This window comes from Telopea speciosissima, chromosome 5 (assembly GCF_018873765.1).
Source record: "Telopea speciosissima isolate NSW1024214 ecotype Mountain lineage chromosome 5, Tspe_v1, whole genome shotgun sequence".
In the NCBI taxonomy this organism is placed as follows: Eukaryota; Viridiplantae; Streptophyta; class Magnoliopsida; order Proteales; family Proteaceae; genus Telopea; species Telopea speciosissima.
Genome location: NC_057920.1, coordinates 67,217,694 through 67,289,782, shown reverse-complemented (window position 1 = coordinate 67,289,782; position 72,089 = coordinate 67,217,694). Strand labels below are relative to the sequence as shown.

The following is a 72,089-nucleotide window of genomic DNA, read 5'->3' as shown; positions in this document are numbered from 1 at the left end:
GGGGTGGACCAATATTCTCAACCTTCCGAACCATACTACCCAAAACTCATCGGCATTTCTATGCAAATCAACACCGAGAACCCGGCACACAAAACTATCGGGTTGTTTCATATGTAAAGGGGGTTCCTATAGCCTTCACTGCAGCACGTTGGCCGACATTATCAATGTCCATTGGAGGAGCAAAGACCTATTGTTCACCTAGAAGGAATCCCTATACCTTCATCAGGTGGGAGGTATTGACATTCGACGACCATAAGGCGGTTGAACCTATGAGTGGTGGATGGCTTCATGAGGTCACGAAGCAACTCTTCGACCGACTCGGCGCCTAGAGGGTATCGAGAGAGGGTAGATGACATCAACACCTTTCTTGGTCGCGATGGTGGCGGTGGTGCAAATGACTATCCCAACTTTCTCTCAACAAATTGAAGTTATCTCGGATCAGTTCTTCTAGTTCTTGTCTTAGGATGAACAACTGGGAACTTTTAGAAAGGGTAGACTTGTATATTTAATCGAGATAACCAGAATCAAATGTTTCAATTGGAACAAATGGGGTCTTGCATTCGAGTTGGGAAAGGCACGATTATGTCCAAACAGAGAATCTGGAACAATTATGGTGTTTAGATTGGTATCTCTTGATTGAGCAGGATGGAATCATATGTTTTTGTTGGAATAGATGAAATCATGAATGTTGAAATAGGAAGAATATGATTGCCTCCCAAGAAGATTTAGAACAATTGGATATTTGTAATTAATCTTATATGTATCTCTATGTATTTGATTAATTCTCTCTTGTTTAAATCATTGCTGATATTTGTGCTTGGTTATGATTGATTCATTAGTGTTTATGAATTATAGCATATAACTGTCCATCTATGACCTACTTAAGACTCAACTAAGCAATTACATAGTTGTAGCTTAATGACCTAAGGTTCAAGTCCTAAGTTCCATGTTACCTATTATCTTCTAAGTCCTTGTTTCACCACAATCGGTCTTCTCCTATGTCTCGCACACAATCATTTATGTTCTTGAAGATTTTTAGTTTAGAACCTAATTGTGGAGAGTAAATCAAGAGTCCGCAAGCTGGTCGGTCGCAGCATCATTGCTCGATACCATGTTGTCACACCCTATCCCGACAAGGGATAAAATACAATATCGGGTATGATTGGGGTGACACGCGTCATCCCACCTCACCGCCAGGATCTCGATCGATGGCCAACTCACATCATAAACCAATATTACAATACAATAATATCGAGTGCGAAAGATAAAGGAATATTACATTTCCAACGATCATAAAATAAGCGGAAGCGTTCTGATGAGTTACCTCATGTTCACACGGCTAAGTGATACATAAATAGTTTGGATGGATATCCCGAATGATCATAGCATAACTACCCCAAAACAAGTATAACAATAAATATTTATATAAGGCACGTGGCCCCCAAAAAAAAAAAAGAAGGGAACAAGTCCTGTATCAATACACCGTAGGCATAATCATCATGGGCAACAATCGCCATGATCCTCGATCCACGGTCTCTGGCTCCACAAGAATCATCTCGCATCGAAATCTAAAAAGAATGTGTACATGGGGTTAGCTCCACCGAGCTAGTGAGAGAGAAAAGGGGATGCACAATCACACAATCACAAATAGTCCATGGTGCATGCTATTATTAATTCATTTACCACCTAACACACAATGCTAAGTCAATGGGTATATGCTCTGCAATAACTCGGGAAGACATTGTGGATCCTTCCATTCTCACCACAATGCAACCTCAATTATTACTATGGAGCCCGCGCGTCGTAGTCATCACCACCCGGGGCGGACCCGATAACCATTACTACCCGGCCTGGCCTCTCTAACTCTCCACAGCGCGGGTGCTCGCTACCCAACACCTAAACCCCTGTTGGTAAGGGTCGTAGCATAGGAACGAGCCTAACCACGGATATACTACATGAATCCTATCGTGTTGAGAGGTACATCCGGGTGTGTCAACGTCCCATTCCATCTAACACCGGTACCACAACACGGCGCATACAGGCAAGAATGAGATGCAATATACAATTCCACGTAATACGGGGTTCGTATCGATTTCCCGGCACCGTAACCCAACACAAATCCATATCATCCAAATCATCATCATCGAATAAGAATAAATGCAAATATGCAATCATGCTTGAATGATAATGTCACAATATAATTCATAAATGCATGAATAAGCAATAGTAAACAAGCTCAAACAGTCACCCAAACCCACTCACCAATTACTTCAAATGGAATTTGTATAAGCGCAACGATTCCCGCTTAAAATCACCCCATTGCACATATGTTGGCACCTATGGAAGTGAATAAGAGTGTGAGAGAGTGTAGGGGAGGCCTCATAGAGAAACCCCACCATTTACATAAGTTATAAGCCTTAAAAACTGCATCGGAGGCAACGTCGGACTCGGAGCTGCCTCCGACCTTGCCTCCGACCTTCCCGCGAGCTCGGGACACATCGGAGGCAAACATCGGACTCACGTAGTCTTGCCTCCGATGCAACCCAAGTGTGATTTCAAGGTCTTTAAAAGCCCAGGGTTGTCCCATTTGGTTCTCTAAGCCTCAAGGGACAAGGGAGGGGTGTCTTGGAGTCTATTTGGGTCTTAGAAACACCCAACATTCAAAGATTTAAGGGGGTTTAAAGGATCAAAAGCTCAAAAATCCAGATTTGGGGTTTTCTTTGGTGGTTGAAGCTTTAGAATCAAATAGATTCAGCAAGAGGTCAAAATAGAGGTCTTTATAGGATTGTAATGAAAATAGGAAAGCATCGTACAAGGGAAACTACACATGACTCGAGCTAACCCTTTGTGTTTCCAAAAAGAAATCCCCATCTTGGGGCTGCAACCAACGAACCACCCAAGCTCAAACGAGCAAGGGGGAAGAGAGAAAAATGGGGAAAAGGGCACTTGGCTTACTTGGTTTGAGGTACACACGATGTACCCTCTTTAAAGCTCCAAACCCAAGACCATTTCCTTCTTCTTCTTCCCTTCCTTCTCCTTCTTCTCCTCCTTGCCGCCTCCTCTCTTCAAAGCTCTCCTCCTTTTCACGATTAGGTTAGGAAAGAAAAGAAAAAGAAAGACTAAGGAATAGTCTTACCCCTCTCTCTCATATAGAAAATCACTTTTAATGGCTGTTTGGATAAGGCCTCATAAGTGTAACCTAGGGTCTATTTGGGTAGGGTCAAACATGGCGGGGCACCAATAGCACCTTAGCCACGAGGTCTCACCCACAAGGGTCCTTGTTAGCGGCATTGGATGCGGGGTCGGAGCGCACCAGTAACCTTGCCTCCGATGCGAGTAGGAAGGTGGTTCCCACCATAAGAGGTCGGGGCCTTTGGACCACACTTCGAGGGCTTTGAGAGGGCGTAAGCACACAACAAATTTGGTCAACTACTTACCCCGACACGTCAAGGTGCAACCTCCGTGGTCCCGACTAGTTTCCACAGCAACCTCGTACTATGGTCAATATAGCTTGGTTTGACCACCGTGAGAACAACTCACCGCATACGTGGCGTGATAACTACACGTCACGGGGAAGAATTAATAATTAATTATACTCCCGGGGTGCGGGTATAACACTGACTCAGGGCCTGGAAAATCCAACCCTAACCTACCCTCAAGGTCGGACCGGGCTGACCTTAATTGGCCTTGATCATGGAGTGGAATAAGGGAGAGATGCATGGATTGAACTGAGTTGGGCTGAGTTAGGGAGAAAATTATCAATTTTATATAAAATAACATTATAATAAAATATATTATCACTTATTGTTTTCATATATAATATATTACATAACAAAATATGTGTGACATTTAAAGTTTATAATAGATATAGTATATCAATTTATATTTTATAGTATAACTTAAAACAAAGTCAAGCTGGTTAACCTTTTGGGATTGGTGTGTGGTTTGTGTGATTACACTTTCATAAACAAAAAAAACGTCAGGCTAGACCGGATCGGGCTTAGCCAGAGGCCTCAACCCTAGCATGACCCAACCTTGACTTAGGGTTAGAAATTTCCATCCTTGAACCCGCCCTCAAGGCCAAGTATCTCAGCCCAAGCCCTGTTTGGGTTCAGGGCAGGCCAAAGCTGGTTCGGGCTGACAGGGCCAAACTTGCACCCCTAATCCCAAACAATAGAGTGTGGGAGTTGATGATGGAACAAGAGTTCCATCACATTATCACATTACGGATGGTACTGGTAAAGGAAAACTTTTGTCAAATACAAATATTTTTAAAATCCTAGAATAGGCGAAATCGGGATTTGGATCGGTCCAAATCAACCTCGGAATCAACATATTTCAGGTATCCAGATTTTTACGAATAGGTTCAACCCGAACCGGACTGGAGAGAGTCGGTATAGGCCTCAGCCAATCTGATTCTTAAAACCCAGTCTATGGAAAATATTTAATAAAAGGAAATTCATTTTTATTATCAGATGAAAGATTGTTATGTTTCACCTTAAAACTTTTCCAAAGTTATTGTAGTGCTTAGTGATGCAGCTTTACTTGGATCCAAACCAGTTGATTTTTTTCATCGAACAAAATTTGAAATTGAATGGTGAAGATGTTGAACTTATTTCTAATCCAACAAAATATAGAAGACTTATTGTAATATTGACGATCTCACAGTAACAAGGTCTAACACAGGTACTAGTGCTTAGTGATGCCTATTGGACTAGTTGTGTCACCTCTCGTCGCTCAATTACAGGTACTATGTGCCTTTATTGGATCAAGTCTCACCTCTTGGATAGCAAAAAGTAAGTAACTATTTCACAATCTTCTGTTGAAGCTGAATACTGAGCTATGAGGCTATGACTAATACATCTTGTGAATTTACTTGGTTACTTTACCTGCTTAAGGACTTAGGGTATCACATTAAGAGCCTATAGATTTATATAATAATGAGGTAGCTATACACATTGCAACAAGTCTGATCTTTCACAAACAAACAAATGTATTGAAATTAACTGTCATATTGTTTGTGAAAAACTTGAAACTTGACAAATGCAGACTATTTTTTTTTTTTCAACAAAATAGTAAGTGACAAATATTTTTACCATAATCTTACCTAGGAAGAGAAGAAAGATTAGTGAGGTATTCTTTATAAGATATTCAAAGACATGGAAAACCTTGTTTGCTTTTCTTTTTCTTATTCTTTGATCCCCATATTTAACAGCTTTTGTTATATTTGAAATACACTCTTCATGGTTTTAGTGAACGGTATTGAAACGGTTATCGGTAACATGGAAAATCGATATGATACCGATACGGTATCGACCTGGATTGGTTGTATTGGACAAAATTACCCCTTGATTTTCTTAAAAAATGAATTTTCGGATCATTTTACCCCTTGTCTGTACCGTGCTACTGATATGGTATCAGCACGGTATCAATATCGCTGACTAGCAAAACCGATAGGTATCGCCCGATACGATACTAATACTTAGAACCATGACACAGTTGGACTGATTAATAAGAGGGAGTGTGCTAGACTGTTCTATGATGCTATGATATCCAATTCCATATCTTTCATTTCACATGTCAATTCAGTGGAGCCTTACCCCCAACTCAAGCACAGGTAGTATAGGCTGCAATCTTTAATATTTAATAACCCTTTTTTCAAATATAAGCTGAAATCATTAATAATCACCTTCTATCACAACCAAAAAAGAAAAGTAAAAAAGGAGAAGGAGGGAGAAATGAGAAGGAGAAGAAATTACTTTATAAAAGAGATTGTTTTTACTAACATCTTTAAGGTATCAACTAATTTGGAAATTTACTTAAACAGTTTTTCTTTTAAAAGAAACTCTGTACTGCTGGACTGCTCTGTTTTCTTCCTAGTCAAAAAACACAACCATTACCCATTTTCCCACAACTTTAACACACCTGGTGTCCAACAACAAACACCATAAAATCCCATCTTCCCCTTCCCTCTCTGTTCTCTGCTTCACACTCTTAGCCTTTCCTGCCTGCACTTCTGCTACTCCCATAAAAAACATGGAGTATGATAAGCTCTTCCACGCTAAAATGGGCAGGTATGCGCATATCTCACCCCTCCTCTGCTGCTGCTTCTCCTTTTCTTTCATTCTTTTGTTCTTCATTCCTGTGGCACAGTCTCAACTCCCTGGAAACCAGAAGAATGCCGTGAAAAAACTCTCCACTTATCTCGGCACGGACCCAAATAATCCATGTTATTGGAAAGGAGTTACCTGCAGCAACAACAATCAATCCATCACCCATCTCTCTTTTCCCACTTCGATGCTCTCTAAATCTGATTTTCTACCTGATTTGTGCCAAATTGATTCTTTAGAGTCCCTTGATGTCTCCAAAAATTCTTTGTCAATCATCCCTGATCAGTTCATTAGAGACTGTGGAGGGATTAATGGGCTTAAGAAGTTGAATTTCAGTATGAACAGGTTGTCTGGTATTTTACCTACTTTTGAGGGTTTTGGTGGGTTACAGTACTTGGACTTGTCTTATAATTCATTTATTGGAAGTATTGACTCTCAATTGAATGGATTGAACGGAATCAGAGGCTTGAATCTGAGCATCAACCAGTTCAATGGCTCTGTCCCTTACAAACTTGGTAAAGGCATGGCTTTGGAAGGGACTGGAGCTCGCGTACAACCAGTTTGTAGGTCAAATCCCTGGAGGGCTCATGAATTACACTTCTCTAGTTCTGCTTGAACTCAGTAATAATCAGTTTTCTGGGTCTGTTTCTGATAGTATAGGACAGCTCTCCAAGTTGGAGACTCTCCTTCTGTCCTCCAATCATCTTAATGGAGGAATTCCTAAGAGTCTTTCAAGGATTGAAACACTCTCTCGGTTTGCTTCTAATCAGAATCTCTTTTCTGGCAATATTCCTTCTGGGATTTCAAAATATCTGAGGAATTTGGACCTTAGTTACAACAACTTAACTGGTTCAATCCCATCAGACTTTCTGTCACCACCAAATTTGCAGCATGTTGATCTGACTTATAATTCATTGGAAGGGCCTATTCCGTCGAACATTTCACAGAGTTTGATTCGGTTAAGACTTGGGAGCAATTTTCTTGAAGGTACCATCCCTTCTCTAACTGATGGAAAGCTGTCACAATTGACTTATCTCGAGCTCGATAACAATAGATTAACTGGGTCAGTTCCACAACAACTGGGAACCTTTCAACGTTTAGCTCTGTTGAATCTTGCTCAGAATGAGCTCTCTGGTCCATTGCCGAAAGAGTTGGGAAATCTTCATCAACTTCAGGTCATGAAACTCCAATCCAACAGGCTCACTGGAGAAATTCCTCAACAATATTCACAACTATGGAAGTTGTCCATACTGAATATCAGTAGGAATTCATTGAACAGTTCGATCCCATCTGCAATTTCCAGGTTAGGGAATCTCACAATACTGGACTTACGGGACAATAGAATTGATGGTTCAATACCCGATTCAATTGGGAACTTGAACTCACTGATGGAACTCCAGCTGGGAAACAACAAATTGAGTGGGAAGATTCCTTTTATGCCTGGTAAGTTGCAGATTGCTCTCAACCTCAGCAGGAACCTCTTCGATGGGCCTATCCCAGACACTCTAAAAGGCTTGACTGCTTTAGAGGTTTTGGATCTCTCACACAACAAATTGACAGGTAAAATCCCATACTTTCTAGCCGGTCTCCAAAGCCTTACACTACTGTTACTTTCCAACAATCTGCTATGGGGTACTCCTCCAAACTTCCCCCAGCCAGGGATTGTCGTTGATACCAATGGAACTAAGGTCTTGAACAGTATAACAACCATCTCTGGCTCTGACCAAACCCCTACTTCGCCTAAGAAGATCAGTGAGAGTGCATTAGTGTTCTACATATCTTTTGCACTTTCATTTTCTTTAAGAATTTGGGCTGTCATTGCTCCTCTTCTCTTCAATCGTAACTGGCGAAGAAGATACTACCGATTTTTGAACATATATTTCCATATCTGTTTAGCAAAGCTATTTGAAATTCAGATTCGTATGATGATTACTGTAAGAACTAAATTCTGCTTGAGAAGGCAAAACTTTAGTTAGAGGTTTACCTTTTGTTTTTTGTAAATGTTTATCTATTATTATTCTTACCTCTTACTTTAATATTTTTCATATATACAAATTGCTTTAATTTTTCTTTCTCATTCTATCAATTTTAAACTCTTTTCCATTAAAGTTCTTCTTGTGTTCTAAAATAATAATATAATCCTACGCATTTGGATTAGTTTCTTTATCTTCATTTCGTTCATAATACGAAAACCCTAGCCCACTCGTCACTACAGTCAAATGCTAAAGTGGTGACTGACTTACAAAGAAAACCCTAGCTAATCTTTACTCACTATTCATTACACCCGGGTCATAGTGCAACACATTGCGTCCAAGAGACACCTAATAACAGAAGGTCAAAAATATACTGTGATGTTTGTTATTGTCTTCTCGCTTTCTCTCACCATATATATGGGCACCATATGGATGATACTATTTCCACAACCATTGGTGTGGCATACAGATTCCCCCTACATTAGCATCATATAAACTCTCTCTCTTATTTTTAATTGGGATTTTTTTTCTCTTAAGGGGTTGTTTAGAACTGTAGAAGAGGTAAGATAAGGGACTAGAGTAGGAGAGATTTGAAACAAATTATAGAGTTACCTCTATCCAAATCGTAAATGTCTATTGGGAGAGGGTTCCCTACACTGCCCGAGTGAAGTTTCAGGCAAATGAGGGAACCTCTTTGGAATTTTATTTTTTTGATAAACACCTCTTTGGAATATGACACTAGGGGGAAGAGCAAATATGTGATATCATCCCCTGTTTTTTTTTGGTAATACATATCACCCGGCCCTAGGGGTGTCAACGGGCCGGTTCGGACTTTTTGGTTTCGGTGTGACTTTTATAGAAACCAAAACCAAACCATTAAGAAATATTCGGTTTCGGTGCGGTTTCGGTTTTGTGTCGGTTTCGGTTTATGATAACGGGTTGATATCGGTTTGGATTCGATTTGGTACCGATTTTATATAACTAGTAAGGTCCGATTAGTGCTAATTTTTCTTCTCTTTCTCTTTTAAGTACATAAAATATTTCAAATACAATGCATCTTTGTATCCTATGTCTTATGGCCTATGGATACAATTGGTTGGGTAATCACTAACAAAGGATATGAGATAAAGTGAGAAACTATCACAACACATTTAGGGGGCAATGGGGCATTAGGCATTTAGTGATTTACTCATTTATCGGGTTAGGTCGGTTCGGTTTGGGTTCGGGCCTAACGGTTCGGGCTATCGGTGCACCGTCGGGCTAGCCCAAACCAAACCAAACCATTAAGAGTTTGGTCCGGTGTGGTCCGGGCTCGTTCGGGCCGGTTTCACCAGTTCGGGTTGGGTATTGACACCCCTACCCGGCCCCCTCACATGAACAATATAATATATGAGGGGATGTGCAATTTCATTTTTGAGCTAGGGTTGTGCACAACTTTTTCCCATAACTTTTTTTACTTTAAAAGAAAGTGAAGGAGGACCAAATGAACTGGGCATATCGGAATTAGAGCAATTTGCTGGAAAACCTTCAAATGATTTCTTGATTTTATCCTTTTAATGCAGAGGTACTGGTGCCAAAGGTATCAATCTTAGTACCGTCTACCTAAGTCCTAGTCCCATAATTGATGGAATAAGATGGTGCCGGTTTCTCAACGGTTCTAGGCTCAATAAAAAAAGGAGAAGAACTTTAATGGTTCCTATTAAGATGGTTCCATTATTAATATTGTGGATCTTTTTACTATTATGGGATCTAAAGTACAAAACCATGATGAATTTCATGGTTTTTTATTCTTCAAACTCCCTAGCATCACATGTAAGTTTCTCTAACGACAACTAAGAATTAATGAGGACAAAATAAACAAGCCTACATATAGTTTTAGTGCCGTCACTAAACAATTTTATAGAAATAGAATTGAAGGTCCATCGACTGAAACCTCCGTAAGAGAAAATATCATCCATATACATCAAACTACACACATAAAACTTGAACACACGAACATTAAATATACCCTTTAAAAGGGTACTGATTCAGACTATTGATAGTTCTGGTTCAATCTGGTGCCTAACCGGTATTTTAGTATTGGTACCATTGAGAATCTCATCTAAAACTATCCCGTCCCATTTATTATTCGATACCAAAATCAGATCCCAATACCATAATGGGATCCACAATCTTGAAGAAGATTTATCTGTGGTAGAAAATTTGACAATGTGAAGAATTCTTCAAGTCTCCAACATGGGGGTTGGGGTAGAAATTTTGGTTTTGCAATTTAGAGTTTTCTTAGCAGCCAAACATTATCTGGTCTTCCCATTTCTTCACCATTTTGATTATTTGCTTGCTTGCTTGCTTTTCGTTTTTTCAAGAATTAAATGAAATTAAACCTAGAAATTTTACGCTTTCATTCTCACACCAAACCCGGTGAAATCGAATCGAAACTATTCCAATCAACCAATTGACACCCCTATGAACCCTAGGTAGAAACACACAATTAATTTTAGAAAGAGAGTTGACAAGTCTGGGCTTTGTTTTGGATAAAATAGAATCCGCCTCAATGCTTATATGGGCTCTGAGGGACTTATATATGGGTTTTTATTTTGTTATAGAATCCTCTTATTGTAGTCTTAGTTTGAGCTTGAGATTCGCTGCCGTAAGATCTTGATTGACGAGTTTCAGAGTTGCTAATGTCAGTTCAGTTTCAGGAATTTCATATTAGATTGATCTTTTGGGCTGTCATTGGTTGAAATTAAGAAGTCTGTTAGTTAGATACCTGACAAGATTATATTCACGAGGGACTAAATAAGAACTTAATTAAAACTTCTTTTCAAAAATTAGCTAATAAGGAGAGGGTGTCCAAGTACATATATATAGTCTCCACTTTGGGTTATTTATTTATGATGTAGGATTAATACTTCTGCTTTCCGTATGGAACCCCAACAACTCTTTGGTTCCAACATTTCCATTGCCTATGCATTGTATGTCTATTTTTTTAGATGTAAGTTTTTCAAAAAAACCTAAGGCAAAGGGCCTAGGGTGCATTGCTATGAATAATATAAAAAATATCGAGTGGATTACCACGGATCATTTGGCCCCAACTTCTGCATTAATTGGAGAGGCTCTCGCCTTGCATCTTGGTCTTCAAAAGGCAAAGTCGAAAGGCTATCACAAGGTCACGTTGTTCTCAAATTGTCAAGTGTTGATCGAAGACTTAAAGCATCAGGAGCATCCACCTTCATTGTCAATCTAATCAGTTGTTTAAAACATCTGACATCTCCAACAAGGCTTCCACAATTGTGAGTTCTTGTATATTTCTAGGAATTTTAATGTTTATGCCCAAAACATTACTAAATGGGCCGTTTCTTTTTCTAAATCTAGTTGGTGGAAGAACTCTTGTCCGGAGTATCTCGCATCTATTGTAATAAATTGTTTTTCCCCTTGAGGATGAATAAAATTTTGCTCCCTCTAAGGAGTTTTTGCAAAAACAAAAATAAAAAAGAAAGGTCCCTCTCTCCAAATAAAATAATTATTCAATATCACCTTAGATTCTGTTTTCTCTCTACCTGAAGGTTCAGAACTTCAATATAATTATAGAGCTGCCACTTGTCTTGTTTTATTTTAATTGACAAGTAGGTAGCGCTTCTATATGACCTTCAATTGGGGATTCTATAGCAGGGCGTCCGGTGAAATCGTAACCTTTGATCTTCACCCCAGGCCCAGTTTCACCTTGAACTTCTGCATGTTCTTCACCCACAAAATACCAACAAGGTTGATATGCAGAATTTGTCAAGATAATTGTTGCTTCAACTAAGATGCCATATGCCATATGGTATATAAAATTCACCCAAGCAATGGTCATACTCATCTCCATGCCATTACTTTTTGACTTCTTTTCTATTTATTTATAGGGGTGTTGTTCTCTGTGCCGCAGTGCAAGCTACGCCCAGGCACATGGGGGTGGATGCAATGACCACCTTGCTTCCCTGAGTGGCAGGCCCATGTACTTGGGCGCAGCCTGTGTTGCAGCATAGAGAACATTCTCCCTTTTTTATATGTAATTCCCACCTCCTTCTCTCTCCTTCTTTTTTCTTTTTTTATTGAACACTTTGATTCGATACAATAATATCGGTGTATAAAAAAAATCGGTATCAAGTCGATATTGTCCCCGGTCCAATCGCCATATCATTATGGTGCCAAATTGTCAAATGACTGTCATGATGCTATATCGTTAAATTGCTAAATAGTGTTATATCATCATCATGACTTCAAATCATGCATTAAATCATCATATCTCTATATCATCAAAACGCCAAGTTGTTGCCATAGCATCGTATCGCCAAATCACTGACACTGCGATTGCTAGAGCGCTATGGCAATCGCCAAAACTCTACGGCATTATATTAATATTGGTATTGTGTGAATGTCCCATATCTAATCGCTATTGGTATCGATATATATCAACTGAAACCAATACAACTAATAAGAAAGAAATACAAAAAAGAACAAATAAGAGAAAGAGTTCTACAATTCCTAAAACTCGATAGTGTTAGTGGAGATGTCGACACATGGCAGTTCGGACATCCAACTCCGAGCTCAACATGGTCAATGAGCTTGGACCGTTGAATGTTCGAGCGCATGAATGAATAGCCCTGCTTTTTACATATTAAAAATAATAATAATAAAAATAAAAATGGAAGAAGAAGAAGAAGAAGAAGAATAAGAATAGAGAAAAAGAGTGGCGGTAGGGAGAGAAGACAGAGGAGGAGAGAGAAAAAAAAAAATTTGTACGGTTTTGAAGTCGCCACTAGTCACCCATTTAGCTTTGCAGGAAACTAACTACTCACTTGTAATAAGGAGAGAGGAGCCAAAGTTCCGGACTAGTTGTGGTGTATCAGAACCTTTGGAATGACGTAGCTCCCATTATACATGCATGCATGGATCTTGTTGGCTTTCAATTTTTATCATCTGCAACGAATCTGCTAGAACTGGCCGGAAGTAAGGGCGTCCGGTGAAATCATAACCTTTGATCTTCTACATGGCATGATGATATTCAACAATGTGGCATCCGGTAATGTCTTTCCGACAGTTGAGCAGGTGCCATTTCGGCATTATGGTTGACGATGACGACGACGATGACAAGTCTAGTCCTGCTACGCCTGTCCTATCGCCGTCGCCGTCATTGTCGCCCCATCCATCTTCGAAGAATAATGATAAAATGTGGTGGAAGATTGTAGGATCTGTGGGTGGTGTGATACTGGTGTTATTTCTGTTGTTGATACTGATACTTTGGATTCGAAGATACAAGCAGCGGAAGAACTTACAAGATAGGGAATCGTTGGAGGGGTTGTGATCAGAAATTGTGGCTTAGAGGCTTTTACCATATTTTGTACTATACTCTTTTTAAGGGATCATCAAAAAATATTGATTCTTTTTTCATCCATGTGATTGATTTCGATTCCAAAATTTTTTTTAAAACTTCTTGAATTTTTTTTTTTTTTTTTTTTTTTTTTTTGGGGATATTCAATCTTAATAGATTTATTAAGAAATGGGTCGTTAATTGGGATTATGATTTCTGAGAGCTGTTTTTGGAACTAATCCTCAAACTCCGGCAAGGCATGAATAGGGTTTTGACGGATGGTTGGAGTGTTGGACTAACTAGAAAGCAGCAATGTTTAAGTATGTAACAAATGGTGATCATGATCCTCTAAACAAGCGACTAAAGTTGTGGAAATGCTTTCCCTTATTAGGTAGATTATACCTATCTGATGCTATGTACAAATTCCTCCACCTTCTTTTGCTATCATGGATTTTTAATTATTTACAATGTTGCTCCACTACTAGTTGAAGCTCTAAAATACCTTTTGTTTATCTGATTCGAATCAATCCTTATTAGGGTTTTAGGAGTCACGTACTATTGTATAGGTATCAGCCAACACTGCTATCGATACCAGTTCGATATCCATACCCAGTACATAAGTACATTACTTATTCTAATTTTAAGATGGTGCAAAGCCTCCTCTTACTCCATCCGACTCGAACGTTGATCAATCTCAGGTGTTGAAACCTTGATATCCATACCCAGTACATTACTTATTCTAATTTTGAAGTTTTTGAAGTTATTCTTCTATTCAGATAGAAGTTCTTGAATGGAAGCCATTCTATTTCTTGATATCCATACCCAGTATTTGATTTATCAAAACCATGCTTTTAATTCATATAAGTGAAACGGAGATTCGATATTATGTGTTTAAGCATGCTATAAAAATTTTGATTCATAAAATTGGAGCAATATAACGGATCTATCGCTGTGTTTTCTTCACCCGAAGGATAAAATCCCTCATTGCTGCTATTGAACCATCTCATCGAGCTAGAGAGGTGTTTTGGACCCTATAAAATAGGGGGTTGAGAGTATTTGATGACACATGAGTTCAGAATACGTTCTAGATCTAGAATCTATTCCTAGAAAACAGTCAAACAGAACCTTAACATTGTAACCTGCTAATCACGTCACTATTATCGAAATCGAACGGTGCACAACTCACTCTCATCTCTTAACGATAAGCTCCAGCTTTCCCGCGTCAGTTACCCGCGAAAAAAACACATACTTGTTGCCTCCCTCTTCCCACACTTTTGCCCCTCCAACCTCAGTCTCCGCTCTACTCATAAACCCTCATCTTGCGGCTCATTTTCCATCGGCGATCTGCAACTCCCTTCAGGTAACTCTCTCTCTCTCTCTCTCATTATTTCCTTCGGTTGTAGAATGGAAAACACAGCAGATGATTTGGTTTTTCCTAATTTTTCTGAGAAATACTTTTTCGTTGGCAGGGTCAGAGCTTCGTTTGAGCGAGAGCACTGTGGTCTACCGTCTCGAAACGCCGGTAAGCCATTCTGAGAGCAGCATTGTCTCTTATTTTGCCTTTTCTTCTATTTCTTCTGTATTTATCTGTGGGAGTTTGCCTATGTTGTTGTTATGTTATGTTTATTTTCCCCTTCTCAATCTTTAATTTTTTTTTTGCTTGAAATGTTTGAAACTTCTCCACTTCAAGTAGTTTAAATTTTTTTTGCTTGTGATTTCGGGAATTTCATAATTCCTAGTTTTTTGCTGCTCTTTTCTGTGGGACTCAGAATCTGGTTGTGGGATTCAACTATTCTGTTAGTGAGAGCAAGGCCAGGTGAGAGTTCTGGTTATATTCTCCTCCTTCTAAACCCTTCTTCACTTTTTAAGCTCCATCAATCAGGTCAGCATTTAATTCTGTGTTCTACAGTTTTCCGGCATAACTTTCTAAATCTGAAATTTATATTTCCTGAAGTTATAGCTCTGCAATCACACTGAATTGGGTGAAGAAGCCTGGGAAGGGTAGTTGGAAGTTCCATAATGTGTTGAGGACAAATCATAAGTATCCATGGCTTATGCTCTAGCTAGAGTCTGTCCACCTTATCATACACTTTCTAATGGCACTAGAATCCATCGCACAGACAAGAAGAACTTCCCTTATGAGGCTTACCATGTGTATTGCTCTCCAGGGAATGCAGAACATATAGAGAAACTTTACCAAGGAACCATTTAACTATTGTGATCCATACATAATAATCCTCAACCCCAGGAGATACTGCAAATATTACCACACCCAGTCTGGGGAGAGTATGGGTACCCAACAAAGAAAGGTGAGGGATAGATTGGTGATTCCAGGACTTGGGAGCTGGATGTGGGGAGGTTGTCTCAGTCACTGTATTTCTACCAGGACCCAGGAACTAAGCCAGTAGAGAGAACTTGGCCATCCATCAATTTGGGGACTGAGATATATATAAGCAAGACAGTTAAAACAGCTTAGGAATATAACAAAAAGTAGCTTCTGATCAAAGTGGATGTGCAATCTCCACCCCTTGTTCCTAATGACTTGATGTATTTTGTAGGATATGGATACATCTAGCCCTGCAGTTTTTGTCAATGCAGAGTTGTTGCGCATGTATGTAGGACGGAAAGTTCGGACAGTGGTTCAAATAGTACAATCAGATGGTGGAGTCGTAATTGGGAGATCTGCAGATGAACAACAATTAGTCATAAAAGGCTGCCCACCATCCTTACCTCTGACAACTTTTGTTGAGGTTATTGGTATTGCTGACACTAACCAATCCATTAATGCAGAAACATGGACCAACTTTGGTGACACATTTGGTATAGTTCCCTTCTATAATTCTTGCAAACCAACCTAGTTTGCCACAAAATTTGTGTTTCTCTGATCATTGTACATTTTATTTTTATGTCATATTAAAAATGGCTTTGCCTTGCATCCAATGTGCTAAATCTTTTTCTTTCAAATTCATTCTTATTTATTAGAAGGGGGCAGTTGTTTAGTTTCAGTATTGTGGAAGATGCTTATTACGTTAAAAAGCAGAAGCGACAAGGAATCAATATTAAAAGGTTCCCTGCTGGCCAACCTTAAGAATCTCCTACGCCAGAAGATAACTGGATGGAATTTTAAACTCTACAGATTAGGATCAGGATTTTTTATATCATCCTGGTGAACTAAGTATATTACTGGCTATTTCTATTTGGGACCTATTTGAATGGTATATTCCCCCACTCTTGTGGGATTTATCATTAGTTCTGGAAGACCTTTATGGGCAGTGTAGATTGTGAATTTATAATTAGTTGTTTTTATATTTTTTGGTCACTCTGTCGGTTAGTCTGAGTTCTTTCTTTTTTCTTCAGATACCAATTCATTCAATCGGCTATGCGCACTTGCAAATGGGGACTTGAAAAGTTTATTCCTCTAGGGAGATGCATCGAGGTTATTCAATATAGGATTGGCAAGCTAGGACCAGCTTCATCATTCTCACAATGCAACAGTGTACACTTCTAGGGGATTAAATCAACTACAACCTGTACATATGGAGGCTTGTTTCAGTATCTAGGATAAAGTTGTATGGTAATAGCTATTTTGTTTGTTACACTTTGAAAGACAATACCTATCTTTGTTTCTTGGTACTGCGGCCATATTTTATGGTTAAACTCCAGTTTTATGGAAGATCATTTGCCTAATGATTATGTCAACATTATTAAAGGTTCTTCATACTAGAAATTTTAATTCTATAGTTATCGATGCTGCATGATGATTTTGGCATGGATGCTTATTTAGTTGTAAATTCAAAGCAGAATTCTGGAAGGAATATGTCTTAAGTGTATTGGTATTAGATCCAATGTTTCAAAGGATTGTTAGGTAGAAATGAATTTTAAATGGAAACTTTTTGACAGGGGGGGGGGGGACATGGATGGTGTGAGATGGTTTGGTGTGTTTACCTGCAGAGGTGGGGATCCTCCTTTTTTTTCTTCTTTTTTTTTTTTTCGGGGGGGGGGGGGGATTGTGGTGAAGTATACCCAAAGTTAGGGAAAGAAATGAGAAAATAGGCAAAAATCAGATCTATGAAAAGAGAAACTGTATATGGAGCAGAGCAATTCAGCATTTTTATTTTCATCAAAGTAATCACATCTTAAGCTTTTAGCATTAAAGAGTGCTCCCTGCTTATGGCAATTAATAATATCTACTTTCTTCCAAAAACATAATAAGAAAAATCCTTGATGTCCATGATTAATGAGTGATATCTCACATTCTCACCAAGCACTTTGATAAGAAAATAAATCTTTCATGTCCTTGATTAGTGTTTTTTGTTTTACCCTCTTTTTCTTATGAGAAATGAGTTCAGAGTTCAGACATGCAACATTTTTAGATTGGTGATAAATAATAAAGGAGGGGAGGAAAGATAAAGTTAGAGCTATAGTACATCAGTTTTTCAAATTTTCTTTTAGGTGTGGGTCAGGCTAGATTTCATCTCTTTGAAGTGGTAGGGTATTTTGATATATTTTATTTTCATTTTTCAATAAAGATTAAAAAAAAATTGAAAACTAAGACTATTGTTTATCTACTGGTATATTTTCCTTTTACTTCATGAAGGATGCCTTTTGCCACCAAAGGTTAACTCCAATCCAAATGTAGATAAAAGAAAGTCTACTAATTCATACAATTGGATAAAACTTTAATATAAATGGTGACAGAAGAACTTCCCCACATGAGGAAAGACTGAAATGGATAAGTATGCAAACCTTTGTGCCAGCCAAACTGAGAGGGGAAAAAATAAGAAATGCAAAAATGATTGTAGCCTCAAAATGAGGGATCCGGCTCCTTGGAGTGCCCAGGGGGACATCCAATGATTGGAGTGTGCCGCACACATCCCGGCTATCGAATGCGCCACTAGACACTCCCTAGGTGTTGGGCTCCCTAGAGAGGAGCTCGATCCCAAAATGTGAATCACTAATATCTTGGGTCCAATGATATAGAATTTATACAATGGTCCTCACTATAACGTAACCATGTCTAATTGCCAAAAAAATTTAATGCTAACTCACTGGTGGATGGATCTCAAGTCCCAACCCAAATATTTTTCAACAAATTTTAGCCAAGAAATGTGATTAGTACAATTTAATATACTTTTTTATTGGATAGTCAAGAAAATAGAGGATGAAACTTCAAAAATAAATCAACTAAATGGTGGTGGATAATATTATCAGTCTACATTGGGAAAAGGTCTCCACGATCCTAAACTGCAGACTCTATCCTATATCCTCTCACATAATGAACCATGGTTCACACTAACACTCTCTGTTCTGCTCTAACTCATAGGCCTCATGTGAATGATACTGTTCTTTGCATAACCATTGATTTGGCGTGCAGATCAACCCCCCCCCCCCCAACCCCCAATTGTGGCATCATGGGAAACCTTATTCCTTCTAAATTTTATTCTCATTGGATTTGGACGTTTAATCTTATTCCTTCAAATATGAAATGCAAGGTGAGTCATTGATACCCAATGCCCATGTACTTAAGTCTTTTAATATAGAACCCTATTGACTCTCTTTAACCAAATGGCCCTTATAATACAAGATGCACCAAATTATTTGGACACCATTGTATTGAAAATTAAGAAAATGATCCACAAATTATTGAGGCATGATCATACAAAGTTTGGGAAGAAGGTATATCTTGAAAGGGTACCATTGAAAGGTTAGTACCAAACCATATTCTTAAGCACAAAGTACAATTAAGCATGTGCTGACCCACTTTGGAAATGGAATACTATTCTTTCTCTCTCTGGTTGTTGCCTACCGCAAAGACAGCTAGGAGAGATAAAATGGATCTTTAGTTATTTATCAACCACTTGTCCAATTGTCTAGGGTGTCCAACCCTAGCCCGAACCGGTGAAACCGGATCAAATCGATTGAAAAACCTAAATTGAACCAAAACAATTACATTTAGGGAAAATTACATATACCTCCCCTGTACTTTGGCCTAATTACACGTTCATCCCCTTGGTTTTCCCACCTTACATTTTGACCCCTTATGACTGACGGTGTTAGGGTGCAGTTAGTTAATGGTTTGAAAAGACAATATTACCCTTGTTCTAAAATGCTATAAGTAGAATTACAATGATACCTTTTTCATCATCTTCAACCTTAAAACACCCATTTCTTTGCTCCACCACCACCACCACCACCACCGCCATCAGTACAGTCGCTGCCTCCTCCTCCTCCTCGGACTCTTATACCGTAACAGGTCTCCTGCAAAAAATTATTGATCTCACAAATATTGGAGAGAGGGTTCTCAGGAACAGTCACCAAACAGATAATCGAATATAAAGATGAAACGAGCCCTGCAATTGTTGAAGTTGCTCGCAGGAACTTCTGGTAATGTTGGGAATTTTCTCAGGAAAGAGATTTCAGAGATTGTTTTCACGATAAGCAACATCAGAGAAATTCTCAAGTATGGTGAGAAATACCCAATGCTTCAAATTTTGGGAATTGGGATTTTAACCAGTTTGGCCTTCGAAGATGAAGCAACAGAGTGGATTTGAAGTACAGGTGGAATCATTAAAGAACTGTTCAGGATTTTTTCCGAAGAGGGATTACCTGAAGACCAAAATCGAGTGAGGATTGCAGCAGGGGAAGCAATTGCAATGTTGGCACTGAGAGCAATAAAAACTGCTCTCAGATATTAAATCTTGAAGTAGTGCCGAAGCTTGTCGGGGAACTTGAAGATCCAGTTCTTAGTATCCATTCCGCGAGAATTCTAAGAAATTTATGCTCCTACGCTGGCCATGATTGCTTTCAACAATTAAAGGGAGTCTAAGCTGCAGCACCTTCTGTAAGTTCCTCATCTGCAAACCCATTTCATCTTGCTTTCTAGGGTTTGGTAAGAATCGTTCCGTAGGACTAGGAGTGCAGAAAGAATGAAGAATTTTATCTCTAAATCTTTCCAAGAAAAACCAATAACAATACACAATGTACATTTAGCCAAATAATATTAGATTTGCAGAAACTCAAGTGCATTATCAACAAGTGAGTGGATTATTTCAGTGTGCCTGCTTAGTCCAACTGTTCCTGAGAAAATGTCATAGCTTTTTTCCATCTCTGATATCGTCTCTCTCACAATCTTAAGCTCCCCCTCTATCCCAAGAGCCCTAAAAGTACGAATCGGGTTGCTTTGTTGTTTTTCATCATCCAAATTGCTAGCTCAACTGCAAACCTTCTTATTCTAGGAACTTTGACTGATGGGTATTGATAGAATTTTAGAATTTGCAGGAATTTTGTTGCTAATTTGAACTCATTGATTCCAGTTCAATTGAACGTGATACTTGCTTCTCAAAGAGTCATGAACTCGAGAACCTATGTTGCAAGCCCTAGCATTACTTCTTGTAGTTTGTTCTGTTCGGACATTATCGTCTTCCACACGTGTTAATTGGGTTCACAAGAATTCAGGGACTAGTTAGTACGATTCTTACCAAACCCTAGGAAGCAAGATGAAATGGAAAAGGGGTAATAAAAATGTGAATTTATCCATGATGAGGTGGGAGGGGGCGGGTGGGATTGCAGCATGAAGAAGAAGAAGGGTATTGTTGGGTTCAGAAAAGTTTGAATCAATTTCAAAATCAGAGGTTGCTGGAGCATGGTTGGGACGAAGTTGTAAGAGGAGGAGGAAGAAGAAGAAGAAGGGTAAAAGGGTCATCTCACAATGACCAAGGGTTAATTTGGGCATTATAAATATTTAACTATGACACGTCAGCACTTAACAAACAGATGCTAACGGTAGGGGAGGAATTAGTAATTTTTTGAAAACTACAGGGGAATCGTATGAAAGGTGGGAAAACCAAGGGGAGGAACATGTAATTAGGCCAAAGTACAGGGGAGGTATATATAATTCTCCCTTAAATTTATTGGTTTGATTTCAGATTGGAATACTGTGAAATCGGTCAAAAATTGGATCACACCGAAATTGATCAAAATTGCACGGATTATGGAAAACCGGATTGACATTGAACCTAAATCGATATAAACCGATATAAAACCAATACCAATCGGAAAATCCTAAAAAAAGTACATGTTTTTTTTTTCTCACAATTAATATATGGGAGAAAAAATGTCACCCGGTCGTGCCAAACATGCCACCAATGCGCCTTGACACAGGGGTGTACGATGATCATTTCACACGCCCCTATGTTAGGCTGAAGGGGCGACGTGTTCTCTTTCCCTTAGTATATATGATAAACTGAATCCAAACTGGATCACATCTGATATAAAACCAATAAGAGGGAGCCGAAATAAAGTGAATCCAAATCCGATTGAAACCAAAATCGAACGAAAGTGAACCTTTCCTTATTGGTTTGGTTTCGGATTCACCCAATCTCACATCGAAAAATATACTGAACTGATCGATTAACACCCTATATTTGTGAAAAATAATCTTCTCCAATTCCTTTGTGCAGTGCGGCAATGCTAGGTGGAGATGTCAATACATGGCAGCTCGGACATCCAATAGTCCGAGCCCTTTGACTTATGTTGAGCTCAGATCGTTGGATGTCCAAGCTACCACTTGTCGACATCTCCACCTAGTACGATCGCACTCCACAGCTTTAGGAATTGGAGAGGATTAAAATCCTATATTTGTCTGATGGGTCGAACCCATCTTTGAAAGCTTGCTTTGAAGAATCTCAACCATCTGATCCGGATCTTTCCCGATCTCTTCTTGCGAAAGGATTGATCACCTATTACATTTTAACCTGCTCATCATGTCAATATTATCCACATCGAACAGTGCACAACTCAATCTCATCTCTTAACGATAAGCTCGAGCTTTCCCGCATTAGTTACCCGCGAAAACAATTCTTTCCTCTCCCTGCAAAAAACAAAAATGGAAGAGAGAAAGAGAAAAGGAAGCTTCGTATATGGGAGAAGCTTACAGTACGCGATGGTGTATTCTACGCTTATCCAACCGATAGATGCACGTCTGCACCAATAGTTAACGTGCTGCGTGCAGAAGAGCTCAGCTGCGTACTGCGCATCGTGCGTATGGCAAAAACCAGGGTTCTATCTTTAAAAATTTGTGACAACGTATCACACAGTTTAAGCTGTGTTTCTCTCTCTATTTATCTCTCTGTCGATCAATCCGGCTTTCTCTATTTCTTCCGATCTGCAAATCCAAAATTCTCTCTCTTACCTGTCTGAAAGCGCCGTCAGATCTTCGACAAGATCGCTAAGGCGACTTTCAATCGCCCCCGCCGTCTTCTCTCTCTTTATAACCTATCCCTTCAAATTGGTCTTCTCGGTGGTTCTCTCTTTATTGACTGCTGTTTGAATTTAGAAAGTGAAATGGTAAGGGATGTGGTGAACTAACTGATGAATTTATCCAGTCATGGATCTAGAGAAATGGGCAGCAGCAATTTTGTGACTGAGAGAGGGTTATTAGGGTTTCAGTCATGGCGCAGGAAGCTACTCAGAGTTGGATATCTTCTTACAAGGGGATGTCCTCTGATAACATCAAGGGTTTGATATTAGCACTGTCTTCGAGCTCCTTCATTGGTGCCAGCTTCATTATAAAGAAGAAAGGTTTAAAAAAGGCCGGCGCATCGGGAGTTAGGGCAGGTGATACAGAATTTATAGTGAAAGCAGTTTATTTTAGTTCTGAAATTTGTTTTCTTGTTTGAGCTTTAGTGGTAATGGACGGAATTGGGTGAGTTGGGATTGGTGTGGGCTTTTATGCAATTGGTGGTTTGGTTGTAACTTGAGTTTGCTGGAGCCTATACTGTTACATTTAACCCTTTCCGTTTATTGATCAAGTCTAAGTAGCTTTTTCATACTTTGAACGGTGGGGTGGGGTATGTATTAAATTCTGATTGGGTTAAAAATATATAAGAGCATAATCATAATACCCAAAATGTAATTTAATTATGAATGGTATAGTTGTGGCCATTTGTCTGTCGAGGAGGGGATTTGGAATATTTGATAAGCTTAGTCAGTGCATTAAGTTTAGAAATCTCTATGCGATTGCTTGAGGGGTCGGCTGAAGGGTATGCACTCGGTTTGTGTACTATGTCCCTGAGCCAACATCATGGGTTGTTAGTCCTAATGGCATAATAGCTTGTTGGAAGCTGTTACTATGGGATCCTGAATCATGTTCCAGTGACTATTGTAAGTCATGTTAATTGTTAAGTGGACTTCTGGTGGTCCAAGTTTTAGCTCTTTTCGTTTGGATAAATTACAGAAGTATGCATTTCCAGTTGGCTGGATCTTGGTGATTTTAAGCAGTGCCAATTTTGTGCAATTCTATGACCTGTTCAGCAATGTTGGGCGTGCACATCTTGTCTAAATGACAGTACTTTCAATTGCGAGTGACAAAGTGGAGTGATTGCTTTTATGGTTATGCGTATGCTTTTTCCGTTCACTGCATATCCTAGAAATTGTTCTTATTGTGTTTCTTGGGATTAGGACCCATAGAATAATATATTTAGTCGTGTATGGTTTAGTTGTGGCTAGTTTCTTGTCTAATGGACATTTTTGAGATTTTGCAGTGCTTGTTAAAACTTTTGTTTTTGGCTGTTTGACAGATTGACTTTAGTTGGTGACTTGTTCATCAGTGGAGAAAATATTTTTGTCCGAGTCTCTTAGCTCAAGATATTAAACATCACTCAATGGGTTCTTAGTGTAGTGGAAAAATGTCTATTTCGGGGCTGTTTTTTATGAGACCCTACGTGTTTTGGTTGATCATTTCATTGTTAACCACCGGTTGGCCTGAGCCAATTTAGTAAACAACATCTGTAAAAAGAAATTTTAATATTGAACAACACCATTTGTTTTGTTGTCATAATACTGCTCTTTGGGATTAATTTTCAATTGCTCCTCTAAACAGTCAAGTTTCTAATGGACAGGCATAGCACCTGGAAGCACAGGTTATGCATTTTGAACTAACCAATTCTAGACAAATACACGAGCTTATGAATTTTGTTGTGATGTTGCATAATGCATGTTGTCTCTGCTCTCTTACTTTTTCTTCCATGAGAGGCTGAAATTTAGTGCTTAGCTTTTCAGAGATGGATAAGTTTTTGAAAATTGTTTTAAATAAGTATGCACTCTAATGGGGCATAAGGCATACCTGCATAAGCTGTGAGAAGGAAGGAACAACTGGAGTATCTATAGGAGGGGAACACCAAAAGAAAACTTATTGTAATGTGTATCTTCTTTTTGTTTATATGTGCATTTGTGTCTGTGTTTGTCCGTGTATGTTGCAAGATTTGAGGTTTTGGTCTGGCCCAACCAAAATTTTGACTGAAACTTAGTATTATTTTTGGGGGAATTTTGATGTTTGATTGTGGGGGCTAAATGGCCAAATTAGGTCATGAAACTTGTAGGACAACCTATTTTAGGCTCTTTAAACATAATGGAACCCTTAGATTGTAGAAAAACACACCCAAAATGGTAGTTCGGGTTTGGACTCTAGGAAACCCTATGCTGGACGATGCTGTATACACAAAATTTAGTAATAGAATACACATAATTCTATTAAAACAACTAAAATGTGCTTTAGAAATGAATAAACATAAAATTAGAAACCATTTCATAATTAATAAATGTTATACATGGTTCACTACAAATATATGGGAGTGATTTGGCCTAAATTCACAAAAATTGAGGTTTTCTAGGAAGTTTCCCTCTTTGGAGTCGAAACTAGCAAAACGATACCAAAACTCGAAATATGGTCGAAATTTCATCGAAACTGCAAAATTTCGATCAAAACTATGCATTTTATACAAAGGGTTTAACAGAAATAATACTGATTTCGAAACAAAAATTTTGCTGAAGCTGCAAAATTTCGGTCGAAGCTTTATCAGAAATGTATATCACAGTAGGTTTTGTTTGGAGACCTTGCGAAACCGAAACAACATTAAGATATCGTGGAACCTCGTACCATGGTATATTGGGTGGGTCAGTGAGTGAGGAGAATGTTGAAAAATTAGTAGCTTCAGAGACATATTATGCACTGTTATCCTTTCATGATTATGAAAGGCAATGGTGATTCCTATGTCAAATGATTGGACATTTATGTGCTTTTTAACATTGACTCAGTATGATCAGAGAACTCAAGTCTTGTAAGGACGAATTACAGGATAAAAAATAATCAGATCCTATATGGGGAAATATAAGTAAGGATTAAAGCTCTCTTAGGCTAGGCTGGTTAGGATTCTAGGTTCTGATTTGTTGATGGCTGGAGCAAGTATCAGTTCTGATGTTGATAGTTGGGGATCAACTTAGTGATTGATTTAGCCTATGATCCAAACAATGTACTGACTACCACTAGTTATACCCAGGTTGAATTGTTCCTACTCCCAGTTACAATTAACCTCTATTTTGGATTTGTCTTTCATTGACTTTGTTTGACTCAAGTGTGAAACATTTAAGATTCTGAAATTGCCATAGCGACGACTCAACAATGGATGAAACATATTTGGATCACCAAACAGAGGATGTAGGGCCTTGGGCTGCCAGAACATCCAGATCTCTTATCTTGAACTTCAAGGTTGTAATCTGGCTTCTTGGACCGACGGGAACCTGGTGATCCCATGAAGTCCCCTTTCATTTTCTTGGGTAGGGATGGACCAGTCCGTGGGTCATAATATCAGCACACTCAATGACACAATGCATACATTTGGTATAAAATAAGGTTAGGCTCACTTTTCATGCTGGTCTTACCATTGCATATTTGTTCATGTGTTTTGTGTATGCACTAATAGTATAAAATATATCTAGTTATGTTATATGTCTATGCCATGATTGTTACTTGCTCTTATGAACATGTCATCTTGTAACTTAAAAGATTCTTGTTAACATCTTTGAGATCATATTGGAAATTAAAACACTACTCTTTCCACAGGTGTTGGAGGCTATTCTTACTTATATGAACCACTTTGGTGGACGGGCATGATAACAAGTAAGTTCTCTTCATTCTTTCTCTTCGGTGGATTAAAAGTTACATTGTTTCTTCTATTTATAAGATATTGCTCCATTGTGACCTAGTGGTCTTGGGTTCGAGTCAGGAAACAGCCTCTCCGTGAAGTGGGGGTAAGGCATCGTACATTATGACCCTCCACTTAGAGCTCTCCAAGACGAAAATTCTCCAAGTTGAATCGTCTCAAACGGAGGTCGAATGAGGGAGATATCATCATTTGAAGTTCTGATGGTGCACGAGCACCCACATAATGTCCTTAATTTTGAGGTGCCAAACGAGAATCGCTGTAACTTCGTCATCGAACGTCAGAAATGCACGATTTCAATTGCATTTCAAAGAGGACTCGACGAACTACAATTCTCATGTGTAGTACAAAACCCAGATCAGCTCATAGGAACTCCAAAAGTGCCGACGAATCTGATGCAATTACTAAAATAACCCTACGCGGATTTTTACCACTTAAACCCCGCTGTAGTGGGAGCCTCGTGCACTGGGAACACCCTTTTTGTTCATTAGGTAAGTGATGCAATAGCCTTATCATGGTTTGGACCGTTATAAATCACTTTGGAAGCCAAGACCACAAAGAACCATTCTAAACCTGGGTTTTGGTTTAGTAGGGATATCTAGGGTACTCTATTTCTCTAATAGGTTATTTTTGTAATTCAGATTTTATTTTATTGAGTGGAAGATAGACGAGGATAGGAGCCAGTCGGAACTTGAGTTTGAGTCACTTTAAATTCTGTTCAGTTTTAGATTACGATTAGGATTGTTTTGAATCTATATTATCTGAATGCATGTAACCATCAATTCTCAGGTTGGAATGGAGGTTTCTGTGGTTTTTGGTTTTCTTTATTGATTGTGTCCTGCTGTACATGCGTGGGAGACTGGTGTCAGAACCAGCCACAACCTTCTTTTTCTCTGTTTCTTCCTCTCTCTGTTGATCCAGGTCTGTTCTATCCTCAGATATGTTCTATTCTCAGGTGAGTTCCTTCTCACAATCTTCTCCTCCATTCCTTCTTAATTATTTTCTCCATTTCTTCTTATTTCCTCTCCTGTTTAAACTGGGTGGATACCATGTTTTCCTGTCAAGTTTTAGCCTGCTTCATTTGATCATATTTTATTCATATTAATTTCATCCCAGATTTAATATTTAAGTTTCTGTTGCTAATATCTCTTGAATCCTGACAATAGTCTGATATTAATTTATCCTTGTCAATAGATCTGAAGTACTTGCTCTGGTTTCTGGTTTCCTTGCAACCAGAGTACGGTACCTTCTCTAGCCTTATTAAAATATATATTCTGGCCAGGAAATAATCAGCGGACCCGGGCGATTCTATTGCCGAAGTTACAGTCCAGTTTCATCAGCATTTACCAAGCTCAGCCATCTTTTTAGACCCCTGTTTACTGTCTCTTCTTTCCCCTTCTAATTTCTGAAATCAGTGAACTATTTACTTCGAAATACAATCTTTGGGTAGCGTTGGGTAAACCAGAATAATCCATTCTTTTTTAAGCTGCATTAAATTTCTGGAATCTCTTCTCAGTTTTAAATCAAATCCTTCAATCAGATCTTGTTCCTACATGTGGTCCCTACTTCTGTGATCTTCTAGATTCCATTCTAGACTGGGGACCCCATCAGTAAGATTGGTTATACATGCCATATGAAACTTCATCTGTTCAGTCCTTTCTGTCATAGAGAAGGAACTCTTATAGTCAATGCCAGCCAAAACTTATGGTTCCAGTATGTTTGGCATCAGAGTTGACAAAAAAAGGGCCTACCTAGTGCACGAGACTCCCGCCACTGCGAAGTCTGGGGAGGGTCATAATGTACGCAGTCTTACCCCTGTTTCCAGACTCGAACCCGTGACCTCTTGGTCACAATGGAGCAACCTTAACCGTTGCACCAAGGCCCACCTTCTTTGGCATCAGAGTTGATGGCATCTAAATCGGCTTATTTGTCACCAGCTGATAACTTTATGGCAGTTGATGATTAGTATTTAGTCTAGTAAAAGTTTGTAATTAACAATTTGTCTGGATCCTGGATAATTTCACATTATGGATGATGCATTCCTCACAACCCTAATCCTAATTAAGGATTTAGGATCAAAGAGCTGCTTAAATAAGGCCCAGATTACAGTTCAATATAGAAGCTAATAGACTGAAGGAGGATAATAGTAAGGTAATGGAATTAAGTAAATAAATATGGTAAATAATAAGAACTGAATTAGGGTTTACGGAGAAATTAAATAGCTTTCAGGCCCCAGATCAGAACAATCCCAGATTTGAACCGAGTGTTCCTTATGGGCTACTGTGTCGTGCGGTTCAATCAAGACTGATTTCTCAGTCTATATAAGGGTGACATCAGATTTGTAAATCTGATCAAAGAGCTATTATAAACAATAGACAATAACAGAAGTGATAGGGAGAAAAATGAAACAATATGATAAGACATATTTAAAGGTTAATAGAACAGAGATAATAGGACTAGGGAACTGATGGAAACTAATATTAGAAACAGGATTATTGAATAAAATGGTATCAGGAAGAAAATTTCAGAAACACTGTGAGGAAAAATAGAAAGAAGAGTAATAAGAAGACAAAGTAGATATAGAAATTTATTAAGGAGGTACAGATATTGAAAAAGGATAAAGGTCTGACCTAAAATATGTTGAAGGTGCGTAACAGAGGTGATTGATGAAGAGGAAAGGGACTGAACAGGGAAAGAAGAAGAAGAAGAATCAATAGGGAGAGAGGAGAGAGAATTTTAGGGAGGAAAATAGTGAGAAAGTGGCACATACTTCATTTTTATTTATCCAAATAATCCATGCATAGGGTTACAGCATAAGATGAGAAAAGTATAAATCTATTAGAAATAGAACTCCTCCTAAACCAAATCCTAGCCAAGACTCCTTTTAACGTACCATGGGCCTCAAAAGGACCTTATAAAATTAACTAAAGGACGTCTTAAAAGACTATTGCTAGACTGGCCCCCAACTAAAACAAAAAACAATTTACCAAGCCCCCTACACATGTGGTCCTCCATATGGGTCCAATATGGAACTGGCATCCTTCATGTTTGGTGCTGGACCTCGTGGGCATAGGCTTCCACAGTGAGTCAGTCATAGTCATCCAGCCATTGGATGGCTGCTGCATTGATGGACTTGTAGTAATTTAATTTGTCTTAATGTCAACCGTCTACTCAACACAGTCTGGCGTTTTTGAGGCCACAAGGAGGGCATCTTTGTCAAACTGACTGTTGGATGGGAAGGTTTCCCATTTGATTAGCTATGTGTAAAGTTTCAGCTTCTAGTTCTATATTCCAACCATATTAGGATTTTTATACTTGTATTTCAGATGACCAAAGCAAAATTACTCCAAAACTAAAATCTGTCGACCAATTTTATACCTTCGCATCTCCCATATCAAAGAAGGGCTGTGCTTTCAAAACTGATGGTTGATGATATAGACAGCATATTCACAAAAAATTGAGATTAACAAAGCTGCCATGTGTTATATATTTGGGCCGAATTTTAAACCTGAAAAACTTGATTCCTAAGTAAGTGGAACTCCTATGACTCAAACAGTAATCAACAAGAATAGTAGAATCTGTCTTTTTATAGCAGTAGTTTCTTAATTTTCTATAATTAGTCATTAAAGATTACTAGCTCATGATTTATTAAAAATGGTTAAGTTCATATGTACTAACAATAGCAAAAATAATTTACTTCAAACAGTAAATAAAAACATAATAATATAATTAACAAAGTTACAATCCTAACCCCATACATAAATGCAGTAATTCCATGATTTCACTGGTGAAAATAACTCAAAAGCAAACTTATGACTACTAATAACTTGGCGGCCTGGTTGACGTCGCTGAGTGAGACCTGTATAAGTTGGTTAAGGTTTCTTTGCTTCGAAGCTGTGTGGTACATTGCTGTGGTCTAGGAACTGTTTCAAGCAATACTTAGTACTTTAGTGATTGGTACTTGGTAATAGTAGTAGTAGACCATTTTGGTCTGCTTTATGAATCACATGAACTCTATTAATTTTTAGTACAACTGATTTGATTACTAATTAACTACCATTCAACAGTGATTGTTGGGGAAGTTGCTAATTTTGCAGCCTATGCATTTGCACCAGCAATCCTGGTTACTCCACTTGGCGCACTCAGCATTATTATCAGGCATGTGGCAAAGTCATGTAACAACATATAATATATATTCTGTTTCTCTAATTACGAGTGCTGACATTCAAATTATGTTGCAGTGCTGTACTTGCGCATATTATCTTACGGGAGAAGCTACATATTTTCGGTATTCTTGGTTGTGTTCTGTGTGTTGTGGGGTCAACAACTATTGTTTTACATGCTCCTCAAGAGCAAGAAATTGAATCTGTGGCACAAGTATGGGATCTTGCTACTGAGCCAGGTATTTTTCAACGTGTGGGCGATATTTTTCTCTTTTTTTTTTATTATATTTCGAAGTTGAATTACGCAAAAGTTGGAAGTTTATTCTTTGATAATTCGGTTCTCTGCTACATATTGTTTTTGGCTCTGATCAGATTTTCTTACATCTTGAGCTTAATTTTTTTTTTTTTTAACATCTTCTGCAGCTTTTCTTTTGTATATGGCTTTGGTATTAGCAGCAGTTTTTATACTTGTAGTCCATGTTATCCCACAGTATGGACAAACACATATAATGGTCTATATTGGAGTGTGTTCACTTGTAGGTTCTCTATCGGTATGTGTGCAACAGTTGTTTCCTTTAATTGTAATTTTTCCCTTTTTACTGGTTCTGCTGGGTATTGCTATTGGTCCTATTGAAAACATGGTATTTTATGACAGGTCATGAGTGTTAAAGCATTAGGAATTGCTTTGAAGTTAACATTCTCAGGAATGAATCAGCTGATGTACCCCCAAACATGGACATTCGCTGTTGTTGTAATTACATGTGTTATTACTCAAATGAACTATTTAAACAAGGTAATGAACTCTTTCGCAGTTTCTTTTTTGCATCCTTCTCCATCATTCAAACAAGTAATATACTTCACTACAGCTCCCATAGTGAAATGTTAATGCTTTCCGAACTGTGGAGCAGGACACATGTTCTATGAATATGATGCTTTTTAAGAATTGTCGAACACTTGTGCTGTTCTGGTTTGGACTAATGGAGTATTAAGTTGATCTCGTGACTATTACGCGTCTACTATTTCTTTGAAGTCAGATCTATTGGCTTATATGACTTCAAAACAATTGGCTCTTTTTTCCCCCTACGGGTAACAATTGGCTATACATTGAGCTCATGAAACATGATGAGTTGTGGAAACTACTATCTTTCCAAAATCACATTGGCTTAAATTAAGGAGTTCAAGAATCAGAATATGAGATACTCTGGCCTAAATCTACAAGGTTTTCAGTCTATGCAATGAAATGGTGTTATTGTTGCCTGAAGTATGTGGATTGCTATCCGCAGATCCTCTTGTGCATCTCCTTCTAAATGTGGAGTCCAAGTAATTTATGTGAAATAAATAACGATTTTATTGAAAAAGAAGAGGAGAACATTCTACAACAACAACAACAGCATGAAATATATAAGAAACCAAAGCCTCAGGCTCAGAGTCTCATACTCAAAATCATGAAATAGCACCCAATTACAATGGAACATCCTCCCTGAAATATATTGTTGGCCTCACAACCCCTTTCTGTGCGATATCATCTGCCACCCTACTTTCTGATCTCAGATTCCCGTGATATGAAAGAGAGAAATGAGAGGTCAACAGGTGAATCAATTTTATGTCGAGAATGATGCCATAGTTATTCTTGACTATGCTGCACCTATCAAATTACTGATTCATCCTCTATAATTGCAGTAAGGAAACTGTTACTCTTCAACATCTTTATAGCCAGCAATTCAGCTATAATGGAATCTCCCTCTCTAATTGGATCCAAAAAGTTCCCAATAACTGAATTATCTCTTCTTATATGACCACCTGTGCCCAAAGGACCCTTATTCACCATGAGCATCTGCCCACATTCAATTTTGGTCACTCCATCAGTAGCAGGTGGGAATCTCAACCATCCACCAACCTATTCACTTCACCAGAGGAAAAGATCGAGCTCTAATCTCTGAATAGCTGACGAGACGGTAAGTTTTTAATTTTCAACCCCAGCCAAAATGCCACCCTCGTCTGAATTTTCTATTAAAACATGACTAGTTGAATATCAGAATGATTTTGCTTGTTTCTAGAGGATAGAGGCCCACTTTATTTATAAATTAAAAGGGTAACACAAATAAGGTATGCTAGGTGGAGATGACTCAGCTCCACCTTAGTAGACACGAGATACATTGAACCTAGACATGACACTCATTTAACACTCCCCCTCAAGTTGGTGCATATATGTATTGTATGCCCAACTTGCATAGAAGAGGATGAAAAACCTTACAATAGAGGCCTTTTGTAAACACATCAGCTAATTCGTTTTTTGTGGTGACAAAAGGAACGCATATGGTGCCTTGTTCAAGTTTTTCCTTGATGAAGTGTTGGTCAATCTCAATGTGTTTGGTTTTGTCATACTGAACCGGATTATGGGTTATACTGATGGCTGCCTTGTTATCATAATATAGACGCATAGGCATCCAAGTATTCCAGTTTCATTTAGAAGATCCAGGACGTATTTCCTCTGGAAAATAAAGATGCCTTGGCTAGATCGAGCAAACTTCAATTCCAAGGAAATATCGGAGAGGTCCCAAATCTTTAGTCTCAAATTCTTGTTCTAATTGAGTCTTGATCTTGGAGATATCTATCTCATCACTTCCGGTCACAACGATATCATCAACATACACAATAAGAGTAGTAACTTTGCCATCTCCATGTTTAATGAACAAAGTGTGATTAGCTAGGCTTTGTTTCTAACAAAATTTCAGCATAGCCTTCAAGAAACGCCCAAACCAAGCACATGGAGATTGTTTAAGACCATAGAGGAATTTCCTCAACCGGCACACCTTCCCTTCTGTAGAAGAGGATTCAAACCCTGATGAAATGTCCATATACACCTCTTCCAAATCATCGTTTGGGAAGGCATTCTTGACATCTAGCTGTTGGAGATTCCAACCCAAATTGGCACCACATGATAGCGTAGTACAAACAAAATTCATTTTGGCACAGGAGCGAAAGTATTATGGTAGTCAATGCCATAGGTTTTTGTGAAGCCCTTGGCAACTAACCTTGCTTTGTACCGTTTAATGGTTCCATCTGCTTTATGCATTACAGTGTTGTAGTGTACACTCACTTACATCCCACTAGCTTCTTCTTGTCAACAGAAACAAGTTCCTAAGTACTATTCTTCTTAAGAGCCTGCATTTCCTTTAGCATAGCTTCCACTTGGGATCAATCATAGCATCTTTCCATCCCTGCAAAGTAGAAACAAAAGATATGGAGGAAACAAAGGTCCGATGGCATGGGTACAAGGACTCATTAGAAATAAAGTTAGAGATGGGATGTTGAATGCATGCTCTAACTCCTTTCCAAATAGAAATAGGAACATCAAGGTCAGAAGGTGGAGGAGAATTACCTTATTGAGGTGAAGGAGGTAGATCTGGCTCAGGAGGTGTTGTTGAACATGCTAAGTTGAGCACATGCTACTTTTTGTGCTTGGAATATGTGAGGTGATCCTTTATATGAGGATCCTTTGTCTGAGTATCGTCCATAAGTTTTCGACTTGAAGTCTCTCCCCTTCAATGTGTACAGTCTCAATCTCTGGCAATATACTTATATCCTCTTCCTCAAGAGATGACTGATAGTAGGGCTCAGATTCATGGAAGGGAACATACATGGTGATAAAGAGACGACGAAAGGGAGGATGATACCATTTATAACCCTTCTGAGAGCCGGAATACCCAAGTAAGGTGCACCAGAAAGCCCTGGGATCAAGTTTGGACCGGGAAGGTGTGGAGTTGTGAGCATAACAAACACACACCCAAACACCCAAGGGGGAATAGTGGAGGCCAAGGAAGGGTCTTGGAGGAGTCTCACATGGGTTTTAAAGTCCAGAACACTGGCGCTGATGTAACAATTAGCGGTAGGGGCCCCAGAAGGCTTGGAGGGCCTTTGGTGGAAGTGACATGGACTGGTGCCCTTCGTGGAAGGTATCGGAGGCCCTAGGAGCTCACAGCAAGAGGATGGAGGCCCTGGTTGCTCACGGCGAGAGGGCGGAGCGCCTCGGGCCTTGCGATGGGGGGGGGCCCTAATAGCCTGGCATCGATTAGCGGCAGCAAACGGTGGTCGGCATAATGGTGGTGTTGCAATAGGCACTGGTCAACAACGGTCAGCAATGATCATACATGGTGTGACATGCGTTGGCACATGTTCAGTCAACCATGTTTGACATTGGGAGGCCGGAACCTCGAGGGTTATCGGTTTGAACCCTTCTGGTGGCGGTGGAAGAAAAAGACAACCTTTTTAGGGTTTTGGGGCTCCGATACCAAATTGAATATCAGAATGATTTGGCTCGTCTCTAGAGGACAGAGACCCACTTTATTTATAGATTAAAAGGATAGCACATTAAGGTATGCTAGGTGGAGATGACTTAGCTCCACCTTAGCACACATGTGGTACATTTAACCTAGACATGACAATCGTTAACATGACTTCAAGTGACATTTACTTCCCATATCCTTTCTAACTCCTCTCTTTTTCTTCGAGCCCGTCTCTTGTACCATTTAACTCTTTTACGGGTGCAAATAGTGAGCTTGTTATACCTAAATTGGTCAATCCTTAGTGTGTGACTCATTGGAGCTATTCTTAAGTTCCATGTAATTCTAATTTTTCCTTGTCCTAGTCGATCCTTGTCTGTCTCTTTGCTCATGTTTGCTAATTGCTTACTGTTTACATGCTGAGGTAGGGCATAATGATTCATCCTTATTGAAAACAAAATAGCGAAAATTGTTTTAATATGGTACAAAACCATAAAGGACACTAGCAAACCTTGTAAGGGGAAAAATTGTTCCAAATGAAGATGAAATTTTCTTTGGGGGTAAGATGAGCTATGTATGAAATCTGTGCCAATGCTTGTTTTCATTTTTCAAGTTTATTGACTATGTTTCAGAGAATGTGTGTTTATTTGAGCAAGAAAATAATTCATCGTTGCTATATTGCTATAAGGTCTCAAGCTTACTATTTAATTACATATTGTACATTTGTTCATCAAACAATATGTCGGTGCTTCTTTTCCTTCTCTCTTTCTTGAGTTATAGTTTCTAGTGGTGTTCCTTTGTCCTTAATATATTTGTTGACAAAGGAATGTGACTTGGTGCTTGGTTGAATTACTTCCACATTTATATTCAATTTTCTTAAAAAGAGTAAATATATGTCACTCCCATATTTCTCTGAGAACTTGGAAATTTGACTGGATTCTTTACGTTGATCTTGACAAGGTCTCAACATTGTGGAAAGATATGCATGCTTGTGAACATGATGGATGTATGAATGATTTAGTCGAGAAGTTGCCTTAACTAAAACCCCACTAACTTGCATTTCCGTCTTCAGAATTCTGGTTGAATCAATTGCATCTGTTTTTCTTTTGTTTGCGGGTTAGTCACAGGCATTTAAGGTTTGAGAGTATGACTTAGCTTCCTCAACTAACTTGGTTTTCCTGTGATTTTGGTCTTTAGAATTCTGGTTGAATCAATTGGATCTGTTTTTCTTTTGTTTTGCGGGTTAGTCACAGGCATTTAGGGTTTTAAAGAATGACTTGACTTCCTTAACTAGAAAATCTGGGTTAGGAGTTGGGTTAGTTCTATAATGATCTATTTAAGTTATCTTGATTAGAAGATCACTACATCAGTTTCCCTGGTTGTTCTGTCAATCAAGGAACTAAATCTTGCGATGGAGGTCGAGATGAGATGGCTTGCGAGTTAAAAAACTACAATATCTTGTCGAGATCTCTGTTTGACCCAGATCTTAACCCAACTTATGTTATAAAAGTGCCAAATCTCAACATAACTCGAACTATTTTGACCGAGAGGCACTGCTGCTGCCACTGGTTTTTCACCATTTTTGAGCTGGATTTCGTCGGAGGAGCTGCTGTCGGCATCATTCAGCTACACCAAAGCAAGATTAGTGCATGATTTGTTGTTCTTTGCATCAATTTTAAAGAACTTATATGAATGTTGTGGCAAGCTATGTGCAACACTACAACACCACTATGACATGGGAAGACTATGTGGAACGAGTTGGGACTGAATACGTGTATCAATCACATTTTATGGGATGATAAAATGTGATATGTTAAATAGATTGATGTATTGTACATTTTAACATTTCTAATATTTATTTTAGTTGTTTTACATTAATTGAATGTTTTGATTGCTTTCTAGTACTAAATTATATGTAGAGTAGGGTATTTTTGTACGTCGTCGCCTACCAACCGAGGGTCCGAAGTGAAACTCCTATTTGGACTTTGTTTTTGCAAAATCTGATAGTGCCATTGTGTTTAAATGACCTAAAATAGGCTGAGTACCAAGTTTTAGACCCAAACTAGGTCTAAACCCCACCGAAACCAGGGTTTCGAGTTGAAAAAAAAAATGCACCAACTCGACCGAGATCTCAAGATATCTCGAGTCAACTCGGTTTTTCCCAAGGTTGAAACCTAGTCGAGTTCCGAGTTTAAGTTCCTTCTTGTCAATAATCATCTGGTTGGATTTTTGGGATCTATTGATCTTTTGTTTCCAGGTTATTTATAGGGACACTTGGTTGGGACAATACCTGCCATACGTCACAAGTCTTATTTAAGTAATTAATTTTATTGAAGTGCAAATCTGAACAGTTGTTGGCATGTCTAATAATTGTAGTGTCTTTGAAATATTATTATATATATATGTATATATATATATATATTGTTTGTGACTGTAATAACGTCTGAACAAAAACACATATTTCTTTAAATCTTAAAGGAAAGTTCTATAAGGTTGTTGTACGATTGACTATGATGTATGGGGCAGAATGTTGGGCAGTTAAGAAGTGTCATATTGAGAAGCTATGTGCAGTAAAGATGAGGATGTTAAGATGGAAGTGTGGAAAAACAAGAAAGGATGAAGTAAGCAATGATCGTATCAGAGCTGACTTTGGAGTTGCTCCGATCAATGACAAGTTCCGAGAGAGTTGTTTGAGGTGGTATGGTCATGTTCAACGGGGGCCTAGGGACACCCCAGTAAGGAGGAGGGATATGATCTCGATTGAAGGAGCTAAAAGAGCTAAGAGCTAGGGGCAAGCCGAAAATGACCATAGGAGAAGTTGTGAGGAAGGATATGCATAGTCTAGGTCTTGTAGCTTGTATATTGTATGACTTCAGATAGAGGACAACAAGGATCCATGTGGCAAATCCCATTTAGCTGGGAATCTCCTGACGTGCTGGCCTGTGCCTGTTTCCTCTTACTATCTTTCATCTTTCTACTTCTTTTTTTTCCATCTTTCGTTTGTCTTTTTTGTTTTTTCATTTCTCATCTCTTTCCCCATCTTTTCTTTCCCTTTTTGGTTAGAACTCTGTTTTGTTTGGATCCGTGTAGCTGACCCCATTAAGTTGGGATAAGGCTGAGTTTATTGTTGTTGTAACGTCTGAACAATTTAATGTTTAATCTGATACGTTGTAGACCTTCACCTGCTTACGTGCTGCCTAAACTCCGCAGCCAGCAACCTAGCTAAATTATATGCAGCTTGTGATGCATTCTGAGTCTGAAGGAGGGGGCTTGCTGTTAATTGTAGGGCATCCAATCACTTCGTTGGTGGGTTTCTTTTCCTGGTTCTTCTTGGGTCTGGGTGCCTTCCCTTTTCAATCAAGAAAAGTTCTCTAATTCCTAAGTGATTCTCTAATAGGAACAAAGTTGAGAACTAAGAAAACAGAAGGGGCAAAAACAAGAATCCCCTCAACCCCCACCCCCATAGAAAAATGGAAAAGAAACACCCATAGGCACAACGTTGGGGGGTGGTGGTGAGGAGAGGATGCTCAACACAATTAGATTCCCTATGTTCTCTCCATCTGCATTTGGATGGAGCTTCATTGTCCTGTGAGGCTGTGACCCAATTAAGTGCATGAGGGCATGTAGTAAATGAATATGACTATTTGCTGGAGGAGAACTCCGGTAGCAGAGGCCATGTTGGAGGGAGGGAGTACTGAGGTCAATTTGAAGTTCAGGGAATTCCATTCCTTTGGTATTTTATAGGAGGCTGTTTCTATGTGGCTTGGTTCAATTTGTTATTTTTCTTTCTTATTTATTGTCTCTGTTGTAAAGGGTGTTGGAATGAAAGGTTTTCTATTTTGAGGCTTTGTATATTAGTTCTTTGATTAATAAAATACTTTTTTTTTGCTTATCAAAAATAATTCCTGGTAGCAGAAGTATATAGACTGCTTTTTCTCGTTTGATGCTACAACATGGGAATTAAAATATTTTTTTAGTCCGTCTTTAACATGACGGTGGATTTTACTCTTTTAATTCTGCTTTGTCTCTTATTTCTCTATGTTGTTCTTTGATAATTCCTGTGGTAACTCCTCAATGGTTAACAATTATAAAAACCTTTTTCAATATTTTTTCCCCTTGCATATCATACTATTTCATATTGGTAAACTTCTAGTATATCCAACCAGTAAGAGGAGAGCTACATATTTGTAATATGTATGTATGAAACCTCTTATGCTCCTCATTTTAAGGTTCCCAATCCATCTCTCTACAATTTAGAAGCATCACCTTCTTTTTTTGTGGTGGTTTGGGAGGGGGGGGTGGTTGTGGTTTGCTTGCTGGGTTTGAATGATACCAGGAAATTGGAGCACTATATATGAGGAATATACCTTTCAACTTGGACACTTAAGCATAGCTATGTTTCTACTTTGAGGTTCGGTAACTAGTTACCTCTCTATCAAAGACACTAAATCCACAGACCTAGCTCCAGCAGTTAGGAATGTACGAGCAAGGAATTGTTAAAATTCTGGTTGTTGATGCTTCTTTCCTTTGACATCTTTGATCTTGACATCCTGATCACATATTCTATTCAAAATGCCACCTTTATGATACCACACACACACTTCACACCCACACTCTTGGTGTTAATTTCTAATTTTATTCAGTGATTTTTTGAGTGTTTGTAATTAAAAAAAAATTCCATTTTGCATATTTATTGCAGGCACTTGATACTTTCAATACTGCTATTGTATCTCCTATCTACTATGTGATGTTTACATCATTAACCATTTTGGCCAGTGTGATCATGTTTAAGGTAACAGTTTCTGCCAATTAAAGTATATCATTATTTGTCAATTGTCATATTTGCATGACCTGCCATATTGACTACGTGGGTATAAATTGTGCTTATCCAAACATGTAGTATCTGCTTTTTGTGCAAGAAACATGAAATAATATGGAACTTGGTTACCACTTTTGAGAATCCATAGCAGTCAATCTGATATTGGTTGATTCTAAGCGTGAGGGGCATTTCTTTCTCTCTGTTTGATGGTTTTGCTTGAACTAGAGATCCAGTTACCTTGCAGAGCTATTTCCCTTTATTAATCTGTTGTGACTACTGTGGTGCGGTTCAATTTATTTGGTACAAGTTGTGCGTGGCATTGTGGCAATTAGTGGCCAGGAATAGCCTAATTTATTTACTGACAGAAACAGTTGACCTTTAAAAGAAGATTAGGTAGACTTGTTTCCCAATTCACAATTGTTATTTACCCTTGCGTTTAAATCTTGATTCCGCAGGAATTGAGATTCTGATAATTTGTCTTCCTTTTCTTCAAATAGTGTGTTGAAATAACTGATTTGTTGGAGGCGTAGTTGTTAAGGCGGTGGAGGGGTGTCTAAGCGCTTAGGCGGCAAGGTGCCCGCCTAGGCGACCAAGGCGCCCAATTGTTAATTTTTTTATTTCCCCTCTTTTCTAACATTATTCAGTATGCTACAATATGTACTTTATATCTTCAAAAATCAACATTAAGCCACATCAAGTCATCAAAATTCAATATTAAGCCACATCAAGTCGTCAAAAATAATTCACCCAAAAAAAAAAGTCGTCAAAAATCAACATGGAACTAGAAGACGTTAGAACTGAAAAAGCAGGCTATTGGAAGTTTAAAACAATCAAAACATATACTTGGTTTATACTGTTCTTGGAATTGGTTATTGTCCAGGTATATCTAGTCTCACATTTGGTTTATATTGTTCTTAAAAAACATGATCTTATCAATAAGTAATTAAATTATTCACGATTTAGAGAAATATTCTTGTTCTCTAAGAAATTTGACTGATCAATTGATTTTGTTATTACATGAGACTTTTTGTATTAGATAGAGCACAAAACTAGCTTTCCAACAAATCCAAGATTGCCTAAATCTGATTTATATTGAAGGAGTTATGTTCCGATACCTTATTTGGTGTGTGCGAATGTTGTCAAAATCGCTCTGAATGAAAGTACTTTTTTAGATATCAAAACAAATGAATATATTACCGCATTTTTTATTTTAGCAATGTTTTACCATATTAAGATTTATGGAATTTTTTAGATTTGAGAAAAAACCCCACATTAGAAAGTTGAAGATTTCACCTACCGCCAAAAAATCCAATTTACGTTATTGAACTAGGGGGGGTTTGATTTTTAATCCTTTTGGAATTTGGTTGTGTAACTATTTTTATTGGATTCAAATAGGGGGTATTTGCATATTTATGAATAATATCTTAAGTAAATGAAATCTTAAATGATATTGGGCGTAAATATTTGCAGAACTTGGTTCAATACCGGTTAAACCAATGCACAAGGCACCCTACACTAAGGCGACAGTCACCTAGACCCCTAGAAAGAAATCTGTTGGACACCTAGGCGACGCCTTGGCAACTATGGATTGAAGACAAGGAGAAAAACTTGAAAAGTGACTCACCTACCCAGTTTAAGGAGTTCAAAAAGCTTAGATATCTGGTATCAATTGTAAATACGGAGGTTGGCATAGAAGACGACGTAGCCTAGAGGATTAAAATAGGGTGGATGAAGTGGAGAAGATGTGCGTTTGGAGTTTTGTGTGATCGGTGTATCCCTTTAAAGCTTGAAGGAAAATTTTATTGGACTGTCATTAGACTAGCTATGATGTATGGTGCAAAATGTTGGGCTGTGAAGAAGTGTCATATTAATAAACTTGGCATTGGAGAGATGAGGATGTTGAGATGGATGTGTGGGAAAATTAGGAAGGATAAAGTAAGGAATGACCATATTAGAACTGAGTTGGGAGTAGCTCCAGTACATGATAAACTTAGAGAGAGTCATTTGAGATGGCATGGCCATGTTCAACGGAGACCTTCGGATGACCCAGTTTGAAGGAGTGACCTGATTAAGATTGAGGGAACCAAAAGAGCTAGAGGCAGGCCTAATATAACCATACGAGAGGTGGTCAAGAAAGACATGCTTAGCTTAGGCCTTGCTCTAATGTAGTTCTACATTGGGAGAGGACCAACTAGGAGCCAATCAACCAGGATCTGTTATGAACATGGAAGTTTGGGTAGGTAAAAAATGGGGTTTTTGGCGAAATTAGGTTAGGGTTTAATGTATGGGTTATGTCAAGTTGAGGTAGGGGAGTCAATCAGTAAAGGTCCTGAGATGTTTTGATGGATGGAAAGGTGCAGAAGTATGGATCGATTATAGGGGATAGGCGGCAAGGGAGATCGAGTTCTCCTTATGGGCAGCGGGTGTTGTGGTTGAAGTTTGATGAAGTTCTGATGGTTGGTTAGGTCTGTGGGGAATTTAGGGTATGGGAAAACTGAAAATAACAGAGGGGAAAACTAGGGTTGGGGTTGTTCAAGATTAGAAAGATGGAGATGGGGATGTCTCAAACTTACTGTAGTAGCAGAGTACTCTTGGCAGCAACTTGTTTGAGTATGAAACTTGAATAAAAATTGGATCTTTAACTAGAACTTCAAAGAAATCTTCAAGTTAACTTAAAGGAGAGCTTCAAAAGAACCACATGGGCTTCACACCGCAAGGTGTCGATTGGATCAAATACCAATCCCACCAACGAACCACCCGGACTTCCCACCGCTAGATGTCAATCGGATCAAACACCGATCCCACTAGCCTTGATCAAACGCAAGACAAAAATCTTCAATGGGGAAGAAGAGCAACAAAAAACTTTTCATTAATATCAAAATTCGTGTCCAATACTTACCCCCCTTATAACCTTATATAAAAGACTCAATAATAGACTCCTACACTAAAAAGGAAAGGCCTAACCCAATCCTTAACTAATAAGGTAACCTAAACGGTTCTTATCAGTAACTCATCTTCATACCAAAAAAAAAAAAGGTAACCTAAACTGACTAGGAAAGTGAAATAACGAAGGAAATAAACTCAAAACATGGCTGGACTTGTAGAGTCCTAATCCAGCCCAACTTAAATAACAATTAAATAGTCACATGGCCACTTAAATTTTCACATGACTACTTAACCAAGTCACATAATCACTTAAGTGATCACATTACCACTAACCAAATAAATAAAAAATCTACTAACTAATCCCGTATGTAACCTTATTATCTATAGTTTGGACCCATAAAAGTGACATATTAGATTGAAAACCCATGGGATCAAAGGCCTAACGTGTATATAATCCAACCCTAGACCTATTCCTAATAAAACAAGCCTATTTCGATGATGAATCTACATCATGCTCCTTGTATGATTTTAAATAGAGCTGATTGGAGAGCGAAGATCCACGTGACTGACCCCATTTAGTTGGGTTATGATGTTGGGACGATGTCATTGTAATATGCGCTTTTCTCGAGGTCAAGAGAGGAATGTTTGAGCAGTTAAGACCCGGTTCATACTAAGTTGGGTCGATGTGAGTTTGTGTCATTGTTGTGTTCTCCTTCTGTTATTTCTATACTTTTTATTTTCTGTTTCTTTGGGGATCCATGTAGCTGACCCCATTTAGTTGGGATAAGGCTAAGTAGCTCTTGTTGTAATTTAGTTTTGTCTTTGTGTATTTGGCAATCTTCCCAGCTTTGGGATGTTGTTTTATTGTATGGATGGGTCTTTTCCAGCACATGGATGTTTTGGTGAGAGTATATTATTTTTCTGTGGAACAAGATGATGACATGTATTAAGAGGGTTACCAAAGATGTGCTAGGGGAAGCGAAGAGTAGTTGTCTGGCCCCTAGGGAGACTTGGTGGTGGAACGATGAGGACCAAACAGTCATTAAGACCAAGAAAGATTGTTTTAAGACATGGCAAAGAACTAAAGAAATAGAAGATGAGAAGAAATATTATGATGCCAGAAACGAAGCTAGGAAGATTGTGGGTATGGCTAGGGAGAAGAAATATGAGATCTTTACAGCAACCTAAATGCTAAAGAAGGGGGAAAAAAGCTATATATAAGATAGTTAAGATGAGAGAAAGGAAGAGTAGAGATTTTGATCAGGTGACGTGCATCAACAATGATGATGGAAGAGAGTTGGTTAAGGGATGAGGACATTGTGAAGAGATGGGATGAGTATATTTGTGACCTACTAAATGAAGATAGGTTAAGTAGAAATTACCCGGACGATTACTTTATTTAACAAGACACCACACATCATAAGATATGTAAGAAAGGTTAGTGTGGCGGAAGTTAAAGAAGCCTTAAGAAAGATGAAAGCAAGCAAGGCTCCAGGACCAAATGAGATCCCAATAGAAGTGTGGAAAACGCTTGGAGGTTGTGGGTTTTAGTGGTTAACCAATTTGTTTAACAGGATTATGAACACAAGGAAGAGCCATTGGCTCACATATGGTTTATGATGAATTAAAGTTGAAGTTTTCTTCATGAGTGCTGTGCAATTCAGTCATGGTGAGAGGCCTTGGACAGTGAGACTCTAATCCTGTTGGTTGGAAGCCATAGTTATCTCTCTTTCTTCTCTTCCTCTGTTTTCTCTCCTTCAAGTAAGTGTTGCTTCATGTGTTTCTATTCAAGCTTGCTGTTACTTATTTGATCCGAGTTTGGGTAGGTTTATCATCCTTCATTATTGCTGATTACGTACTGTTCTTGCTGAGAACCAAATCACAGCAAGAACCATCTCAGTTTGTACTGACGGATACCCTGTTTTTACCCCTTTTCAGCAAAATCCGAGTTTCCCATTAAGGAGAATCTGACCTTCAGATTAGGGAGGTCTTTTGGGGCATTCAAGTACTGCCCTACAGTGACCCTCGACCTGAATATTAAGATGATCAGAACCTCTGATCTGTAAAGATAATAAACCTCCCAATTTTGTCCTATCTTACATTTCAAACTTGAGTTTTTCTTTCAATCTAGCCATTAGATTGAAATCAGGTTTTGGGATAATAATAACCAGCCAATAGGGGAACTTGACTCGGATCTTAGCCTGATCTGATTCTTGGATTGTGGTTAATTAGAAATCTCCTAAGTTCTGAATCTGTGTTTCAGATTTCACTACTCTTCAAATTTCTTTTAATCTGACCAGTGGATCATTATTATCGAAGAGCACCTATTCTGTTTATTTGCGAGTGATTGCTAAAATCTCACCTTCATCTGAGTGTTGACTTTTTAATTTTAGTTTGCTTGGGATCTTGTAAGGGAGGTGTTTAGTCTGAACCTACGGTTCATCCTACGTACCCCCAATCAATAGGTCCTCATTTGTGAACCCAATATGAGTATGTGAGCAATATCCCTTATAACAATATCTCTGTTAATTGGTGGAGAAATATTTTGAGTGGCCAACTCCAGAAAGTATAATTCGGATGGTATTTTCCAAATTTTTTTGTCCATCCTGGCTTCATGGTTTCATAAATCTAGTCCCCTGATTCAATGAATTTAAAATTTTCATGACCTAGTGCTGAAATTTAGCCGTCAATCTAAATTTAAATGTTTGCAATTTTAACGTGTCCTTTTACCTATTCAGGACTGGGATCGACAAAATCCAACACAGATTGTCACAGAAATGTGTGGGTTTGTTACTATTCTGTCTGGGACATTCCTTCTTCACAAAACCAAGGACATGGCAGATGGTATATATTTCCCTTGCTTTACTTATTTATTGTATGGAGGAATAATAGCTCTACTCGTCTCTAAATTGGGTACAGGTTATATGCCTTCTACCTTGTGACTTGTTCTGTTTGCCACTTAATACGGGATAATACTGTATACATAAAAGGTGAAAAAAATTTAGAAAAGGTGCAAAGAAAAAAGGGGGAAAAAAGTAGCACCAGAACAAACCTTGTCTTCATCATCCTTTGACATTCAATTCTCTGACCGGTGAACTGCATCATTTTCTCTCCTTTCCTCCCTTTATTGGTCTCCATCTCTTATTTACTTTGAAGACTTTCTATTCACATTGAGAAAGAACAAATGAATGCACCCTGTCATAAGAAAATCCATTGTTGCTGTGACCAACGACACAACATGAAACTGATGCCCTGGAAAAAGCAATGAGATCTCTGTCACGCTCGATCTTCTCATCTTCAGTCTATTTTGTCTTATTATCCAGATATAACTTCTCAAGTAGACTTTACAAGCCATGAGCCATCCATATTGTGATGGACAACGGGGCATTAGTTGCTTGTGGTTGTGGTTGGTTTGAAGAGAAGTCTGTTCTGCTCAATCTATTTCCCCAAAGATAAAATCTAATTATTTTATTAATCCTTTTATCTCATATATATTTGTTCAACCCGTAAGCACTTTATAGACGATACACATGTCCCAGAGTGAAAGGTTTGTAAGCTCTATCCACTTTAGAAGCAGGTAGGGCTAGACACTTTATCGACAATGCATTCTTATGTTATTCAATCACTTATTTTTGTACTGTTGAAACAATACAATTGATGCATGCCCTTACAGGTCCATTGACCTCCCGCCTCTCCAAGCACTCAGAAATGGATGGGTTAGATCCTGAAGGCATCCCCCTTAGGTGCCCGGAAGCCTTGCGGTCACCGTAATACTTCGTTATTTGTTTTGCTATCTTTCATACTTTTTGGAGGGAGCTGATTGTCACCAACCTGTACTTCAAATGTTTGATCGATACTTTCGTATCTTTTTTGATACAATTAAAAGGCCAGGAGGGTCCTATGAATCAGAATGAAACAATAGCCTTTGGCAAAGGATTGTACCCTCCAAATCTTCCCTCCGAGGCTTGTGAGGCATTTCTGCAAATATAATTTGGAGTCTGTGGGTGATAAATAGTGTATTTTAGATAGAAACTTTCAAGAATCCATGACATTTCCACAGAAAAAAAAGAAAAGAAAATAAGAAATGTTGTTAGAGAATTCATTTAGGATATGATCCTCGGGAATTATTGTTGATGAGGTGCTGGCTGTGCAATTGATTTTAGATTCTAAGTTGTGTTAAAATTATGACTGCTCAGTCTTTGTTGTGGCTGGCCATGGTGAACTAATGTCACTTGATGTTATTCTCTTTGTTCAGTTAATAATGGCAGTTCACAGAAGCAGAAAATAACTCTTTCCGACAGATAGTTAACAGGGACTGACTTTCTCCATGCCTAGTAAGCTTCTTGTTGCTTATATTTTACTACTAGTTTCAGGAACATGTTAACAAAGGTGCTAAATTTGGTGAGGCCTAAACGGGTCGGGGGTTGAATACAGATCAACCTATATCCCTTAGAATTACCTGGTGAACCTCTTCACTAAACCTGACTGATAAATAACTGATCCAAGCGGTTAAATCCATCCTGCAATAACCAGATGCTAGTGTAAACTAAATTGCTTTATAGGTGGCTGTTTATAACTGCCAAAAAGTCCCTAAATTATTTTATAAGAATAGAAAGGAAATTCAACTTCAAAATATTTCAAATTTCTTACTGACCGGAAACCTTGGTACTGGGACTGGATGCAGTTTAAAGAGACTCTTTAGTGTTACGAGGTGCAAGGGTCTGGATCTCGAGAAGAGATAAAATATGATAACTTAGTAGTTTTATGGAATCGTGGCTTGTTGGGAGACGGCCGATTTCTTTTTTTCGTTTTTCACACACTAAGTAACAAAGAAAATTGATAATCAAAACAAAAGTAAGAATTTATTGAAACTCTGTATATCTTTTTTTGGACCATTTATTCAATTGTAAAAACCATATAAAAGAAAAACAAATTCAAGTAAACCATTATCATTTTGCTGATACCAATGCAGATTGGCTGTATCAAGCTGGATCAGACCGTAAACCCCCTGAAATATCGAAATATGATTTTTAGATCAGTTTACCCTCCTTTTATCTGTTTTGTTCTATCGATACGGAATCAATTAGGTATCAAGATCGATTTGTTCTGATACTTATCCATATAGACCGATACGTACCTCAAACCAAGGATTGCGGATCATGTCCTTCTACAAAGTGAATTTCATGTGAGTGGCCCTGGAAGGCCTTAGACGGTTTGTACAAGGACACGATTCGGTCTCCTCCAAACCATGGAGGCACTGGGCAGAAACAATTGAGTTCAAGCAGATGTTTTCTTGTTCCTCTAGCGCGTAGGACTATTCTAAACTGTCAGTAGAACTGTAGAAGACGAAAGGGGACCAAATGATTCACCCAGGGAACTCTTATGATGTCTGACAATGATAACACCTTGTGGTGGTCTCAGAAGTTAGAAATACCTTTTACCCAAATAATAAGTTAGAAATACCCAGTTAGGGTTCCCACTTCCTCTTATGCCTAGACAAAGGGTTGTCAATTCGTTGGACCGGTTCGGTTTTGGGATGGTGTTAGATCAAATCAAAATCAATCTCTCAAATCTAAAAATTCAGTTTTGGTTTGGTATTCCCCCCCCCTCGGGTTAGTTCAACAGGTTCTTAGCAAACTGTTATTGTTTCGGTTTTGATTTTTTATAGATGTACACTAAAAATACTGAAAATCATGATTTTTTCTCTTTTTTTCAAATTTTTTTTTTATCAATAAAGGTTCGGTTTAGACACAACCGATCATTTTGGTTGATCCAACCGGCTCGGGTTGGAAATTAACACCCCTATGCCTGGTGGTGTTGATATACTTGAATAAGGCTCACATATATTAGCACATGTGGTAGGCCGCAATCATGTGGAGCGACTCATGCCCAAACCCATCGGGCTATACCCGCATGGCATCTGACCAACCTATATCAGGAAACCCAATCCCATGGGGATAAGATTCCCCCAAAATAAGGCAATAAATGTATCATAATCCAGCTATACAGCCGCAAGTGAGTATTCGTATAATCCTGCAAGGAAACAAGATTTCCCACCAATCAACAATATAAAAACCCCCCTTCAATGGTGGACTCTGTAGCTAGCACACTCCTAATATGACTCTTACCATGATACACTCAACATGGACTGCAAGATGTACCATCTCTTAATAGCGCTCAACCTAAGCCTAATCTGGCCTATAAATTGGAGGCTCAAGGGTCAGGTAAGGGGATCTATCTCAAATTTCCCTGAATTAAATGCTGCTAAAGAGACTTGACTTAAGCATCGAAGAGTTCCTCGCAGAAGAAGATCAGCTCTCCCTTGCTCACTTGTTCCTCTTTACAGATTTCACCTTAGAGGACCCATCCGACGGTTTCTTAACGCAATGGGTCACAGGTGTTAATTGTTAACAACAGAATGCATCGGTGATCACTTTACCTAAACCTTGTCATATAACTTATCTTCTTTTTTTCAAGTGATCTTCGTCTTTGATCAAAATAAAACCTTAATCCTGAAATTTTCCGAAGTGAAATCATTACAAAACATAATGTCACGAGAATATGAATGTAGGAGTTTTATGATAGCCAATAAATTGTTTAAAAAGAATTTTGATTTTTCTTTGCACAGATTCCTTTATGTCCTCACATAATAAATATTGGAACCCATATTGACATTTCTCTCTCTTATTCTGACCATGTGGGTCCTATGTAGACCCACAAGGTTGATACCATTTTCTAACCCTCCTCATTGGTTGTAGTGTGCATATTCTTTCTTGCCCTGCCTTTGTAGTTGTAGGAAACGCTCTCCTTTTTTGGTTTTTTAAAAAATCCATCTAGATCAGCTAATTCTGATTCAGATCAAATCGAAATCAGCAAGAATCAGTCCAGAACCAGTGAAAATGGCCCCTGAACCCTGGTTTAATACAAGATCGATTTGATCCAAATCAACTGGAATCAAGATCAGCCGTAGCTTATTCCAATCTGATTCAATCCAAATCAACCGGAATCGAGATCCGCCGTAGCTGATTCCAATCTGAATTTTCAAACTCTGAATCCATTTGCACATGGGCATTATAGATTTATAATGTGTTATGATCAAATATATCATTAGAATCATATATGTGCACATAAAGACAAGCACAATAGGGCTTATCATTATTTAACATCGTTTGGCATGCCATGCTTAGGGATATAAGAAACTTTCCTTGGATCAATTTTTATTAATTATCTCTTTACCAAAAAAAAATTTCTATTAATTATCTTATAATCAAAGTATCCATCATCATGTTCACGTGTGTGAAATAATACTTATATTAATTAACTCCACTTAACCCTAATACAAGCATCTTGTCTTCTTGATGTGTGAATAGTAGATAACTTAAATTACACTTAAACTTGTTTACCATTTAAAGAAACAAAAAAAAAATACAAAGACTTGTGCAGATTCCTGACATGTTTCTTGGCCACTCTCATAGTTTCTTCGCAATTATTTAAGGGGAAGGGGATTTACCAAAAAAAAATTAAGAGAAAGGGACAACATAAGTGGTATGTGACTTTTTCACATAGCAGCTTTGTTGGTTCTCAAATTTTAATCTCAAGTAGATTTTTTTGGTAAATAATTATAAGGGAAACAGTTTTCTGTACGGGAGTGTGGCCTACGTCAGCACTCCCATATGTCTATCTCTCTCCTCCTTAAAACAAGGGGCAGAGGTGTCTTTTCACATGGGGAGGAGAGAGATAGACTCATGGGAGTGCTGGCGTTGGCCACACTCCCGGACAGAGAACTTTTTCCCATAATTATAAGTAGGTTTACCAACAGTTATTTGTATATAAAGTTTGAGAAATGATTTCCCACACTGTCAACGTGGAAAGAAATTTGCATGCTACCATCAATTAGTGGTTTAAAAAAAATATTAATCTATCTAGATCCCACATTTTCAAAATAGATAAAAAAATTTAAAATAAAATCATGTATGAGACCCTCATTTTTTATGAGAGGGCATGGGAGAATTCGCACATGAACAATGTGCAGTGTGCAGAACTTTTCCCTATAAAGTTTCAATGCAAATGAACTTTTAGTTAGGGATGTCAATCGGTTAGTTTGGTCCAGTTTTTGTTGGATTAAACCAGATTCGAAGTAGTAATGGGCTAAAATGAAACCAAACCTTTAAGCCGAAGTTTGGTTCAATTTTTATCGGTTTGGCTTAATAGGTTCTTATCAGGCTATTATTGGGTGTTACCTGTTCGAATTTGGTTTTTCATATATATTTATGATCCTATATGGGTTTATTTTTCCTTCACCCATGATGGAGGAAAACTTTCTCCTAATGATAAAGCTACTTTCAACTAATTTTGAAAACCCTTTTAAAATGTTCTAAATACACGTATAGAGATGCCATTTAGACATTAATCTTCTTACAAAAAGGACTCTCTTTGGTGAGAAGTGGGCTTTGGGCTGAAGTGGTCTTTCACATTGAGGGCTTAATTTCTTTTGCAAGAGGACTAATTAAGTTCAATGAGAGGTGACATTAGAGCTGTGGTAACCTTTGGGTTGTGACACCCTCTGTGGTGAGGAGTGAGGACTTGCTCTCTGGTGAGATGAATATATGGTATGAAGCAGCTTTTAAGTTGAGGAACCCTTTGCAAGGCAATGAAAATTCACTATGGTACCAGAGACAAGTCCTCCATAATAAATGGAGCTGTGTTGAGTAGTTAAACTCCTTAAGATTATTAATACTTTTAGACCTCTAAGCTCTCCAATGGTGGGAAAGAGGGAAAGAGGGAAAGAGATGAACCAAGAGAGAGGGACAAGGAAAGTCATTTTTTGTTAACCGATTGGTATTTTCATGGATAAATAGATTATCACTTTACCAAGTGACAAGAAGGGTAATCTAGGTATTTAAAAACATGAGGGTAGAAGGAGATGTAAAAGTTTAAAAGCAGGGTAGTATCAGAAAAGAAGTTTAAGGTAGGATAATTTTAGTAAATATAGGCTACGTATAGGGTAGTCATAGTAATTGTCCCTTGAAAGAATTAAGTGCTTTCAACCTTGTATATATAATGGGGCTATTTCTTGCTTTAGTCCTATAAAGATTCATGTTAATAATGTTGGTCCTCCATTTCATTTGGAAAAAAAAAAAGTCAGATTAGGAATGAAAAATTGAAGACCATATGCCCTATCTTAGATTGCATATTTTAGTATTTTCTCTCTAAAATGCAAAGTTTCATAGTTATTTGAATAGACTAAGAGTCTAGAAGCCATTTTGCTTAATTGGGTAATTTACCTTTCATCAAATTATAATACAATTAAACCTCTCATGAAGTACCATGACATGGACATTGGCTTTATTGGTTTATAAGATCAAAATAGATAAAGATATATTTGGTTGGAGAAAGTTTTCCTTCACCCATGGTGAAGAAAAAACCCTGGAAATCTACGGTTATTATTACTCCCCCTTATTTGTTGGAGGTCCAAACACAATGATAACAATCGGTGAAGGAATTTCTTCTTCATTGTGGCTTGAACACAATCGGTCATATTTGGTTCGTACTTTGTTTTTTTATTGGCTATTATTTCCTGTTTAATTGGTGGGATGGTAAGCACACTGCATATGTCATAACTCTTTATTTTAAATATATATTGTTTTTTTTTAAGTGTATATACATTATTTAAAGTGGATGGATCATTTTTTTTATTGTATTATATAATTGTTAGACCCGTGAAACAAAATGGTTGTCTACAATTTCTGAATTTCATACAAGCCATGTTTGTTTTATAATCTAAGTCCCTATTCAATTCCTTACTTGTCTTTGCTCTTTCCCTTGTTGCATATTTTTTAAAATGCAATTTAAGATTGAACAATTGTTCGGTTCTCAATTCTAGTTTGACTAAGATTCTAATTCAATGCTACTTAATTATAATTTAATTAAAAAGAAATAGATATTTGTTGGCATCATAGTTGGAAACCAAGGTTTGATTTAGGCGAGTAACCCAAAGTTGAGAAAAAAAAACATGAAACCTAGTCAGGAGTCATGAAATTACCCATATTTAAGAAATGATCGGACCAGACCCAAGTTAATTTGAGTTTTTAGTGACTCGATGTTTTTTCCCGAATCATATGAAACTCATCAAATCCGGGTTTTTTTATTGGGCTATATACTATATTCATACACCAGAAGTTTGGTCTACAACTATATAAAACCTTAGAATTTTTGTTTGTTGTCTTCATACTTCAATATTAGCCCATTAATTCTCACATGCGTAGCTTTAGTCCCTCCTCACTTGAAGAAGGATAAGCATGGAGATATTAAAAAAATAAGAAAAGTAAGTCGTCTTAACCAGGTTTGACTTGTCCAATTTATCAACTTATTAAATTGAAATTGTTTCGATTGCATCAATCTAGAAGAATAAGAAATCCATTTGATAACTCAATTTCTGAGAATAAATTCTCTACATTTTTTTTGGGAGAGGATGGTGGTGGCGGTGGCGGGGCCGGGGCCGAGAAGGGGTGGTGGCGGCGACAATGGTGGTGGTGGGGCTGGGAAGAGGGTGGTGGCGATTGTATTGTCGATGGTGGTGGTGGCAATGGCGATGGTAGTGGTGGTGGCAATGGTGGAGGGGAGGTGGTGGTGGCATGGTGGTGGGGAGACCATCAAGAGAAGAAGGGTTATTTTTAACATGAAATTATTGTTTTACCATCAAATTAACAATGTACTCATTAAAAACCAAGAGTGGAATCAATTTCAATTTAAAAATTGAAACAACTTTATAACTATTTTAGAATTTCTATTCCATTTTATTTCTATTTCATAAAAATGAGGTGTAAAGATCAAACCAAACAATTTCTGAAAAAAAAAAAAAAAAAAACCCCATGAAATTAAAATAGAAATTGTACCAAATCAGACTTAAGTCAAGAAGCCATTCTGCTTACTTATATATTTTACAGTTTTACCCTTCCACCAAAATGTAACACTATTAAACCTCCCACAAGGTACTATAAATCTATGATATGGACATTGACTTTATTAGTTTATTAGCTCAAAATAGATAAGAATATAATTAGTTCTTACACTTTTTTTTTTTTATTAGGGGAGAAGGGCGGTGGAAGAGGGAGTATAAGGCTCTTTTTTTTTTTTTTGGTAGAAAGAGTATAAGGCTCTTACTCCTACATTGAATGCAATACTTCTTTAATTAGTTAGATAGTAAGCACTTTGATATGTCATAGTCTCTTTTAAGCATGTTAGATTTTTAAAGCTTGTATACATTAAGGGCAAAAGATCCATACGTCGTCGTCTGTGTGTGGATTCTTTACACATCAAGAAACAAAAGGAGCGGGGCCTGCTCTCTCTCTCTCTCTTCTAGCTCAAAACCCCCTATTTTATAATTTGCGATCTTGTTCTTTCAGTCACTCAATTTAGTATTCAAACGTCGGAGGGAACCCTCTTCCATACATTATTTAAAGTTAATGAAACATTCCTTAATTATATTATTATTGTTAATGACTTAAAATGGTTGTCTTTCACTGAAAAGAGAAGCAAAATGATTATCTACACATTCATCTGAGTCGTGTTTATCTTATACATGTCTAAGCCTCTCTGTTAATTAAGTCTCCTAGCCAATTTGAATTCTGTATCTTTTACCCTTTCCTTTCTTATATAGTTTATGCATTTTGATATAGAATAGTTGTTCCATGCCCAATTTAGATCTCACAATGAGTTTAATTAAGTTCTATTTAGTGATAATTGATTCAGGAAAAAAAATGAACAAAATGTTGGCTGATGTGGTCTATCTTGCCAAATCAACATAAGAAATCAAAAAACATTGCAATAACGGGTTCTAATAATCCATTCTCAAGCCATCCTATTCTGATTTTGAGAGGTAAGCTTGCAGAGGTCAGAAACATATTCAAAACCTATCCATCGGACGTCAGCAATAAAGGTTGCATAGCATGGCTGGACTATTGGATTCTAATGGGAGGTAATCTCCTTAGGTTTTTTAAGTACAAAATTGATATACGTGTGCATTCAGATTTTGTGAATATGTTACCCACGTCAATATTTGTTTCTTATGTTGATTTTTAATTAAATTACGTGTCAAAACAACTCTTTTGGAAATCTTCGTTAATACAATCAACTGTACTTATGGTTTAAATATTGTTTTTAATTAAAAGAAAAAGACTTGTAAAGAGACATGTCATAAAAATTGACTTTAAACAAAAAAACAAAAAAAAGAGAAGTAAGCGAAGTGATAGTCAAAATTGATGTACGATTGATCCATTCGCTTAGAAATTATCTAATGACATAAAAAGAATGGGAGAAAGGTTTTGGTTTGATGGTCCAATAAGGAATCTATGGTTGATGCCCAATTTCGCCATGTGACAAGTCATATTGAGTTGAAATTTTTGATTGTGGTTCTTGCTTTAACTGACTATAAGTTCACTTAGTTCAAATCAATCCATTTGATTTAAAATGAAACTATTGCCTGGTCATGTGTTGCAAACATGATTTTAAATCTTGGTATCGTAACAACGTATTGATAGGGCCTAATACCAATATTTAGTCGATATGGATCAATCAATACAATTAAAATAGTAATTTACTCTTCTCAAGGGTAGTTTAGGATTTTTAAAAAATTTAACTAGTTGACTTCATTAGTTAACTAACGGTACGTAGGGTCTAATTTGAGTATAGGGCTCTAATGCAGGGGGTGATCTGAGTATTTTCAAATTTCAGGGGGTGATCTGAGTTTCGACCCATTTTCAGGGGGTGTTTCATAAATTTCCCTTTTAAAAAATCCATCTAGACCAGCTAATTCTGATTCATATCAAATCGAAATCAGCTAGAATCAGTCCAGAACCAGTGAAAATGGCCTCTGAACCCTGGTTTGATACAAGATCGATTTGATCCAAATCAACTGGAATCAAGATCAGCCGTAGCTCATTCCAATCTGGTTCAATCCAAATCAACCGGAATCGAGATCCGCCGTAGCTGATTCCAATCTGATTTTTCAAACTCTGAATCCATTTGCACATGGGCATTATAGATTTATAATGTGTTATGATCAAATATATCATTAGAATCATATATGTGCACATAAAGACAAGCACAATAGGGCTTATCATTATTTAACATCGTTTGGCATGCCATGCTTAGGGATATAAGAAACTTTCCTAGGATCAATTTTTTTTAATTATCTCTTTACCAAAAAAAAATTTCTATTAATTATCTTATAATCGAAGTATCCATCATCATGTTCACGTGTGTGAAATAATACTTATATTAATTAACTCCACTTAACCCTAATACAAGCATCTTGTCTTCTTGATGTGTGAATAGTAGATAACTTAAATTACACTTAAACTTGTTTACCATTTAAAGAAACAAAATAAATAAATAAATAAATAAAAAACACTTGTGCAGATTCCTGACATGTTTCTTGGCCACTCTCATAGTTTCTTCGCAATTAAGTAAGGGGAAGGGGATTTACCAAAAAAAAAATTTAAGGGGAAGGGACAACATAAGTGGGGTATGACGAGTCGTTATCGTCTACGGTTCCTGACCCGTGCGGTTCCCTAGTTCCTCTCTCAAGAGGGGGGTGGGACCCAAGGGAATCACTCGCGATCGGGAACCGTACCGAAAAAAATTCGGGTATGACTGTCACACATAGCAACTTTGTTGGTTCTCAAATTTTAATTTCAAGTAGATTTTTTTTTTTTGGTTAAATAATCGCAAATAGGTTTACCAACAGTTATTCGTTTGAGAAATGATTTCCCTGCACTTTATCACTTTGTGGAAAGAAATCTGCATGCTACCATCAATTAGTAGTTAAAAAAAATATTAATTTATATACATCCCACATTTTCAAAATAGATAAAAAATTTAATGGGACCCTCACTTTTTATGAGAGGGCAAAACTTTTTTTTTTTTTTAATAAAAAAATATTTTTAATCTCGAATTGGTCAATTAAAGCCTATCCATACCGATATTGGTATCAATATGAGTGTTAGCAATGATCGTCCGATACTATGTTTTATATTAATTAGTGTAAATACTGCAACAACTCCATGTCAGAGTGTATAAAGGTCAATGGAGTAGGGTTACTATTGTCAATTCAAATAACACAAACACAGATGACACTGTTTGGTTGCAAGGGAAATTAAAGAGAAGAAAAGTAAATTTTCAAATCTAAAAGAAAATTTTTTTAATTTATTACCCGACATGATTATATTATTAACTCCAAGTCTAAATCCTTTGGATTTGATAAGTAAATTTAAAATTCTATCAAAAAAGATAAGTAAATTTAAAATTAAGCATCATTACTAAATATAGTAAGAAATTTAAATAGTTTAAGTTTCCTTTTGATGTATAAAAAATTTGTATTTCCTTTCCCTGGCTTTAATTTGTCTTGCAACCAAACGGGGCGAATGGATTTAATGAATTAAATAATAATATAATATAGTGATCCTCTTGCTTAAATTACAAGAATAAAAACCACCTAATTCTATTGGCAGGCACGTCACGTGTAGGATTCTGAATCGGATCAACTTGACCAACCGGTCTAGCAAACCCCGTTCCGGTAACCACCTGTCTTTGAAATAAAATTAAGTAAAGTATAAAGGAAAAAACGGTAATTATAAAAAGAGAACGGAATTTCCAAATAAAGCAAGGGCTTTCTTGCAATTACGAAATTTCCTTATAAATCTTCTCTGTTTAAGTCCCCGGCAATTTATCGCCGATCACACAGTCACTTACAGCTTGCAAGCCTCAGCTTTTTTAGTTTCCTCTCTCTCATCTCTACTGTTTTAATCTCTTTCTCGTAAGAATCGAAACATCTGATCTTCTTCAATGGCGAAGGCAAAACCCTAGAAATCTGTTACCAAAGAGAGCATCAATAGAAAGGAAAGCTTGAAAACTAATAACGAACGGTTCAATCGAAGTTTTTGATTTGTTAGAACAATGTTGGAATGGCTCAGTATAGGCAAGCAGGTACGGAGAGATTCGGAGTGCGAAGCCATGATTTCCACCACGGAAATGGAAGCGCAGCTTCTGATCAGTTCGGTATTGGCATTCGAGGAACGCATAAGCAGGGGCGAGCGAGGAGATCCGGTCGGCCTGATAAGGGGCGAAGGATCTCTGTTGGTGCTTTAGTTGTGATTCTCTGTCTTGTTCTCGTCGTCACTGGTCTCGCTTACTGTTACCTGTCTAGAGATAAAGGTCGATCTTTTCCTCTCAGTTTTTTTATAGTTCCATTGATTTAAGAAACACTGAATGCCTCAATGGTCTGTTCATAAATCTTAAAGTTCTTGTGGAATGTTTGAGAGGTTCAACTGTTACATGGCGGTTTTGTTTTAGATCCGATGTTGAACATGAACGAATGAAATTTAATTTGTTTGTTTTCTCAATAACTAGAGAAAACATATCAAAACGCAAAGAATTCGGCATGATAAGACTCGATGTGTCATATGTATTCGTATAGTTTTCTCTAAGCAATTGATTTTATTTTTTATTTATTTTTTGCTTCCTGTTAATTCGTTGCGTTCAATGTATATCTTGAATGGCTCTCAGCCTTTAACTTTACTCACTGATAAAAATATGGGGTATCCAGAATTAAACAGGTTTCATGGTCAGGATGATAAGAATGACTTGGATTTTCTTGCGAATGTATCTAGTACAAGGAGCTCTAAAGTGCTCGATTTTGGTCAGGGCTCTGTGTCACATGGTAGGGACTCCCGGTACTGGGACCGGGATGACAGGAGAAGAGATGATGAATACAATGAGGATGATATAGAGATTAATAAAGTTGGTCTTGGTGATAACAATGGGTCTATGAAAAAAGACCGTGCTAGGGTGGAAGAGAGGAGTGGTGAGAAACAATTGTCTCGCGATGGTGTGAAGAAGTTGAATGGAAAGCAAATACTGGATCATGGAAGTGGTGGGTTGTATAATGAAGCTGGGCGTGATGAGCTGAAACAATATGAAGAAGAGTTTGAGGCATCTTTGAAGAACATTGGGCAATCAGGGCAGGAGAATAGAAAACAAAATGAGCTATCTGATGGTGCAGATTCAGGGCTACAGGATGAGGATGTTGACCCTGATGATGAGTATGATGATGGCATTGATTCTCATGATGCTCGTATGGAAGATTATAATGATGCAAGACATGATGGTGAAGGTCAATCTGATATGGTGAGAAACCATGATGATGATACCAAAGAGTCTTCTGATGCCCTTGATGCTGGAATCAAGCACCGTCGTTATGCTAGACAAGCTAATGATTCTGAAGAATCTTTTAATAATTCATCTGAGGAAGACTCTCTCTTGATTTCTCAAATTGCTAATAAGGGTAAAAAAATTTCCAGACACACGAGTGTCACCAATGCCGAATCTAATAGAAGGTCAAGTTCTGGGAAAAAATCAGATTCAAAGAGAAGAGCAAAGCACCGCAAAATTTCCGGTAATTTTCATCGTTCTACAAATGGTAGGTTTTTACTTGCTCTTCAATATATATGATATTATGATTGTATACTTCTACTGATTTCTTATACCACCTTTAAATTTTTACGATAAGCATCAGTAAAAGAGATGTAAAGCGATTCCCATTTATGATAAACTTACTTGGAGAACTAATAATGTACCAGCAGTTGATTATCACTTTCTTAGTGGCATTTTCTTGTTTGCATTTCTTTGTGTGTCTGTAGCACTGTTTTAGAGCGACATCCAGGACATCCAGCAATGTACCAACAGTTGATTAGCACTGTTAACTCTCATTAACCTAGTGAGGTGAAGATTGTGAACTTTCATGTTTATTTTATGTTAAGCTTTTTTGTTTTTTTGAACAGTTCACTTTTTTTTTTCTCTTGAATAAGCAAATGATAGCACCCTATTTGAGAAATTCAAAAATTTAAAACTCTTGTTATAAAGTATGAATCTTCCTGGGATTGACTAAATGTTTTCACCTTCATAGTGTACCTAAATGTCAGTGCTTCAGACATGTACAATTTGGAAGCCCCTTGTTAAAAATATAAATCTATGCTATAATTTTAATGATGCAATGGCGTTATCGTGGCTGGACCAACATGACCTGATCTGGAGAATGTATGAGACTGCTTAAAAAACATTATGAACTGCTTAAAAAACATTATGGACTACATAAAAGTATGAGACTGCTTAAAAAACATCATGTACTACCTTTGAGCTGTGATCTCCTGAAGGTATGGTGTTTCATGTATACTATTAGAATGATGCTAATTGACTATGTTCAGTAAGATTGTTTTGCATCTTATTTTACTATTTGGTAGGTAATCTTGTTTAAATTAGTCCAGCCGTTCTACAAAGTTACTCACTTCCTTTTCTTTGAGTACTCTTACTCTTCCCCTCCCCCCCCCCCTTTCTTTTGTACAATTTCGTTGTGCATATGCATGCATGTGTCTGTTTTGTGCGTGCATGTGCATGACGAAAGCTTGGCATATTCTGGTTGTATGAATCTTTGTTTTTAGATACACAATTTGCTTACATGTTTGTACAAGTGATACTCTTGAATGTAAAATTATCAGTGCTTGTCCAATATGCTAATGCATTTGAAGGATACTGGTACTCTAAGGTCTTTGGTTTTATCATCGTACATATGTTTTTTGTTTTGAATAAGTAAAGGTTTTTCCTATTCTATTGTCATTAGTTTGCCTGAACTTTGTCATTTCTATATTTCTTCAGGTTCTTCTTGTGAGATGAAGTTCTTGAACTCTACCGCAAAGCTAGTAGAGCCTTTAGAAAGTCACAAATTTTCAAGATTCTCCTTGCAATATACAGAAGTAGAAGAGAGGCCTAGTGGACTAGAGCACTGGAAGCCCAGATTTTCTGGGTATCAGAGTCTCCAAGAAAGGGAAGAATCATTTATTGCACATGATCAAAAAATAAATTGTGGATTTATTAAAGGTCCTAAAGGATATCCAAGTACAGGATTTGATTTGGCGGAAGATGATGCAAGATTTATGAGTAGTTGCCACATTGCTGTGTCCTCTTGCATCTTTGGCAACTCAGATAACTTGAGAACACCTACTGGTAAAACGGTATGTCAATAAGTATCTTTAATTACTTTCTCATGTCTTAGATATAAACTATGTAGAGAAATCAAACTTAATTAGCAGACTCACAATAACAACCCTGCATATTGTTCATTTTCTGCTAGCACTTGCTAAGATGATGGGAATGCGTTAGTAATGCAGTAGCAATATCATGGTTGGACCAGCATGACCTGATATAGAAACCTAGAATGAAATAAACTGACTCCAAAATTGGCTTTTGGTCCAAAGGGGTTGTAGGAGATAATATTTTACTCTTTTACTTTATTATGTTTTATTTTGGGATTAGCTACATAGGAGATTAGATTGAGTTTTTAGTTTTCTAGCTTGTTCTAGTTTTCTAGTTGAGTAGGAATTCTTCTTCTATATGCATGTAACCCTACGAGGAGATTAGAGATTGAATTTGAATAAATTTTAGTTGAGTTACAGTACCGTGACTGGTTGGAGCCAAAGCTGTCCGTGCGATCTTCTTTTCTCATCCCCATCGATTAATTCCTTCCTCCCCTATCAGGTGAGTCCCTCTTAGTTCTTCTCTGTTCCTTTCCTTATTCTTCCCCATTATTCTTTCGTGTTGCCTTCCTCCCTACTTCTTTCCTACTGGTTCTACCCTGTTCAACGTCATCTTTGGTTAAACCACTGGAGAACTCGATCTCTCCTGTGGCTTATCCTTTCATCGTCAAACTTGGGAATCATGGTCGCTACCTCTGGGCAGCCTTACCTGCAAAACCCTAGGCCCAAACCTTGCTGGAACTGTGAGAATCAAATCAAAACTCAGAGCCGAGTCTCCTTGTACCACTGAACTTGAGTTGCAGAGATTTCCTTTGACTTTCTGATCTTTGTTTGGGGTGTTTCTCAGTTGGAACGAACTGATGCAGATACACTACCTTGGACCGACCCAAACCCAGTTGGGTATCCAGAAGAAGATGAACCAGGTCCTGTTAGAGTTTTTGGATCTCCCAGGATTTTAGGAATTTATGGTATTTGGGGAAATAATGTCTTTTAGTTTATTTTAGAAGTTAGCTATGTAGGACATTTGTTTTCCCAATTGTTCTTTGTTTCCTTATTTGAATTAGTTTCCTAGTTAGAGAGTTAGTCTTATTTTTAGAAGTCTTTTATTTCTCTTTATATATGATGTAATTCCCCATCATTTGAGACAGATTTGAAGAATGCATGGAGTAGGTGGTTTGAGTGGCCTGAGGGCTGTGTGTGTATGCACTCTTCTCCCCCCCCTCCTTATGCGATTTCTTCTCTCTTCCCCCTGCAACTCTGATTCTTCTCAGGTTTCCCCTCTTCTCCTGACCGGCCCTTCACCAATTTGGTATTAGAGCCGAAGGATCCATCTCCTTCTTCCCCATCAACCTCTCTCACTCCCTTTCCTATTCCCAGTGTTGCAACCTCACTGCAGCCCTTCACCTCCCCATCTCTTCCTCGCTATAACAGCGAATAAAAAAAAAAAAAAAACTCCCGACTCTCCTGCCCTATTTCCCCCATACTGTGAAATCCTAACCCATCTCCCTCCCTTCCCGCTACCCCTCTACTCTGTTTTCTGCAGATAATCCCTTTAGGGTTCTGCTAAAAAAAAACGATTCTGTTGAACACAGAAATCAAATCAAAACCCTTACCCCATCTCATCCCTTTTCCCCAGCAACTCCCGCTGATATCTTACCCCAGCCTATCTTTCGATTCCAGCTTTTCTCCCCACAGCAGTTCCGTTCAAAAATAAATAAATAAATAATACACGTTCAATTCAAGCGACAACCTCCCACAACCCTTTCTTTATTTTCCCCTTCCTCAATCAAACATCCCTCTCGCCCAAGATTCCACCAGCACCAACCAAAAAAAAAAGTGACAAAGAGAAGAGAAAGCGAATAGAGAGCCAGAGCCAGAGCACAGAAACAAGAAAGAAAGAAAAAAGAAAAAAAAAACAAGAGCGAACAACAAATTGCATACCTGGGTCCAGGGCTTCGCGAACACCAAGTCAAACTCCCCAACCACTGTCCAATTCGAAGACAACATCCTAATCAAACTCGCATTCAAACCCCATACCATCCACCATAGTGACGAGGCCTAGTCCGACTCGAACTCCATATCCGCGAGTCTTCCTCTGGTAGAAGATAAGTCCTCCTTTTTTTGTTCAATTGACTTAATACTCCTTTTCCCCCTTTCTTTTATTATCTTCCAATTCTACCCCCACTCCCGCCTTTTAAAACGTGACTGCTTTTCTAGGTTTTTTTTCTCTATATTGCCCATTCACCCCACTTATTCGTTTATTTCACTTACTCCCATATTGTCCCCCTACTTACTCATTTATTCCAATTAGTTCTTATTTCTTTTTTTCTTTCCAGAATTGCCTCCTCCCTTCTATTCTTATTCTACTTTGTCTTTCTTTTTATTAGTTTCCAAGTTTACCCCTCCCCACCCATTGTTACACCACACTTTCTTTTCTTCTCTTTAGTTTGCAATCCAATAAATTTCAATTCTGCTATTGTTATTATAAACCCACTACATCATGGAGGTTGATCGATATGGTTTACTCTTTTCGATTAGAGATGGTTTTCGTAAATTGCAAACAACACTTCTTGATTTGAAGACAGGTTGTCGGGAGCTTGCCAATAGTAATAGCACCTTCTATGATAAGTGTCAGGCATGATACAATCTTCAGAAGGCGGATCAGATATGGAAGATACTGTGGACAACGAAAGCGATGATCAAACTGAAGTATACAGTCCAATCAAGGTTGCAGTTGGGTTTTTTGGCCCTCGGGCTTGTACATTCTCCCCTCTTTCTTCGTAATTCATTTTTAATTCATCCAAAAAAAAAAAAGGGTTGCAGTTGAAGAATTGATCAATGGTCCAATTTCAGGTTTTGAATCTCATGATCAGTTCCCATCGAAGAGATGTCGTTTGCTAACAACCATTAGAAGATTGTGACAATTGATCATGAGATGTGTTGGATCATCGCTCCATCAAAACCGATGTTTGTGGATACCGATCAAGTAGATTGATTCTCTCATTTTACAAAACTCGTGGACGAGTTTTTCTCAACATCGGGGGAATTGATGCAGATGCAGTACCTTGGACCGACCTAAACCTAGTTGGGTATCCCGACGAAGATGAACGGGGTCCAGTTTGAGTTTTTGGATCTCCTAGGATTTTAGGAATCTATGTTATTTGGGGAAATAAATGTCTTTTGGTTTATTTTAGAAGTTAGCTACGTAGGATATTTGGTTTCCCAATTGGTCTTAGTTTCCTAGTTAGAGAGTTGGTCTTAATTTTAGGAGTCTTTTATTTCTCTTTATATATGATGTAATTCCCCATCGTTGAAGACAGTTTGAAGAATGAATTGAGTTTGTGGTTTGAGTAGTCTGAGGGCTGTGCGTATGCACTCTTCTCTCCCTCCCCCCCCCCCCCCTTCTTATGTGATTTCTTCTCTATTCCCTTGCAACTCTGATTCTTCTCAGGTTTCCCCTCTTCTCCTAACTGGCCCTTCACCACCAACACGTCATCAAGGTATTAACCTCCACTGAAAAGTTCTACAAAAGGAAGAAGATGAGTTTGGTTATTTACGATTACGGTTAAGTTTTATCCTTCGGGGTGGGCCCATAGCAACCCAGCAGTATGGTTTTGGAATCTGAGGTCGTATTAGTTAATCTGATTCTCCAGCGGCCATTTGCATCTCTTTACACCATTGACTAGGACATTTCACCCATGCTTCCTACTATAACTGTATGTGTTTTTGTTTATAACTTCCCAGTTACAGATTTTGACGTGACTAAGAATACACTTTCAGAATGAAGCTGTTTCACTATAAATATGCTGCTTCATAGGGTTACTGTATAATTCAACACATTTAAAACTATTTTATACAGGTAACTGTGTTAGTTTTAGAATGAAGAATTTTGGTTTGCCAGCTCGGATGGTGTCTCAAAATCATTTCAAAACCAAATCCTTCTACTGTCTTGTACTCTTTGTTACAACAGTGCACCCTGTTTCCTATAGTTATTTTAGGGGGAAAAAAACCTTATGCTTCTCTCATTTGGATTTTCTCCTTGAAACATTGCTATGAAACTCTTTTTCCACTTCCTCACCATATAAGGGTGGGAATGGGTTGGCTTTTCTAGGGGTCTCCTCTATTCTGATCCCAATCCTATCAGCCACCTCTCCCTTGTGTCAACATTCGAAGGTGATACTGAATTTACCAGGTACCTGGCAACCCTCCTTTTTGTGACTGGGATCCGGATCTAAAAATAAAATACCTTTGATGGATGATGGTGATGATGATAGTTGAAGATGAAGATAGATAGGTGGCAGTCTAGAGTCCCACTAGCTGCACACTTTATTCTCACCATCGGAGTCCACGCCGGTACACTTGATTCTCACAATAAGTTCTCAAAGAGAGGATATCAAAAAGTTCTTGATGCTGTAAAATTCGATGGGTACCTTTGAGAGCAACCAGGATTTGCATTATATAGAGGTGGAAGTCTTAGTACGGAACAGTAACATTAAAAATACTGTTAGAATTCCAAAACCCTTTTGGAATTCCCCATACATAGATTACAATTCCTAGACATGAAAAACTTTTCCCAAGACACTGAAATTGTTCCCAAGACATTGAAAACTGATAATGGGAAGATACTTAATGCTGCCTTGAAATAGGAAAAGGCACAAAAAGAATCTGCTAGAAGATGGAATCTGTTGGCCAGAATTTTGACTGCTGCAGGAGTCCACGATTTGGCTGGGAAGGGTTGGATCTGAACCAAGCCAGGCTAGGCAGTGGGTCTGGTCTTGGAATTGGGCTGGCCCCCCTTTCTAGAGTACTTCTTGGAGAAGTACTGATTAGGCCTTTTTGAGGGGCTGGCTACTGGATCAGATGGATGCTCTGCATCATCCTCTTGTTTTGTTCTTTTTTAAGTCTAACTATATATGTCTCTGGAAATGGTGGGCGGGAGTGAGCAAATAGTCCAGAGGGGAAAGAGGAAAATCCAGTATGGATGGGTGGGGTGGGAATTGAAGGGCCACAAAATTGAATAATTACAATCTAAAATTGAAATTCCCGCATGCATTTTTGTATCAATGTTGTGTGTGTATATATATATATATGACTTGGTTTTGGTTATTATTTGAATGTCATGACTGTGGATTACCAATAAATATGACTTCATCATGTTGACTAGCAAAACAGGATTGTGTTGAGTATGCATATGTGACTGGTTCATGACTCCAACCAAATACTTTTGAAGGATTATCTATTAAGTTTTAGAGGCTTACCGAATGAAGCTCCATGTGCCTTAAACTCATTGGATAATTCTCTCAACATGTTTTTACCATTTTAAAGTCATGCTAGTCTTCTATTCAAGGTTATGATTTTAAATTTTAACCATTTGCTTTTCTTTGCAGGTCACACGCTTATCAAGGAAAAATGTATGCTTTGTTATATTTATGGATGAAAATACATTGAAAACACTTTCCTCAGAGGGCCAACAGCCAGACAGAATGGGTTTTATTGGTTTATGGAAGGTTGTGGTGGTTAAGAATTTACCTTATACGGATATGCGGAGAGTTGGAAAAATACCAAAGTTTTTAACACACAGACTTTTTCCTTCTGCAAGGTATGAAAAAAGTAAGAAGTTGTTGGATGTATTGGTGCCTACTTTTGCAATAGAAAACAGATCATCTGTATGTCAACTTGCAAGCAAAGCTCTCTTGTTACTATCTTGTTTCTTTAGTTTCTATCATTCTTGTCAAGGTTCCTGTATTATTGTGTATACTTTTATTTTCCTACACTTTCATTAGGCATACTTCTGGTAAATGATCATCTCCAATCTTTTGGAACTTGTTCTTATGAATGCAGTGGGCCAAAACATTTTCAAATATGTAGCATGGTTATCAGATGTTCTTTGAAGTGTAATCTTCATCATTAAAGCATTATTTTGATTGTTGGCGATTGGATATAGGGATCCTTCATCTAGTTCACCCTCTAGGGGCAATTATGTATTTTTATTACCCAGATGCACCCATGTCCTTTCCCAACTTTTACCGAAATGATTAAGTGCCATTATCATTCTTCATCTTACTCTAGCTACTCGTTTCAGTTGACTTCTCTCATCACGTCATCTATTGGGCTATGCCAGCTCCAGGTTGACTTCTGCTTTTATACTTCACGGTGTTGCCACTTCCGAATCTCTCCATTCTCATTTCAGCTACGCATCTGATTTTTATGTGTAACCTGAGAATGTCAAGAACATGATGATAGTGACATCCAGCGTGAAGGAGTTGGTGATGAAAGCTGGGATTCTTGGTTAAGAAATGCTCTGTGAGTGCAAGAATTGATTGTGGGGCAAAAGAATATAATCTTCTCAAAATTTTTTTTGGGGGGGGGTGGGGTGGGGTGGGGTGGGGTTGTGAGGGGCAGTGAGGCAGAGTTGAGTTGGGAATAATACTGTATGCTCGTTTCAGCAGTTCAAGGTGCTGTCTGGTAGGTGGTTGATGCAGATTCATCACCGAAATAGGCTTGTTTTATTAGGAAAGTCTAGGGTTGGGTTGTATACATGTTGGTCCTTTGATCCCATGGGTTTTCTATGTAATAGGTCACTTTTATGGACCTAAAGTATGATAATAGGGTTGCATATGGGATTAGTTGTTTTAGTTACATAGTTTTATTTTCCTGTATTTGTTCATAAATTGAACCGGTACAACCAATGGTTCAATTTAAGTGATTTTAGTAATTTTCTTTTAAGTGTTTAGTGGAGCTTTGATTAGAACTCTGTTTTGAGTCTATTGCAGTTTCCTACTTTCCTAGTCAGTTTAAGTTACCTAATAGGTTAAGGATTGGGTTAGGCCTTTCCTTTTTAGTGTAGGATTCTATTTTTGAGTCTTTTATATAAGGTTGTAAGGGGTGCAAGTATTGAACACGAATTTTGATAATGAAAAAGCTTTTTGCTGCTCTCTTCCAGTGAAGATTTGTCTTGTGTTTGATCAAGGCTGGTGGGATCGCTGTTTGATCCGATTGACACTTGGCGGTGGGAAGCCCGGGTGGTTCGTTGAAGGAATCGGTGTTTGACCCAATTGACACCTTGCAGTGGGAAACCTAGGTGGTTTGCTTTGGTTCTCTTTTGAAGCTCTCCATTGTTGTGCTACTTGAATTTTACTCTATGGTTGAGGTTGGCGGTAATTCTTCTACTAACAAAATCAATGATTTATTACCCGATCCCTAACCTACTATATTTGGATTCCCATTGTTCTCCTGGTTTTACCCTAAAACTGAGTCCCCTTTTGACAAAGAATTAGTAAAACCTAATACGTAACCTCAAACCCTAATAACCCTAATTCTAAATTAGCTATTTTTTCCCTGTTTTAACCCTAAACAGATTACCTTTTGGTAAAAGATCCAGGTTTGCTCCTAGTTTGACCATTCAAATCTAGGACTACATTAGTGGTAGTGGTTCTGGTGCTTGGTTCTGTTTGAGGATTACTTGGTTTAGGGTTTTGATGCTAGTGTTTTGTTAGCTTGTGTTTTTAGGCCTACATGATATGTACTGTTCTCTTTTTGGTTTTTATCTGCTCCTTTTGGTGAGGCTCTTGGGTAGTTTGTTCCCTTTGGATTTATATTTCCTTTTATGACTTGGATTTTTGATTAAGTTTTCTTTCTGCTAAAGAAAAAGATGAAAATCTTGAGTTCCCTACATGGCATGTGAATTTAATTTGATCTTCAGACACTATAATATTGTTGGTTACTAGCATGGCTAGCTTTAGAGTTTTTTTCATTCTTGTCTTTGTCTTTTGTCCAGTTGTCTATTGTGAGATAATGTCTAACATTCTCTTTCTCTCTATCCTTGACTAATTTCAGAGTTACAAAGAAAGTTGTTACTAATTTTGTTTTCCTGGCTTGATTATCTTGGGATAACTGTTGAGGGACAAGTAGTTTAACCATGTATGTTGTGGTTGGTAGTTACTATAATGTACTAGTTTGAATGTAAATCGTGGCCTCAAAGTATCGGGGCACACACACTGACATAGGAAAAAACATGACCCTTGATTTCTAAAATCGGTTTGTGGTATGTTTATATGATTGTTTCCCATCCAATAGGCTGATATTATTGTTTTCATCCGATAGGTCTGATAGGTTGATATTATTGTTTTCATCAGATAGGGTGATAAGGTTTTTCAATTTGTAATGTCCTATGAATTTATCATTAAAATGTTCATATAAAGGCAAAATGCTTATTGATGTATTGTCATCATTTTCCTGTAGAACTTTAATAGGAAAAGGTAGTACTCAAATCTTTGGGCATGCTACTTTATCTAGTTCTTGTGAAAAATCCAGAATCACCCTGCAGCCCTGGTGTGAGAATTTGACATTAATCTGCTGTCATGATTTCATCTAATTTGAAGAACCCATGTGGTTTGAATTGTTCAATGATGGTTGAAATATTAAAGGTGTAGGAGTCATTGTATGAAATCATCCTTATGTAAATGATTCAAGTAGAAACCAATTTGTTCCATTGAAAATTTTAAACAAAAGAATGGGTGATAACTGAATTCGCAAAACAATGGGCTAGAAACCTGTAGCTTAGTTGCCTATATATGGACCGAATGTGCTCAAATTTGTGCAACGGAAGAGAGAATGAAAACAACAAAGTAAATAGGGGAAATAGGAAGATGAAGAATGAACACCCTTCTAAGCATGGGATTTTATAACTAAGATGTATTTTCTAAGGAAAAGAATCCATATTGCTATATCGCTTCTCTTCCCCATTTATCTGTGTTTTGTTTTGTAAATTTTCTTAGATGCTCCAATTAGATTTAATTTCTTGCCAAAAATTTCCACTACAACCTCATCTGGTGCCTGATATCTCATATTTTTCACTTAATATCTTCTCAGGTATTCAATCTGGCTGGATAGCAAATTACGTCTCCAAAATGACCCTCTCCTTATTTTGGAGTACTTTCTGTGGCGGAAAGGTTATGAGTATGCAATTTCTAATCATTATGATCGGCATTGCTTGTGGGAAGAGGTGGCACAAAATAAGAAGCTTAACAAATATAACCATACCATCATTGATCAACAATTTACATTCTACCAGGCTGATGGGCTGAGAAGATTCAATGCCTCGGATCCCAACAGACTTTTACCAAGCTGTATGTATGCATTTGATAAAGAAATTATATAGAGAAATTACTGTGTAACTTGTTTTTACCTATTGTTGTCCCTCCTTACATGATTTGGTTGGTTGTTGCATTAACCAGATGTCCCTGAAGGGTCCTTTATTGTGAGAGCACACACGCCAATGTCAAATTTGTTCTCTTGTCTTTGGTTCAATGAGGTTGATCGATTTACTCCTCGTGATCAGCTGAGTTTTGCTTATACATACCTGAAGCTGAGAAGAACGAATCCTCGAAAACCATTCTATCTCAATATGTTCAAGGTGCAATGCCATTTCATGCTAACTGCGTACTGGTAGATGAACAAAATTATGTTGACTCTTCCCCTTTTCTTGTGTTGTAGGATTGTGAGAGACGAGCTATAGCGAAGCTATACCATCACAGATCAGAAGAGAAGCGGAACTTACCTTTGCAAGAGAGTGGGTAAAATGTGGGTTTCGTGGAGCTTCCGCACAGGGAAATTATTCTCTTTGGTATGTATATTATGCTTGGCGACACTTGCGTGCTGTGATAATGCCAGATTAAACCTGAGCCTGGGGAAGGGATAGCTTTTACAGGTCTGTTGCCCGTCATCATGGTCAGTGTTGTGCAGCTTGAGGAAAATTGAATGCAAAAATGCAGATTTAACGGTTCCGGGTCAGGTTCAAAATGCTGCAATCTTGTTTGATCTCTTATCTCAGGATATAAAAGAAATCTACAATTACCGCAGATTGTCAAGTGCATCTTCTCTCCATTTATTGCTTCTCTGGAGGCACAGAAACATCAGATTAGCCTGTACTATTATTTCTACATCTTCTACTTGGTGGTATGTTCTTCATTCGCACATTAATTGTCTCTTGGGGTTTTGCCTGCAATTCTATTAGCTGTTATCCATGAAATTTTGGTGGGGCATTTAAATTTGTATGATATTTTTGCAAATTGATCCTTCAAGCCTCAAATTTTTTGATCCTTCAAGCCTCAATTTTTTTTACTTATCCAAGTGAATGCCGTTTCTGCTATGACAAATTTCCACTCAATAGCCTAATGAGCACTGACAGTTAATTGGATGATGCTTGATGTCTGACGCTTTTTGCCACTTAAGTCATGCTTCCCTTTTTCTTTTTCTTTTTTGTTTTTTTTCCTTTCTATTTAGCTCCGAATGGGAAGTGAAAAATGTTAAACTTAAAAAGAAATCTTTTGTAGTTATTATCTAATATGATTGAAAAAATTTCAAACCTAAAAAGAAATCTTTTGTAGTTATTATCTAATATGATTGAACTGTATTATCGGCTATGTTGGTTGCAAAGGAAATTAAAAGGGGAGTGAAAATTTTTGAACCTAAAAAAAAACTTTTATAATCATTACACATGCATAAATGAACGCATGTGCTAGTGTTCAATGACATCAATTCGATCTAGGAATGCTTTTAGCGGAAAAAAAAAATCTAGGAATGCTACCTGGGCATGTGCGGTGCACTGCCCCTTTGCCAACATACAAGGGTGCATTGTGTCCTTGGGAATTTGCGCCTTTCCATGGAGCCAAGGTAGTTATTTTGCACGCCCTTGTGTCTATGCATAGGGCACCGTACCACACATGTCCAGGTGGTGTTTTTTCTTCCTTATTATTACTATCAAATTAGATTTAAGGGTAGAGGTGGGATTTGCTGCCCGCTCCAAGTATGCAGGTGGCCTTGGCCAATGGGCTAGGTGGGATGGGAGGGGTAGGATTGTCCTTTTCATGGGGGTCGAAGAGAGAGAGAGAGAGACACATAGGGTGGGCACCCAGGCAGCTTGCCCACCTTTTCCCTTAGATTAATCAATAATCGAAATTTGGAATTTCATTGAATACAAGGGCATAATACATTTAAACGAAGAAAAAAAATAGGGTACCTTGGTAGTCCTAGCCCTAAACGATGGTTACAAGGCATGTATTGACCTGTGCAGCATTGCAAGTCATGCATTAAGTAGCTTGTCTGTGTACGGAGTATCATTCACAAGAATGAAATTCAAAGGAATTGCCAGGCCTTGCACAAGCGGTGGAGCATGTGGCTTAAGTCAATGCAAAGTGAAGAACCTTACCAAGGCTTGATATGCCATGAATCCTCTTGAAAGAAAGTTGTGTATCGACTTGTGTAGTACTGCAACTCATGTGTTAAGTAGCTTGTTTGTCCACGAAGTATCATTCGCAAGAAAGAAACTCGAAGGAATTGACAGGCCACACAAACGGTGAAGCATGAGGCTCAAGTCGATGCAAAGTGAAGAACCTTACCATGACTTGATACGCTACAAAT

General features: G+C 37.9%; 4 protein-coding genes across 6 annotated transcripts; all 4 read left to right on the top strand.

The window, feature by feature from the left end:
* Positions 1–6,601: 6,601 nt before the first annotated feature.
* Positions 6,602–8,086, top strand: LOC122663348 (LRR receptor-like serine/threonine-protein kinase GSO1). Its single transcript, XM_043859027.1, has one exon. It carries the CDS (start codon positions 6,602–6,604, stop codon positions 8,084–8,086), a length of 1,485 nt encoding a protein of 494 aa, XP_043714962.1.
* A 7,890-nt stretch (positions 8,087–15,976) lies between these two features.
* LOC122661584 (replication protein A 14 kDa subunit B-like) lies at positions 15,977–17,185 on the top strand. The gene is made up of 2 exons (XM_043857028.1): positions 15,977–16,253; positions 16,791–17,185. Exons 1-2 carry the CDS (start codon positions 15,995–15,997, stop codon positions 16,853–16,855), a joined length of 324 nt encoding a protein of 107 aa, XP_043712963.1. The 5' UTR covers positions 15,977–15,994; the 3' UTR covers positions 16,856–17,185.
* A 5,410-nt stretch (positions 17,186–22,595) lies between these two features.
* LOC122661580 (probable magnesium transporter NIPA4) lies at positions 22,596–46,561 on the top strand. Its single transcript, XM_043857019.1, has 9 exons — positions 22,596–23,048; positions 26,332–26,388; positions 30,499–30,589; positions 30,673–30,833; positions 31,018–31,145; positions 31,250–31,387; positions 39,577–39,669; positions 45,321–45,426; positions 46,256–46,561. The coding sequence occupies exons 1-9, from the start codon at positions 22,883–22,885 to the stop codon at positions 46,351–46,353; spliced, it is 1,038 nt and encodes a 345-aa protein (XP_043712954.1). The 5' UTR covers positions 22,596–22,882; the 3' UTR covers positions 46,354–46,561.
* Positions 46,562–57,545: 10,984 nt separating this feature from the next.
* Positions 57,546–70,753, top strand: LOC122661577. 3 transcript variants are annotated; one of them, XM_043857015.1, is made up of 7 exons: positions 57,546–57,795; positions 58,187–59,023; positions 60,280–60,647; positions 66,056–66,267; positions 69,540–69,796; positions 69,905–70,083; positions 70,164–70,753. In XM_043857015.1, the coding sequence occupies exons 1-7, from the start codon at positions 57,546–57,548 to the stop codon at positions 70,245–70,247; spliced, it is 2,187 nt and encodes a 728-aa protein (XP_043712950.1). In that variant the 3' UTR covers positions 70,248–70,753. The 3 variants fall into 3 exon arrangements, with proteins under 3 accessions (XP_043712950.1, XP_043712949.1, XP_043712948.1); XM_043857014.1 differs by having other exon boundaries at positions 58,187–59,035; positions 60,292–60,647; XM_043857013.1 differs by having other exon boundaries at positions 58,187–59,059; positions 60,292–60,647.
* The last annotated feature ends 1,336 nt before the right edge of the window (positions 70,754–72,089 follow it).

Bases quoted from the DNA above. Each gene is read 5' to 3' on its own strand.
- LOC122663348 (XM_043859027.1), top strand. From the start codon at position 6,602: ATGGCTCTGTCCCTTACAAACTTGGTAAAGGCATGGCTTTGGAAGGGA.
- LOC122661577 (XM_043857013.1), top strand. From the start codon at position 57,546: ATGGCTCAGTATAGGCAAGCAGGTACGGAGAGATTCGGAGTGCGAAGC. The intron at 57,796-58,186 runs GTCGATCTTTTC...TGGGGTATCCAG, and splicing joins TTACCTGTCTAGAGATAAAG to AATTAAACAGGTTTCATGGT. The intron at 69,797-69,904 runs GTATGTATGCAT...TGCATTAACCAG, and splicing joins CAACAGACTTTTACCAAGCT to ATGTCCCTGAAGGGTCCTTT.
- LOC122661584 (XM_043857028.1), top strand. From the start codon at position 15,995: ATGGATACATCTAGCCCTGCAGTTTTTGTCAATGCAGAGTTGTTGCGC. The intron at 16,254-16,790 runs GTATAGTTCCCT...TTTTTTCTTCAG, and splicing joins CAACTTTGGTGACACATTTG to ATACCAATTCATTCAATCGG.
- LOC122661580 (XM_043857019.1), top strand. From the start codon at position 22,883: ATGGCGCAGGAAGCTACTCAGAGTTGGATATCTTCTTACAAGGGGATG. The intron at 30,590-30,672 runs GCATGTGGCAAA...ATTATGTTGCAG, and splicing joins GCACTCAGCATTATTATCAG to TGCTGTACTTGCGCATATTA. The intron at 31,146-31,249 runs GTATGTGTGCAA...ATTTTATGACAG, and splicing joins CACTTGTAGGTTCTCTATCG to GTCATGAGTGTTAAAGCATT.